The sequence below is a fragment of the Crotalus tigris genome, unplaced genomic scaffold, assembly GCF_016545835.1.
Source record: "Crotalus tigris isolate CLP2741 ecotype Arizona unplaced genomic scaffold, ASM1654583v1 scf7180000018301.7375997, whole genome shotgun sequence".
Lineage (NCBI taxonomy): Eukaryota > Metazoa > Chordata > Lepidosauria > Squamata > Viperidae > Crotalus > Crotalus tigris.
Genome location: NW_024096931.1, coordinates 1,452,388 through 1,520,628, shown reverse-complemented (window position 1 = coordinate 1,520,628; position 68,241 = coordinate 1,452,388). Strand labels below are relative to the sequence as shown.

The 68,241-nt window shown below is 50.2% G+C and overlaps 4 protein-coding genes across 10 annotated transcripts in view; 3 read left to right on the top strand and 1 right to left on the bottom strand.

The window, feature by feature from the left end:
• PKD1 (polycystin 1, transient receptor potential channel interacting) overlaps positions 1 to 28,740 on the top strand; it is a 159,146-nt gene extending 130,406 nt beyond the window's left edge. For 2 of the 5 annotated variants that reach the window (XM_039349704.1, XM_039349703.1), the window contains exons 30-46: positions 998 to 1,124; positions 5,734 to 5,850; positions 7,270 to 7,319; positions 8,283 to 8,485; positions 9,421 to 9,526; positions 9,804 to 9,922; positions 10,421 to 10,623; positions 11,556 to 11,750; positions 11,982 to 12,121; positions 13,504 to 13,631; positions 15,520 to 15,676; positions 17,743 to 17,868; positions 17,983 to 18,157; positions 18,457 to 18,744; positions 21,734 to 21,868; positions 23,275 to 23,583; positions 24,864 to 28,740. In XM_039349704.1, the coding sequence (XP_039205638.1) occupies positions 998 to 1,124; positions 5,734 to 5,850; positions 7,270 to 7,319; positions 8,283 to 8,485; positions 9,421 to 9,526; positions 9,804 to 9,922; positions 10,421 to 10,623; positions 11,556 to 11,750; positions 11,982 to 12,121; positions 13,504 to 13,631; positions 15,520 to 15,676; positions 17,743 to 17,868; positions 17,983 to 18,157; positions 18,457 to 18,744; positions 21,734 to 21,868; positions 23,275 to 23,583; positions 24,864 to 25,436 (3,151 nt within the window). In that variant the 3' untranslated portion in view covers positions 25,437 to 28,740. The other 3 variants (XM_039349705.1, XM_039349706.1, XM_039349707.1) reach the window with 3 other exon arrangements.
• A 4,825-nt stretch (positions 28,741 to 33,565) lies between these two features.
• Positions 33,566 to 39,248, bottom strand: DCTN5 (dynactin subunit 5). Its single transcript, XM_039349700.1, has 6 exons — positions 39,122 to 39,248; positions 38,942 to 39,010; positions 38,661 to 38,779; positions 36,168 to 36,279; positions 34,014 to 34,116; positions 33,566 to 33,935 (listed from the first exon to the last, which is right to left on the bottom strand). The coding sequence occupies exons 1-6, from the start codon at positions 39,167 to 39,169 to the stop codon at positions 33,838 to 33,840; spliced, it is 549 nt and encodes a 182-aa protein (XP_039205634.1). The 5' UTR covers positions 39,170 to 39,248; the 3' UTR covers positions 33,566 to 33,837.
• On the top strand, positions 39,231 to 61,774 carry PALB2 (partner and localizer of BRCA2). 2 transcript variants are annotated; one of them, XM_039349698.1, is made up of 13 exons: positions 39,231 to 39,430; positions 43,572 to 43,631; positions 43,780 to 43,879; positions 45,564 to 46,772; positions 48,121 to 48,755; positions 49,979 to 50,062; positions 51,374 to 51,535; positions 52,701 to 52,786; positions 54,727 to 54,888; positions 56,202 to 56,318; positions 58,690 to 58,777; positions 60,525 to 60,673; positions 61,312 to 61,774. In XM_039349698.1, exons 1-13 carry the CDS (start codon positions 39,248 to 39,250, stop codon positions 61,598 to 61,600), a joined length of 3,324 nt encoding a protein of 1,107 aa, XP_039205632.1. In that variant the 5' UTR covers positions 39,231 to 39,247; the 3' UTR covers positions 61,601 to 61,774. The 2 variants fall into 2 exon arrangements, with proteins under 2 accessions (XP_039205632.1, XP_039205633.1); XM_039349699.1 differs by lacking the exons at positions 56,202 to 56,318; positions 58,690 to 58,777 and having other exon boundaries at positions 61,312 to 61,446.
• Positions 61,775 to 63,704: 1,930 nt separating this feature from the next.
• Positions 63,705 to 67,277, top strand: NDUFAB1 (NADH:ubiquinone oxidoreductase subunit AB1). 2 transcript variants are annotated; one of them, XM_039349702.1, is made up of 4 exons: positions 63,705 to 63,992; positions 64,405 to 64,492; positions 64,945 to 65,076; positions 67,110 to 67,277. In XM_039349702.1, exons 1-3 carry the CDS (start codon positions 63,735 to 63,737, stop codon positions 65,034 to 65,036), a joined length of 438 nt encoding a protein of 145 aa, XP_039205636.1. In that variant the 5' UTR covers positions 63,705 to 63,734; the 3' UTR covers positions 65,037 to 65,076; positions 67,110 to 67,277. The 2 variants fall into 2 exon arrangements, with proteins under 2 accessions (XP_039205636.1, XP_039205635.1); XM_039349701.1 differs by having other exon boundaries at positions 63,708 to 63,992; positions 64,945 to 65,050.
• The last annotated feature ends 964 nt before the right edge of the window (positions 67,278 to 68,241 follow it).

Here is a 68,241-nt window from a genome sequence, read left to right as displayed (position 1 = left end):
GCCTGGAACAGCGCTGATGGATCGATCTTTCCATTTCGTCCATACAGAGTCAATTCTTTTCAAAAACCTAATCTGTTTTCAGCGATCCAAGTTTGTAAATCGGCAGTTACACTATCTTTCTAGCGTTAAGTAATAATATTGCTATATAAATTATTACTTTTCAGACAGTTAATAAAGCCAAAATGCTGAGCCCAGCTCCCATCATCTAATGCAGTGGTTCTTAACCTTTTTGAACGAATCACCCCCTTGAGCCAATGAGGAAGTTGTCATCACCCCCCTCCCCCAACATAACCTCTCAACCACAACATAGGAAATAATTCTTCGATTTATGCAAACACTTTTTTTGTTTTCTTTACAATTGTCATCAGGACATTGATGCAAATAGTTTATTTCCAGTCTTTTCCCCATATCTCCCATATTCTGGCCAATGGCGCGCCACTGTATGGGTAGAGGCTGCTCTGCAACGCGCATGAAGATAAGCGATGCGTTTTCACATATGTACGGCGTTCTGTACTGAAGCTAGCTGGAGGAACATTTGAAAACACAATTCAATCCACTAATAGCGAGCGATCTGATGTTTTTGTGCGATAGATATACGGCGATTCACTGTACGAAAAAGTCTCAAAAGTGTCCCCCAAACTTCTCGCTCCATCGCCCCCATATCGCCCCATTTTCGTTCCTCCGCCCCCACGTCGCCCCTTTTCATTCCATCGCCCCCTGAAAAATGAAATCGCCCCCTGGGGGGCAATATCGCCCATGTTAAGAACCACTGATCTAAGCCACCCGTTTTATTCTCCCCACATAGTGAAGTTGAAAGATTCCCAAAAGAGCAGCTGTGCTCACGTTTCCCCAGAAGCAGAAAAAGTTCCTTTCTCCCCAACCACCTAGAACACTAAACAGCATTTATATGAAAGCACCTTCTACATTTTCTGGAATCTCAATAACAGACAGCCAAACAGCTTCCAATTGACTTTTTTTTTTTTTGGTCTCTTTATAGTCAAGTGCCCATCTCCACCCTGATCCCGGTTAATGGCGAGACAGTCTTGGTTGGCTTGGTCTCCAGTTTGGTGGTTTATCCTCTTTACCTGATTCTCCTGTTCCTATTCCGGATGGCGCGGAGCAAGGTAACAATAGAAGACGGTCCATTTCAAACACATGGAATGTAGAGTTCGGAATAGCCCTGTTACCTGGGAAGTCCAAAAGAATTTGGATTAAGGGTTCCACAGCGCCTCCACTCTTAAAGATGTCCCAAAAGTGTGCTTTCGCAAAAGTCAGCTGGATTTTTTTCCTTGAGGACGTTTCTCTTCTCATCCAAGAAGCTTCTTCAGTTCTGACTGAATGGTGGAAAAATGGAAAGATTTATATCCCTTTCTAAATCCTTCCGTTCTCCACCATTCAGTCAGAACTGAAGAAGCTTCTTGGATGAGAAGCGAAATGTCTTCAAGGTAAAACAAAGGAAGTCCAGTGGCCTTTTGAAAAAGCATCTTTGGGACAACCATGACCTGAATGACTGAGAATCTCCATAGATAACTCTTACAGATGCTTAGTTTCAGAAGTTGCTCAGAGTTCCGTCTCCTTGGAAGAAAGTTGTTGGAATTTGCTGTCTTGTAATACTTGTACTTTCTGTTGTTGATTATACTGACACTACAGGCCTCTCCAAGGACTCAACAGTTAAATTTGTATAGCAGTTTTCCAGATTTTTAAATAGTGATGTTCCAGTTGAAAAAATATTTTTCCATTCTTTTGTAATAAGAAACTTGGCAGCTAAAAATAGCAATGGTTTTAATTTCCTATGTTGCATCAATTTTGATGGCTTGAAAAAGAAGGGCAATAAACCAACAGCAGCAGCCACAGCATTCGTTGTGAAAGATCTCAAGGTGATTTTTCCAACTTTCTTCAAATATTTTTAACCTAAAGAAATGCCTAACTGGGCACTGACATTGAAAATGATAATCTGTGCCAGGTGGGTAATAAATCTTGTGTACACACTAACTACACATGCGGGCGCGCGCACGCACGCACACACACACACACACACACACACACACTGACATGAATTTCAAAAACTAGAATCAGGCTGCAGCATAAAATTGACAGAAGTGAAGGGGGTCTGTATACACACACACACACACACACACACACACACACACACACAGTGAGAATCCCATCTAGGAATCATGTTAGCCTTCCAGGGATTTGACGGACTTCAATCAATCAGAATAGAGCTGGAAGGGAAATTGGAGGTCTTCTAGTCCACCCCTCTGCTCAAGCAGGGGAACCTATACCATCTCAGGCAAGTGATTGTCCAGCCTCTTCTTAAAAATCTCCAGTGATGGAACATCCACGATTTCTGGAGGCAAGCTGTTCCACTAGTTAATTGTCCTCACTGTTAGGAAGTTTCTCCTTAATTCCAGGTTGCTTCTCTCTTTGGTCAGTTTCCAACCATTGTTTCTTGTCCTGCCCTCTGGTGTTTTGGAGAATAATTTGACCCCCTTTGCCTTGTGGTAGCTGCTCAAATATTGGAAGACTACTATTATGTCCCCCCTAGTCCTTCTTTTTTCTAGACTGGCCATTCCCAAATCCTGCAGTCGTTCTTAATACGTTTTAGTTTCCAGGCCCTTAATCATCTTAGTTGCTCTTCCTTGTACTTTTTCCAAAGTGTCAACATCTTTTTTGTAATGTGGTGACCAAAACTGGATGGAGTATTCCAGATGTGGCCTTACTAAGGCTTTATAAAACGGTGCTAACACTTTGATTCTATGCCTCTGTTTATATAATCAAGGATTGTGTTAGCTTTTTTTGGCTGCTGCCGCACACTGCTGGCTCATAGTCAAGTGCTCGTCCACTAGGACTCCAAGGTCCCTCTCACAGTTACTATTTTAGAGCCAGGTTTTGCCTAATTTGTACTTGTACCTTTGGTTTTTCCTGCCTAGGGATAAAACCTTGCTTTTCTCCACATTAAATTTAATGTTGTTGTTCAAGTCTGTCAAGTTCTTTTTGGATCCTCAGCTGGTCTTCTGGGGTGGGTACCTGCAGGGGACATTAGGAAAGTCAAGATGTCAAAAGTCAGCAGAGGGAGGGCTGGATATGAGCTTGCTAAGAGCCACTCCTCATTTGTGAGATGTGGGTCTGGAATCTACAATCTGACTTGCAGGCTGCGTTAATAGAAATCTTTATAAACAAAACAACAACAACATAGGTATATAAGTTATAAGTCTACTGGCGCCATAGAGAGAGACACTCTATCCCAAATTCTGTTTAACGACTTCCGAAAGGACCTTTTTTTCTGGGAGTTTTATTCCAGATAGTCTGGAGATTGGAATGCTAACTAGCTTTGAATTCAAAGATGGAATTACTAGGGACTTGTAATATTATGTAACATTTCAAATAAATGTTACAGGTCATAATTTATTCACTGTATGATAAATAGAAATATACAGAGATGTATATCTTGTTTTATAGAGAATTGGTGGTAGTACTACAAAGTGTTAAAAGCAGAAAATGTCCAAGTTACTGCAGGATTCACATAAAAATTTATGGACATAGTAGTTAAATGACTAAATCACTCAGTGGATCACTAGGTATCACTTTCTAAAATTCCTAGGGTTCTGGGATTTAAGCGTGAAACTGATATAATTTCTTAGTGTTTTAATGCTAAGCCAAATATGTGTGAATTTAATCTTAAACGAATAACCCTCTTGGTGGTCTGCAAGGCCTCAGAGGTTTAGTTCTGAGCACAGTCTGGGGCCCAGAGGTGTGATGGAGGCTGTTACCTGACTCTATGATGTTTTTGTAATTTTTTTTGGGGTTTATGTTTCTATGTGGTTTTTCTATGTTTAATATTGTCACCGGCCAGGGTGATCTAACAAACAAGATTGTTAACAACAATCTCAAATAGATGAATGCGAAGGGAGAGAGAGAAAGCAAACTGAATGATCAGTTTGAATCCACAAATGTGCCCTAAAGATTGAGAACTGGGAGGGAGTCTCCCCCTCCCCTTACTTCTGTCAATCCTGGAAGTGGTTTCAGCCACCCTTCCCTTAGTTGGGGGCAGCTTCCAGGACTGGCCTTAACTCATCACACGCTACTGCTTGAGCAGGGGGCTGGACTAGAAGATCTCCAAGGTCCCTTCCAGCTCTATTCTATTCTATTCTATTCTATTCTATTCTATTCTATTCTATTCTATTCTATTCTATTCTATTCTATTCTATTCTATTCTATTCTTATCCTTATCCTTATCCCTATTCTATTCTATTCTATTCTATTCTATTCTATTCTATTCTATTCTATTCTATTCTATTCTATTCTATTCTTTCATTCCATATTCTACTCTATTCTATTCTATTCTTATTACATATGAATTCTTATTAAATTAGAATGATGTATTTTTTTATTTGATGTTTTAATTTAAAAATTGTTATATTTTGATATTCATTATTCAATTGAATATTATTTCTAAATTTGATATGTGTTATTATATGTTTCTAAATATTCATCTTATAGAGGTACGTTAGGGTTCTATTCTAGTCTTTCATTCCTAATATTCATTCTAATTCTATTCTCTTCTATTCTATTCTATTCTATCGCATTTCCATATTCTATTCTATTCTATTTCTATTCTTATTCTATTCTATTCTATATCTATTCTAGTTCTATTCTGATTCCATTGCCATTTTCTAATCTATTCTAATTCTATTCTAGTCTATTCTATTCTGAATTCTATTCTATTCTATTCACCATTCCATTCCATATTCTATTCTATTCTATTCTATCCATTTCCATTCTATTCACATATTCTATTCTATTCTATCTATTCTATTCTATTCTATTCTATTCTATTCTATTCTATTCTATTCCATTCCATATTCTATTCTTTTCTATTCTATTCCATTCTATTCTATTCCATTCCATTCCACATTCTATTCTATTCTATTCTATTCTATTCTATTCTATTCTATTCTATTCTATTCTATTCTATTCCATTCCATTCCATTCCATATTCTATTCTATTCTTTTCTATTCTTTTCTATTCTATTCCATTCCATTCCATATTCTATTCTATTCTATTCTATTCTATTCCATTCCATTCCATATTCTATTCTTTTCTATTCTATTCCATTCCATTCCACATTCTATTCTATTCTATTCTATTCTATTCTATTCTATTCTATTCTATTCTATTCTATTCTATTCTATTCTATTCCACTCTACTCTACTCTACTCTATCTGAGCGCTGTGCTTGTTGGGTCTATCCGATGGGAAGAGCAGCTGAATTCCTGTTTGATGCCAAGAGCCATCTTATTCACATCTTCGACTTGTTTGGCGGCAGCTTTGTGAATCATAAAAACATCAGTGATTAGTTTCCGCTGGCTTTCCCCCACTCTTTCTTTTGAAATGAGTCTGAAGTGTCTTCGATGGAACTGAAAACAAGCTGATTGAGAGACATTTGTGGAGATTCTCAGCCATCCGGGTCACAGTTGTCCCAAAGGTGCTTTTTCAAAAGGCAGCTGGACTGTCTCTGTCTTTACTTGAAGACGTTTCACTTCTCTTCCAAGAAGCTTCTTCAGTTCTAACTCTAACTAGTGAAATGTCTTCAAGGAAAAACAAAGTCCAGTGGCCTTTTGAAAAAGCACCTTCGGGACAGGTTGACTGAGAGACAGATATAAATTTGCTTTGTGTTCCCCCAGCCCGGTGGTCCCAGCCCCCTCCCTCAAGCAGCCATCTCTCCTGCAGGTGAATGTCAGCCAGTCTCTGGCCCATTCAGACCAGCAGTCCCTGGAGATTGACAACTACCTGGACTCATCGCTTCTGGAGAGCTCCTTCATCACGTTCCCTGGCCTTCGGACAGAGGTGAGGAGCACCAGGGCTTCCCCCTTTCTCTCCACATCCACAGGCAGCCCCTTCCCGTTCCTGGACCTCTTTTCTCCTGCCTCCTGCAGTGTTTCCTTGTGTTTGGCCAGGTCGCCATCTTCTCAGTGACCCTTTGGGAGCTGCTTTTCCTGGAGGAGAGCAAAGAAGGAGCCAGGCACGATTTAGTTATTTAAGTAATTTTTATTAATGCCCCTCCCCCATCTGTAGTAAGGGGCTCTGGGTGGTGAACCCTCATAAAACAATGAAAACAATTACAATGCAATGGAAAATTAATAAATATAGCAGCAGTTGAGGAAAAAGCATATAGCTATGAAACGGGGCCCTTCACACCCTCAGGGCCCCTGGGGACGGGTGCAGAGTCAGGTCTTGAAGGCTTTATGGAAGCCCCACAGGGTTGGGGTCCACCTCAACTCTGAGGGGAGAATGTTCCAGAGGGTAGGGACTACGGCAGAGAAGACATCTCTCCTGTCCCCGTTCTTTGTCTGGAGGGACCCATAATATGTACCCAACCCGTCCAACCAAACTGGACCACAGAAAACACCAGGAGAAGACGGTCTCTTGAGTAACCTGGTCCCAAGCCATGAAGGGAACACACGGAAGCACACTGGCAACCAGTGTAGCTCACGTCATAGTGGTGCTACTTGTGTCAAATATCCAACACCAATTACTACTTGGGCAGCTGCATTTTTGTATCAGTCGAGGCTTCCAAATGCTTTCAAGATACGATAAGAGGACCTTTATTGTCACTTTCTTCTGTGAACACAGTGGCACACATTAAAAAAATGAAATTCTGATGCCTGTTTTTTGAAAGAAAAGTTAGATATATACCCATCCACACAATGATGGGATTCAGCCAGTTCGCACCAGTTCGGCAGAACTAGTAACTAATTTTTTGTTGCCCAGGCCCAGAACTGACTTCCGGAAGCGGCATCCACACAGAGAACTGTTTGTTCACGTATTTGAATCCCATCACTACATGCACATACATGCACGCACATACATATGCTATACACACACACAAACACACATATATTAATCACAGTCCATTTTGAAAACAGCAGAAAAAAGAATCTTGAGAGTTAATATGGTACAAAGCTATTACTGAATCTAGTTGTAACAAAGAAAACCAGGTGTATAGCATCCCAGGCAATACTGCAGACCCTGATCAAGCAGCGCTTGCATGCCGTGTCCTGGATAGAAGGAAGTGAACTTCCAATCATCTTTTCTGCCGTCCTCACCACTCTCGGCACCACCTTCCTGTCCGAAACAGTAATACCTCCAAGACAGAGAGTCAACCAACACGACAGGACGCGTTCCAACGTCCCTCTGTAGAAAAGGCATCTCAAGGACAGCCAATGGGCTGAACACTTGTCTCTTTCACTCTCTCTTCCTTTATAGGCTTTTTCAGAGGAAACCAAAACCGATCTGATGCTGGACGATTCGAAAAGGTACTGTAGGTCCTCGGCTTCTCTTTGCAGGGGTAGGCAACCTTGGCTCTTTTATGACTCGTGGACTCCAGCTCCCAGAATTCCTGAGCCAGCCACGCTGAGGAGAAAGGGAGAGGTTTCCAAGCTGAGCCATGCTGGCTCAGGAATTCTGGGAGTTGAAGTCCACAAGTCATAAAGCAGCCTAGGCCTAGGCCAGGGGTGGGCAACCTTGGCTCTTTTATGAGTCGTGAACTCCAACTCCCAGAATTCCTGAGCCAGCCATGCTGAGGGGAAGGGAGAGGTTTCCAAGCTGAGCCATGCTGGCTGAGGAATTCTGGGAGTTGAAGTCCACCAGTCATGAAAGAGCCAAGGTTGCCTACCCCTCTTTAGGAACAGCTTAGCTTCTTAAGAACAGCCAAACGTGGCTCAATGCTGCCACCTGCTGTTTGCAAGTAGAGTTTAGTCATTTGGGAACAAGGCTGGAAAAAGTAGTCCTGGACTGTAGTGAGCCCAGAATTATGGTGATAAATCACTGTGGTTGTTAAGCAGGTCACCACATGCCCATGCCCAACTTTACAACTTTTTTTTTGTAGTGGTCTTTAAGTGAGTGCGGCAGCCATTAAGCAAATCTCTTTTATCCAATGGGCGTTTTTTTTTTTTGCCAGAAATCAGAAGTAAATGCTGGAAACTGGCAAAAAATATTGAAAACCGTGGCCGTGTAACTGCAGGACACTGCAAACAGCCACAAAGTTATGCTGGTTACCAAATGCCCAATGGAGGAGAGGTGCAGCCATCAGAACTGCAAAATCAGGTGCTTTTGGGGGGCTCCATCATAACTTTGAAGGTCACTAAGTGACCATTTGTAAGTTGAGGACTACCTGTACAAATCTTGAGACCGGGGAAGGGGAAGCAGCCAGAGAGCTGTAGGTGGAGAATTTGGGCTCAGCTTCTCTCTGTTCAGTTCCCTCCCTCAATTCAATTCAGCCTGATCCGGTGGCAGTCCAATGAGGGCCTCCTCAACTGGCCAGACCTGCTCAGCGACCCCTCCATCATGGGCAACACCATCCAGAAGCTGAAACGAGGGCGGACCAGTCGTCATCTCGGCCTGGAAGCTCCTTTGGCCCCTGAGGGGGACGGCCTGACACCAGCCTTTCCCCAGGGTCAAGGCAGATACTTCTCTGCTTCCGGTGAGGAGGGGGTGCAGAAGCCACAGGAGTTTGCGGGGGGCTCGCAAGGGACTTTGAGGTCCGGTGTAGAATTGCCCCTTGGATCTGGGCTGCCCAGAGGGGGACCCTGTGTGAAGAATCGGAGGGCTTTTCTTGAGGCTGGGAGAGGAAGGACAAGAGGGCCTCTGACAGGTTCTCAGGGTATCTGCAAGGTGGTCTGAAGTTCTTGTCAGATTTTTATGGGCCTTCTGTGAGGGGTGCACAATACAAATGGGCAGAACCTTGATTGCACCATCTTGTCTTTGTTTGACCACACCCTGGAGGCCCCTCGGAGACACGATATCTCTGCATTAGAAAGCGCTTTACGGGGTAGAGCCCGGAAAAACTCTGAGCTCCACGTGTTAATTCGCACTCAGCGCAAAATCAAGGTTTTAAAACACGGGTTTGTTGAACCTCACTAGGCCAAATCAAGCTGTTTTGAGTGCAGTGGGCCTTCCTGTTTCGCCTCGACCTGCCCAGGGCTCCCAGAGTCCTCAGGAGGGGGATTTCCCCCCTATTGGGAGGCCAGGCCCAAACGTGTCAGCAGTTCTCCCCCCAACCTCTCATGCTGGAAGGAGGGAGGATACTCTGACTGGGATGACAGTGGCAACAAGAGGACCTTGAAGACCAGCTTGTGCCGAGGAGACCTGCTCAAGTCTCTTGATTTGTTCTCCCCCCCCCTCACAAATTTCCCATAGGGTTTTCCATGCAGGACCCAGAGAGGATGGCCTGCCCCTCCTCTCTGTGGGTGGGGGGAGGGCTCCCTTCCCAGCAATTTGCAGTGCGTTCTGTTGGCACGGTGGAACGCTTGGTCTTGTGAACCCATTGGGAAGACAGGCCATGCCCCACAATCCCTCCACAACACCCATCCGAGGTACCATCCGCCCTGAGAACTTGGTTTGTTCTTCCCATAACAGATGAAGATCTGATACGGCAGATTCTTGCAGATGGAGCTGGTGGCATTCCTCATCTTCAGGAAGTGGGAAACGGCCCCAAGGTTGAAACGGACCTTCTCTCTGGGCTGTAAGTCTATGGGGAGGGAAAGAGGTATATGGGGGGGGAAGCTCTCAAGAGTACCCCCTTCCATTCCTCTGGGTTGAGTTTGTGTGTGTGTGTGTGATGCAACATATGCAAAAGGGGTGGTGCATTGTGTAGGGTTTTCCTTGGCTGGCTTACCCTGGGCCTCCCACCTGGTGAACCAGGAGGAATCTGGGCTGAGAGGCCAGTGGCTGCACCTGAAAAGTCTTAGTTTCTTCCCGCCAGTATTTGAAGGCGTTTCTACATTAAATTGTTCCGGTAGGTCAAACGTGCCAGGAGACAAGACGGAAGCGATCGTGTTGCAGAGGCTGAACGAGAAAGGCCAGAGCGTTGCAATCCCTGGGCGGGAACTGAATCATTCCGCCAAGTCAACCCGAACAGGTAACCTCGTCCTGGCCACGGGGGCCGCCTCAGGCCTCCCACGTCCCTTCCGAGGGAAGCCTGCAGAGACCTGGAGCTTATAGCGTCCAGAAGTCTCACAGTTGCCTTCCTGGTGGGATTTTAGGGCCAAGACGCCTGGAGGTTGATGGGCACACCTGGCTTGAGAACTGTCCCCCAGCAGCCGAGAGGGATCTGTTCCCCTCTTCCTGCAACTCAGTCGTGACTGTTTTGCTTTTCTGCCCCCTTGTTAAATAAGCCCTAACTCTAAATTCTTACCCTGCGTGGGGCTTCCACTAAGTTAGGGATCAACTCCGCACACCTTTCGTGTATTTATTGCACTCCGGTGAGGACACTGAAATACTCCACAAAAGCAATTGGGTGCCGTCTTTAGATTCCTGCAGGCCTCAGGAAGACTCTGCTAAGTGTGGCTCTTGCACTCCTGCGCCGGCTGGAGAATTGTGCCAAGATTTACCTTCCCACCCCATTTCTTGCCTGCAGTTGTGGACCACAGTCTTCGGAAGCGCCTGCTGCCCTCTTGGTGCTCCTACTTGGCACACACCATCAGCGTCCTCCTCCTCCTCGTCTGCTTTGGGATCTCAGTGTGGATCGGAGTGGGGTTCAGCTCCAGCGTGGCCCTCATGTGGCTGATCTCAGGGATTTTTAGCTTCCTCTCCTCCTTTTTGCTCTGGGAACCCCTCAAGGTAAGTCCTGGTAGAAGACAAGACTTAGAAGACCGCTCTAGGTTCCCTCCTCCACTCACTCTGGTAGTCGGTTCCTGTTCTCTCTGGCCACATTCCATGCCTTACCCCCCCCCCGCCTCATTTTCACGTTCCATCTTTTGTTTGTTTGGGTTGCTGAAATTTGAGTAGGCATCCAACAAATATTTCTGCCTGTTTGTCTCCCACCTCCAAGGGAAACGGCGATGTCAAAATTGCTGTGGAGAAATTCTGCCTCAACTTGGCCTTCAGGAACCTGCCTGCAGCTCCTGGTTGGACCCGGTGGCTGAACTCTTTGCAGATCAGCCTCTTATCTTCTCCTTGGGAAGATCCAGGCTGGAAGGGCAGAGAGCCGGTTCTGTAAAGGGAGAGGAACCTGGACACAGGCACCATACGCAGGGATTGTTGAGGGCAGTTGCACCTGGAGCGCTTCCCCCTGCTGGCCCAACACAAATTCAGGAGTGTCTGTTCAGAGCATTGTGGACAGGAGGAGCTGTCCCTAGAATAGTAATAGGCTAGCCAAAAAAAGAGGCCGTTGATTTAACTAATAGATATTCCCTGAACTGAGGTGGCGCAGCAGTTCGAGTGCAGTACTGCAGGCCACTTTAGCTGACTGCGTTCAGCAGGTCAGCGGTTCAAATCTCACTGGCTCAAGGTTGACTCAGTCTTCCATCCTTCCGGGGTAGGTAAAATGAGGACCCAGATTGTTGGGGGCAATGTAAATATATATATATATATATATATACATTGCTTACTGGTGTACACCGCTTAGAGAGTGCTTGCACTTAAAGCGGTATATAAGTCTCATAAATAAATGAATAAATAAATAAATGAACTGGGGGGGGGTTGCATTAGGCAATCTGCAACGTCACTTCCCACTCCAGGGCTCTGATCTTTTGCCCGGTCTGTACCTGCAGATCCTCCTGGAAGCCCTTTACTTTTCTCTGGTGGCCAAGCGTCTGCACCCGGAGGAGGACGACACCCTGGTGGAGCACCCCTTTGTGGAGCACGTCTCGGAGAAGATTGGGAAGGTCCGGCCTCCTCAGGGCTTTGCTCTGTTCCAGGCCAAAGAGGAGGCCAGAAAGGTCAAGCTTCTGCACAACCTGCTCAAGGTGAAAAGGGGGGAGGGGGTCAGCTGGGAGGGGAGGACAGAGCCCTGGGATTGTGCCCAAGGAGAGCAGAAAGGCCATCCCCCCTTCTGGCAGCAGGAGTCCCCGGCGTCCTGCTTTAAAGGGGAGCCCGTGAGAGATCCCAGAGCAAAATGTCCTTTCCGTGCCCGGTTTGGGGGCTGCTTTGGGCTCTTGTCCCAAAGAGTGGCAAGTCCCCTTCTCTGTTCCTCCTAGAACTGCTTTGTCTACATGCTGTTCCTGCTGGTGATCCTCCTCACCAACTACAGTGGGCCTTCACACAACAGCCAGGCCTTTCTTCTGCAAAAGTCCATCAAGCAGCAGCTTGGCGTCAGGCAATTCCTGGATATTAAGAGGTATTTCTGCTGCCTGGTCCTTTTAGCCGTTCACCCTTTTAGCTTTGTAGACATTTTGAGGCTCCTCAACTGAACTTCACCAATCCCTTCCTAGAGATCAGCAGACCACAGAATATTCTCCCTCACTTTGCAGGTGCCTTTAGAAATGTCACGCCCAAGAACCAAAGCTTGTTTATTAGAGGGCAAAAGATTGTCTGGGCCCTTGTCGGGGGTGGGAGTGGGGTTTCATGTCTGGAGGCAACATCAGCCACGCTTGTTCAAGAACCTTCAAGAACTGAGAGGTGGAGGGTGCAACCCTCTTGGCCCTCCTGGAACTTTCAGTGGTGTCGCTCTGGATTGACTGCAGGAAATCAGAATAGGAGGCCTGATCTGTGGTGGTTCTCCTCCTCTCTCCGGCCGGCTCCAGTTGGGACAGGAGGGGGGGAGAGGATTCAAAGCGAGATGGACAAGCCTCACTGTGTCCATAGAACAGCCCAGCAACCTGAGCTGCCCTGGTTGGCTTCAGGTGCAATTCAAGGTTCTGGTTCTGACCTCTCAGCCTGGCCTGACCCAGGCTTGGTATTTGAGGGATTGCCTGCCTCTCAGGGTGTCCGCCATCCTGTTTGCTCCCGCAGGGCTGGCTGGCTTTGAGTCCGCCAGTGGCACAGCCGCTTCTAGCAGGACCCTCGACATTCTCGGTGGAGGCGCCTGCCCCTTGAGGCAGCCCCTTGGCCATCAACACCCCCCCACTTTGTCCTCTTCAAGTGGTCCCTAAAACCCATTTTCCCCCCAGGCCCTGAGTAAGGATTCACTGGTCAGGTTGGGAGGTCATGTGGAGATCTGGCATTTATATTGTTTCCTCCCAAGCTTGTTTGTAGGCTGGTTTTTGAACATACATACATTTGTTTCTTTAATCCTTTTGGAGTTGGGCAGTCCAGACAAACTGACTGACAAATAACACAAAGAAAAGCTGCCAGTGGATTGGGCCCGTGGGGATTCGATCCATTTCAGCCTGCCCCGTGGAAGGACTGTCCCAGCTTCTCTCCCATGCAGACCCCCTGAGAGCAGCCCCTGGGGGGAAGGGGGGAGTCACACCATTCAGGCCCTGAACTTCACCCCAGGCGGAAGGCTGGGCCACCTTGCTCGGTCCCAGGGGCAGAGCAGGCAGGGAGGGGTTAGATCGGCTCTCTCGGGGCCGGAATCCAGCGGCTGCAGTGGAGACCCCCTTCCATTAAGAGTCCCCGCTCATTAATAGGAAGGCAAGGATGGAAAGCGCAGCCCCAGCCGAGGGGGGGGGGGGGCTAGGCTTGGCAGGGGCTGGAGGGGCTTTGAAATTGGGACGAGCATCTTCCAGGCTGAGCACGGTCGCTCTCTCCTTTCCCTTCTTCATCGTGTTGGCGCAGATCGGATGACTTCTGGCTTTGGACCACGCAGGGACTGTTGCCCTTCTTGTACCGGAACCGGTCTGCCCAGGAAAGCTCAGGTATCACCCTGGGGGCCCCACGACTGCGACAAATCCGTATGCAAGAAGGTAAGTGGGAAGCGAGCGGGTCTTCGTCTGTTTAGTGGTGAGCCCTGGTGCCGCAGTGGTTGGAATGCAGCATTGCAGGCTGAGTCTGCCGACTGCCAGCAGTTTGGTCCTGATCAAGCGCGAGGTTGACTCAGCCTTCCATCCTTCCGGGGTGGATAAAATGACGATCCAGATTGTTGGGGTCAACAGGCTGACTCTATAAAACTGCTTAGAGAGGGCTGTAAAGCACTGTGGAGCGATATATAAGTCTAAGTCAGCGTTTCTCAACCTTGACAATTTTAAGGCATGTGGACTTCAATTCCCAGAATTCCACAGCCAGCATTGCTGGCTGTGGAATTCTGGGAGTTGAAGTCCACATGCCTTAAAATTGTCAAGGTTGAGAAACGCTGGTCTAAGTGCTATTGCTATTAGTGATTGTGTACCACGTTCCGGGTGTGGAGTAGAAATAATTGGTTTAAGAAACAAGGGCAGCCTCCTCCCTGCCACAGTCTTATTTTGCGTGTCATCTTCTACCAAAGCCTGACTCTTCTCTGAATTGCTCAGATGCTCCGGACCGGCTCTCTACAATGTCTTGACCACGGATCCCCTGTTGGATTCCATTAATATGGAGCCTTTCCTGATATTTGGGCTGAATCTGAACATGCTTTCTTACTAATTAATTTATTTCTATTTCTGCACCACTGTCTCACCTACGGGACTCTGGGCAGTTTACAAATAAAAAGCATAAAAAGAGACACTTTTTTTTAAAAAAAAAAATCAAAAGCAGAGTTAACAAGAGTTAAAAAGTTCAGAATTGCAAAAGTTGAAAAAGGCAGAGGGAGCAGCTTCAAGCCGCCAACTGCCCCCAAGGTTGCATGACACTCTTAGACCCCCAGGCTCTTAGGCACTGTCAGAATCCAATTATATTTCATCTCTAGTTATCAATTATAGAATGCCCATTTCTGCCTTCTCTGGATTCTGTCATATGGTGAAGGGAAGGGGGTGAACAAAGGGGCTTTATGGCCCTCACTTCCTTCGGTACACTTCAAAGGAACTGGGTGTGTGTATCACCAAAAGAACTAACCATAACAATGGGGCTATTACCTTTCATGTACTCCTCTCTGAAGTCTCCCTCCAGCTGGCAGTAAGGAAAAGGAGGTGGGAATGTAATGCCTGAGACTGTCGCTGGAAGAACGGGGTGATTGGGTGGGGCTACTGGGAAACCCCTTAAAACCTCCAATGGGAGAGCTTGGATCCCAAGTCCTGTCTAGAACGCCTGCAACCATTTCTTCTTAATAAAGGATGCCTGTTGGAAGAACTATTCCAAGAGTTCTGTCTTCTTAAGATGCAAAGTGGGGTGGGTCCTTACAGGCACTTTCCCTCTGGGCCAGACAGAGGGATCCCGCCTCTCCTCTAGGGCCCTCCCAACCAGAGACGCCCTTTCTCAGTCCTACTAAAAGCCAAATGAAGTCCCCTCACTGCTCGCTCTCGTGTGCCTGGCTGGAAGGGGAGAGCTGAGAATTATAAAGAGGTTCAGGAGAAAAGGCCCAGTCGGGGGCATCACCCAGGCAGCTGAGCTCCGAAGGCTAAGCAGGGATAGGAGAGCAGCAGCAAATCCCCCACCGTCCCACCGGGGAAGCTGAAAAACACACTGGAGGTAGACAACCACCAGACACTTCTGTGTAGGTATTGTTGCCGAGTAAACAATACAAAAGAGTGTGACTTGATGACCAGAGCAAGTTTGGTCCGGTTGCCACGATTCGACATTTAGACGCCTTTGGCTCGGATGAAGATCGAGACTTCATTGACACGGTGTGACTTGATGGTTTTGTCTTTGGAGAAGACGACTCAGGAGCTGCAGATTTGCAGGTCCAGCAGATAAACCACGGTGCCCCCCTTTTCCCGACAGAGTGCTTCAATTCGCTGGACGAGGCCCTCGGTGGGACCGAGCGGAAATGCGCTTTCAGTTCTAGCAGCTTTGACACTGCCAGCTACGCAGCTGGCTGGAAGAGCCCCTCGGACACTCTGGGGCCACTCTGGACCTCCTCTCCCCCTGACCTGGCTGGGTGAGTGGAGCCCTTCCCTTCCCTTCCTTTCTCTCCCCCGCCCAGGTAAGAAAGCATCCTCCATTTTGGTCTGACCGTTTGGGCGTTTCCTTCTGACTTGCCGTCATCTGTGGCCCACCTCTTCTCCAAGAGCACAGGGCAGGTCGCATCTCAGTCCCTTAGACCAGTGGTTCTCAACCTTTTTAATGCCGTGTAAGTCGAGGACTACTCAACTGGTCGTAAGTCGAGGACTACTCAACTGGTGCAGCACCATTTGCAGAAGGGGACTTTTGGCGGGCTCAGCAGGGCAGAGACAGCCTGGACAATTCCTATTGGCTTTTGGAAGCCAATAGAATTAGACTCTATTCAAGAGAGTCTATTCTATTGGCTTTCAAAAGCCCATAGAATAAAAGGGAGTAGCACAGCTAAGGAAAAGGGGGAAAAAATGGCGGACTGCGTTGTTTGGCGACCCCTGTGAAATGGTCGTTCGACCCCAAATGGGGTCCCGACCCACAGGTTGAGAACCACTGCCTTATACAAATTTCCCCACACAGGTAGTCCTTGACCTACAACAGTTCATTTAGTGACCATTCAAAGTTACAACAGCACTGAAAAAAGTGACTTGCAGTATGACTGTTTTTCACACTTTCGGCGGTTGCAGCATCCCCAAGGTCACAATTCGGATGCTTGGCGACTGGTTCATATGTATGACGGTCGCATGTGCGTGCACGGGGACACGGGATCCCCCTTTGTGACCTTCTGGCAAGCAAAGTCAATGGGGAAGCCAGATTCACTCAACAACCGGGTTACTAACTGAACAACTGCAGTGATTCACTTAACAACTGGGACAAGAAGAGTCGTAAAATGGTGCAAAATTCACTTCACAACCGCCTCACTTAGCAACAGAAATTTTGGGCTCAGTTTGGTTTGTAAGTCAAGGACTGCCTATAGCAGTGGTTCTCAACCTTTCTAATGCCGCGACCCCATAATACAGTTCCCCATGTTGTGGTGACCCCCAACCACTTATACATCACCGGGTGCCAGGGGCTTGGCCAAAGAAAAGGGGGGGGGAAATGGCGGACAGCCTTGTTTGGCGACCCCCATGAAATGGTCGTTCGACCCCAAATGGGGTCCCGACCCACAGGTTGAGAACCGCTGGCCTATAGTGACAATCCAGTGAGAGGGTTTGGGTTATAGAATAGAATAGAGCTGGAAGGGACCTCGGAGATCTTCTAGTCCAGCCCCTGGCTCAAGCAGGAGAACCTATACCATTCCAGACAAGTCCACTCTGTTCTTAAAAGCCTCCAGTAATGGAGTGCCCACAACTTCTGGAGGGAAGCTGTGGGGCGGAATGCAGCGTCAGGGTTGAACCTTCCAGATTATGCCAGAAACGAAAAGGAAGAGAGCATATTTTTTGTAAACCCTCTTGATCAAAAACAAGTCAGGGAAGGAGGAAGCAGAACTATCTGCTACTCAACAGAGAAGCCAGTCAGTAGCAGGCAAGAGTCACAATCAAAGAAAAGGTAGAGAAACGTTTAGGACAGCGGTTCTCAACCTGTGGGTCGGGACCCCAGTTGGGGTCGAACGACCATTTCACGGGGGTCGCCAAACACCCCAGATCCCGCCATTTTCTTTTTTTTTCCCTTATTCCTTAGCTGTGCTCCTCCCTTTTATTCTATTGGCTTTTGAAAGCCAATAGAATAGACTCTCTTGAATAGAGTCTAATTCTATTGGCTTTCAAAAGCCAATAGGAATTGTCCAGGCTGTCTCTGCCCTGCTGAGCCCGCCAAAAGTCCCATTCTGCAAACGGTGCTGCACCAGTTGAGTAGTCCTCGACTTACGACCGGTTGAGTAGTCCTCGACTTACGACTGGCTGGGGGTCACGGCATTAAAAAGGTTGAGAACCACTGGTTTAGGAGAAAACTGCCCCAAAGTGCAGTCTTTTGGACTTTTTACTATTGAAATGGTTTATTTACAAAGACCTGGAAGAGGGCTAGAGCAGAATCCTGGGGTACACAGAAGGGGCTTTTCCGGCCATGAGTGACCTGTGGGGCTCTCCTCCCCCCCCCTGCCCCCTTGTATTTCAGGGCCTGGTATTGGGGCTACCTTTCCATCTATGACAGCGGGGGTTACATCCAGGAACTGGGAACAACTCTCCAAGAAAGCAACGCTTGTCTGCAGGTCCTCCAGCAGAACAACTGGATCAGCAACAGGTGGGTGAGGATGGCAGGGGGGACCCAAGTGGGAAACCGAGGCAGTCTTGCTCCTCCCCCCCCCAAAGCTCCTTGCTTTTTGATAGTTTGACCCCTTCTTTCCATCTGTTGCAGGAGCCAGGCAGTCTTTGTGGAAATGACCCAGTATCACCCTGTTCTGGACCTCCATGCGGCCGTCACGTTCCGGCTGGAGTTCCCTGTGGCAAAGCATGCCTTGCCAGCTGTGACCGTCACTCCCTTCCCGCTGCACCCCCTTGGCAGGAGGGTTACCCCACAGCTGCTCATGATGGTCAGTCCCAAAGTTCTCTCTGCTCCTCCTTCCTTGTCCAGGGCAGGCTGTTGGCGCTGCTCCAGTGACCGTGCAGGAGAAACCAGGGCCGGGGCCAACAAATGATCTTTTTGGCCCAAAGTCCCTAATTCCTCAGGGCCAACTAAGAATGGAGGACTTCTGATTGTCAGGAGGTTGAAAAAAAAAACGGAAGCAACTTTCTTCACTGGATGATGGAAGGTGTGAACGAGACTCATCCAGCTTGGGCCACCTCCACATTTCCTGGGCGCTCAGCTGTCCTCTTTCCCCTCCCCATCCAGGTCTTCCTTATGATCCTGGTGGTCTATTTCGTGGTCTCCGAGTCTCTGGCCATCAAGAAAGAAGGCAAGGCCTACTTCGCCCTCCTCAGCAGCTACGGCCAGTGGCTGCTCATCCTGGCCACCACCTGCACCGTGGTCGTCCACCTCAGCCAGGCCACTCTTGCTGAGCGGCAGTGGGCAAAATATCTGAAGAACAAGCGGGGCTTCACCAGCTTCTACCCGGTGGCATCTCTCCACGTGGCCTTCAGCTGCCTGGCCGCTTCTCTGCTCTTCCTGCTTACAGTCAAGGTAGGACCTGGCGTCGCTCAGGAGGCGGTGGAATCACGGTTAGGGGGGCTTCGGGAAACATGAAGAAACAAAGTTGTGGATGTGACAATGAGCTAAACCTTTCTTAGTGGATTAACTTGCCTCTCCTTTAGTATCCTGGGTGCCTTTTCTTTTTTCACTCTCCCAGAGTTTGCCTTGGAAATGAATTGCAAAGATAAGATTTTTGTGATACGTAGAATAGCAGAGTTGGAAGGGACCTTGGAGGTCTTCTAGTCCAGCCCCCTGGCTCAAGCAGGAGACCCTATGCCACTCCAGACAAATGGCTGTCCGGTCTCTTCTGGAGACCCTCCCGTGATGAAGCACCCACAACTTCTGAAGGGCAACTGTTCCACCGGTTAATTGTTCTCACTGTCAGGAAATTCCTCCTTAGTGTTTAGGTTGCTTCTCTCCTTGATCAGTTTCCATCCGTTGTTTCTTGTTTTGCCTTCTGGTGCTTTGGAAAAAAGGTTGACCTCCCTCTTCTTTGTGGCAGAACCTCAAATACTGGAAGACTGCTATCATGTCGCCCCTAGTCTGCACTGGCTTGCTGTGGGTCTCCGGATGCAATTCAAGGTGTTGGTTATCACCTTTAAAGCCCTGCATGGCATAGGGCCAGGTTACTTACAGGACCGCATTCTGCCGCACAGCTCCCAGAGACCGGTGAGGTCCCATAGATTGGGCCTCCTTCAGGTCCCGTCGGCCAGACAATGTCGGCTGGCGGGCCCTCGGGGAAGGGCCTTTTCTGTGGTGGCTCCGACCTGGTGGAATCAGCTTCCCCCCCCCGAGGTTCGAACTACTCCCACCCTGCCGGCCTTTAAGAAGGCCGTTAAAACCCTCCTGTTCCGGCAGGCCTGGGGCTGATGTCCCCGGGGGCCGGGATATGATCGGACTCGCGGTATGACTGCTTTATTTTATTGTTTTATCATTGTTTTAACTTTGTACGCCGCCCTGAGTCCTTTGGGATTGGGCGGCATATAAATACTGAAATAAATATAAAATAAATAAATAGTTCACTAGACCAACCATGCCCAGTTCCTGCAACTGTTCATCGTATGTTTTAGCCTCCAGTCCCCTAATCATCCTTGTTGCGCTCCTCTGCCCTCTTTCCATCTCCATGCTGTTCATGGGAGAGAAGCAGTCGGCAGCATCGTCAGACTTTCCTGCATATTTTCTTTCTCCTCCTCACTGGCCATTTGGCAACATTTTTTTTAGTTCCCCAACGCTCTGTCTTTCCAGAATAGAGCATCGGATTATGCAGCGGAGCTCCTCCTAATCTCCAAGGTCCCTTCCGACATTATTATTCCATGTTCTAATCGGCAACGGGAAGGAAATAGCCTTGCAGATCTATGTGTGCAGGGAACTCTGCAAGGGGGAAGGTCAAAAAAATGGTCAGTATCTACAAAAGGGTGGGCAGGGCATTGCATACAGGTAGTCCTCAACTTACAACCACAATTGAGCCCAAAGTGTATGTTTCTAGGTAAGAAATGTGTTAAGTGGATTTTGCTCCATTTTACGACCTTTCTTGCCACCGATGTTAAGTGACTCACTGCAGTTGTTAAGTGGACCTGGCTTCCCCATTGACTTTGCTTGTCAAAAGATTGCAAAAGGGGATCACGTGACTCCGGGACATGGCGACCGTCATAAACACGAGTGAGTTGCCAAGCATCCGAATGTAAATCATGTGACCCTGGGGAGGCTGCAATGGTCATAAGTGTGAAAAATGGTCACAAGTCACTTTTTTCAGTGCCGTTGCAACTTCGAACCATCACTAAATGAACCGTAAGTTGAGGGCTCCCTGTGTGTTTAGATGTGTACATACACAAGGATTGTAATACACACTGCAGATTTTGACCCATCTTGCAGATGCTCCTGGATTTGTATAAGAGTTTTCCACTGCTAGTTTTAAAAAGGATGGCACAAAAACAATAAGCAAACAATCTCATTGAGAGTCTGGAAGGAGGGCAGAGAAGAGCAACTAAGATGATCCAAGGCCTGGTGACTAAAACATATGAAGAACAGCTGCAGGACTTGGGTTTGGCTAGTCTAAAGAAAAGAAGAAATGGGGGAGACATGATAGCAGTATTCCAGTATCTGAGGGGCTGCCACAAAGAAGAAAGGGTCAAATTATTCACCAAAGCACCAGAGGGCAGGAGAAGAAACAATGGTTGGAAACTGACCAAAGAGAGAAGCAACCTGAATTAAGGAGAAACTTCCTGACAGTGAGGACAATTAACCAGTGGAACAGCTTGCCTCCAGAAATCGTGGGCGCTCCATCACTGGAGATTTTTAAGAAGAGACTGGACAGTCACTTGTCTGAAATGATATAGGACAGTGGTTCTCAACCTTTTTAATGCCGTGACCCCCAACCGGTCATAAGTCGAGGACTACTCAACTGGTGCAGCACCATTTGCAGAATGGGGCTTTTGGCGGGCTCAGCAGGGCAGAGACAGCCTGGACAATTCCTATTGGCTTTGGAAAGCCAATAGAATTAGACTCTATTCAAGAGAGTCTATTCGATTGGCTTTCAAAAGCCAACAGAAGAAAAGGGAGTAGCACAGCTAAGGAAAAGGGGGAAAAAATGGCAGACTGCGTTGTTTGGCGACCCCCGTGAAATGGTCGTTCGACCCCAAATGGGGTCCCGACCCACAGGTTGAGAACCACTGATATAGGATGTCTTGCTTAAGTGGGGAGCTGGACTAGAAGACCTCCAAGGTCCCTTCCAGCTCTACTATTCTATGCTATTCTATGTTAAACCACTCTGTCTGCAGCTAAAACGATTGAGGGTGTGGATTAGGGGCAGCCTTGATCGATTGAGGCAGAAGCCACACTGGAGCAGGACTCTCCAATCCCTCCCCTCTACCGAGAGGGGTTTCTCGCCCTGGCCTTAGACAGCAGAGGTTGCCCCAACTGATCCCCACTTAGGCCAAGCCAGGCCTTGCTGAGCCAACGTTCCTCTCTCTCCTTCCCAAAGGCTTCCCAGCAGCTGCGCTTCATCCGACAGTGGTCCACCTTCGGCAAAGTTTTGCAGAAATCGGCCAGGGAGCTGCTGGGCACCGGTTTGGCCTTTGTGATCCTGACGTTGGCTTACACACAGCTTGGCTACCTGGTAAGGGAGGAGTGGACTAAGGGGACATTGTCCCACACAAAGTGTCAGATGCCTCTGCTCTGCATCTGGAGGGAGAGGAGAACTGGGCCCCTTCCTCTAACCTGCCCTGTAGGAAGCCCCTCCCCCTGGTTTGGCCCCCAACCCGTGCCAGTCCTTCCAGCCACTTTTTTTTTAACCACCCCTAGCAAAATGCCTGGTCCTCCGGCCAACCGGAGGGCATCAGCACAGTCACTTTTCTAAACGTGGCTTCTTCAGCCTCGCTTTACCAAAAGAGAGCTGGTTTTCCTCCTGACTAGCATCAGCCCCATCCTGCAGGCAGAAACCTCCTCGGCGTAGGTTGGGACTGTGTTTCCAGGGCGGGTGGTGATCCCTCCCCCAGGCTCCTGGACTCAGTTTCAGCATTTTGTTCTCCCCTGAAACCAGAGAAGTGTTCTGATAAGCGCCACTTCTTGTCTCCCCCCTGGCTCCTGAGAAGGTGTGCACCTTCCTTGCAGAGGTGCCTTGGCCCCACCCATGCACCAGCCAGAAAGATTTGGGGCTCAACTCTACGGTGTATCATTGTGAAGCAGTGGCGCCACATCTAGGACGTTTGTCTGCCTCTTTTTCAATCATCGGTCTCTGCTCTCTGCTTCTCAGGAGGTTTTCCTAACCATTGAACAAATACAGACATACTTGGAATATTGGGGTCAGGGGGGGGGAGGGAGGGGGAGAACCCCAGCTGCAAATGCCGGACTTCTCTGTCCATTCTGAGCTGAAAAAACAGGGTTCAAGGCCCAGTGATGTCTTGGGCAGTGAGGAGGTTGGGAATCAACAAACCAGCCTGTCAGAATCCAATTATATTTCATCTCTAGTTATCAATTATAGAAAACCCCATTTCTGCCTTCTCTGGATTCTGTCATACGAGGAAGGGAAGGGGGTGAACAAAGGGGCTTTATGGCCCTCACTTCCTTCAATACACTTCAAAGGGACTGGATGTGTGTATTGCCAAAAGGACTAACCATAACAATGGGGCTATTACCTTTCATGTACTCCTCTCTGAAGTCTCCATACAGGGCAGTAAGGAAAAGGGGGTGGGAGTGTAATGCCTGAGACTGTCGCTGGAAGAGGGGGGTGATTGGGTGGGACTACTGGGGAACCCCTTAAAACCTCGAATGGGAGAGCTTGGACCCCAAGTCCTGTCTAGAATGCCTGCAACCATTTTCTCTTAATAAAGGATGCCTGTTGGAAGAACTATTCCAAGAGTTCTGTCTTCTTAAGATGCAAAGTGGGGTGGGTCCTTACACAGCCCCAGTGAGGCCATTTGGCAGTCAGCAACACAGGGAAGGAAACTCCTGAGCTCCAGGCTGCCTTCCCGGAGGGACCCGCCTGCCCAGCCACTCACCCGGCCTCCCTCTGTGCCTGCACAGCTCTTCTCCTCCACCTCCGAGGGCTTCTCCAGCTTTGGCCGGGGTCTCCAGCTGTTCCTCACCGGTCTGCATGGTGGCAGGAGCTTCCACCTGCCGGCACCCGCGGGGCTTCCCCACCTCCTCTGGGCCAGCTACGTGATGCTGCAGCTGTGGTGCCTGTCGCGGCTCTTCCCCGCCGTGCTCATCCATCGTTACCGCGAGACACGCTTCGAGATGTATAGGCCGGCCTTCGAGTCCCAGGACTACGAAATGGTGGAGCTTTTCCTTCGGAGGCTCAAGATGTGGATGGGCTTCAGCAAAGCCAAGGAGGTGAGGGACTGGCAAGGCCTGGGGAAGCCTCCATGGCTCTCGGCCTCCTTTTGCCGGCCTGGCTAGTCTGGGGGACAGGAGTTCCTCCCCTCAGACGAGACTCGGGTCTTTGGGCTGCTGTCTCCAAGGAGGAGTCCCGTCTCTGGGGCGGCAGCAGTTCAGCGCCAGCCCAAATTGCGCGAGTGGCGTGACAGAGGCCTTTCCCAGCTGTGGAGGTGCCGTTCCCTCGTTGCTGCTTTTAGCGAGGCGACTGTCGACTGATGTGCCATCCAGGATGGCACTGGGATCCTGCACCTGCAGGGACAGGAGGCCGTGATCACAGGGTGGTCCAACCATACTAGTGAAGCCCCCACCCTTTTGATGGGTCTTGCATGTGCGAGGCACGCCCAAGGGACAGGGCTTCCATCAAGCCCTCACGGTGGCCCTCTTGCCTTTTTCCAACACCCTGGATCTCCCCACCTGACCGGGCTTTCCCTCAGTGACAGCGCTCAAATTGTTGAATGTGCCCCCCTGTGAACTTGCACTAAGATCAGGAGGATTTTAGGAAGCAGCTGAGGCATTTAAGGCTGCCCCCCCCCATTTTTTTCTGTTGCTAAGTGGACTTATTTTTATGCAGTTTTGGAGTGACTTAAGATTTTGTTTTATTGATTTTGATTTAAATTCAATGGCACGGATGGGTTTATACATAGCTGTAAAGTCTGCCTTGGGACCAGAAGGCATTTTAAACTATGTTTTGGTAAACAAATGAAAGGCACTTCAACCCTGGTCCATCGGGCAGGGAACTCCCTTCCAGAGCCTCGCTCCCCTCCCTGCCTCCTCTCCATGGGAAAGAGGGCCCTTCCCCACTTAGTTTTGCCCTCCAGTGGAGGCCCCACACCTGAGCAGGCACATCTTGCCTTTGAAGAGGAGCTGAGGAGGGCCGGCCTGCCCAGGGCAGCCTCCACCTCATGGTTTCCGGTCTGCTCCCTTCCTGCACAGGGTCAGACTGAAGGCAGATGCCCGGTGAAGGCTGCAGGGCTGGCAGCTGAAGGCAGAGACTCCAAGGAGGGCAAAAGAAGAGCGAGTAGATAAGTGGCAGGCAGGGGATTTTTCTAAGCTTGACTTTTAAGCACCTGCTTCGGCTTCCTCGTGTGGGGCTGCAGTTCTCCTCCATTATGGCTGGCGGAGTTTTGCTGTTGGGGCAATGCAGGTGGAGGGTCTCTAGGAGTCCCGTTTGGTCTCCAGGGCCCTCGGGGGAGGCTGGCCCAGGTCCCACTGCTGAGATGCTTCTCTCCCCGCAGTTCCGCCACAAGGTCCGCTTCGAAGGGATGGAGCCGCTGCCCTCCCGCTCCTCCAGCCAGGACTCCCGGTCATTGCAAGGAGCCACCCCCAGCGCCGCCTCCGAGAGCTCCCGGGCCTCCACATCCTCCAGCCAGCTGGACGGACTCAGCCTCGCCACCAGCACCGGCGAGAGTGTGGAACTCGATGTGGAGATCCAGCAGCTCCTCTCCCTCTTGCAGACGCTGCTCGCCCGCTTCGACCGGGTGAACGGGGCGGCCGAGGAGGTGTACGGCTTGGAGTGCCAGCTGGAGAGCAGCCGGAACCGGCAGGCCTGGCGGAGGGGCAGGCTGAGGGCCGAGCGGCCAGCCAACCTTTCCCACCCCATCCGCACTGCCCCCACCTGCCTGTCTTCCGAGCCGGGCCCCAGCAGCCGGCCCGTCCTGCCCTCCCGGCCCCTGAGCAGCCCTGCGGCCTTCCGGGTCATCCACAGCGGCCCAGGCGCCCAGCTGGCACCGCAGAAGACGCCGGTAGCAGCGGCCAAAAGGAAGAAGGCTCTATGGGCCAACAACCGAGTCCACCCCACCGGCAAGTGAAGCAAAGGGAGATGCTTCTACTCCGGCCTCAGGCTCCGTCTCCCTGTCCCTTCTGGTGGGGGCTGCAGGTCGGCTCTGGAAGCCGCAGGGGCACCAACCGGCACCCAGAGCCACAGCCGCCCACGATGCTGCCAGGTGACACACAGCCCTTCCCGACTCTTGGCTTCTGCAGAGGCCGAACAGTTCCCACCTGGTTTCCATGCATGGGGGGAGGGGGGGGAGCCAGGAAAGGCCAAGTCATTTGTGGTGTGAACCCCCCTTCAGGGAGAAGCAAGGACTCTCGGAGGGCAAGAACAAAACAAAAGTGTTATTTTTCACAGAAGCTTTACAGCAAACAAAACCAGGTTTGTGCGTGCATGTGTGTGTATGTGTGTGTGTGTGAGAGAGAGAGCATGTGTGTTTTTAATGGAACCTGTTCTGTTTTTGTAAGTCTGCTCAAAGGAAGAGCTGAAAAACCATGGTGGAGCAATGGCCAGGCTGAGCCTGGAGTGGAAGGACTGTTATCCCTGAGCGGAGTTAGAGAGCTTGGCAGATGGTGTGGAGAAGCTGGACTTTGCAAACAGAATGCGGGGCGGAAAGAACAGATCCAGCGGAATGGAATATACACTATATATATATCAATCCAAAGAGAGTGTCAGACTGAGATTTCAAAAAAAAAAAAGGATGCTTATTTTTGAGCAGTGTGCAGTTGAAGCCTCTCCTCTGCCAGTCAAAAACCGTTCAATGGGTCTAAAAACTAAGCAGGTTTGAAAAGAGGGGAGTGGGGTGGGGGCTGGCTGCGTGGAGAGGACCTGGGAGCCGGTTTCACCAGGTTTCGTTCCCGCGGCCGTTCTCCATTAAGGTGGGGTTGTGTGTATTACGTTGATTGCGTAATTGTATGGTTGAGGAACGTGACTGTTTATTTTTATAGGGTTTGTTTGTGTGAATGTATGCTTGAGTATGCATGAATGAATATATGAATATATTTATATATTCATTCATATGGTTTACTAGTTGTATTTACTGCCAGCACTTTAATCTATGCTTGCCTTAGCTACCAATGACACATGCAACTTTTAAAGAGCAGGATAATATATCATGGAAGCAGTATTTTTTTTGTTTCTTGTAGATCATAATTGGAAACAGGCCACTGGACTATGACCATAGATGGGCCACTTGTTCCCATGTCTTGGGAGTGACCCCCAGACCCCGAGTGAGGTGGCAGCCTGGAAGTACTGGAATGGCTCCAATTTGGATGGAAGAGGATGACCATCTAAGCCAGAGGTGGGGAACGAGGGCCCCTTTAGGACTAGTGGACTTCAACTCCCAGAATTCCTGAACCAGCATGGCTGGCGTTGAAGTCCATCAGTCCTAAAAGGGCCCTGGTTCCCTGCCCCTGGTCTAAGCGACGTGTTTGTGTTCCTGGTGCACACAAACTGTTGCTTGCAGATGAAGAGCGGTGGAGAACGAACCCACCAACTCATCATCTGTCTATTCTAGCTCCCAAATCAGAGCTCAGCCACTGCGATGGCCAGGTGACCATTGCAGGCCGGGCCCTGGATGTGCCTGGCCACCCTGCTCTCTTCCGAGTCCCACAAGGACCAGGATTGCGAGAGGCCCCACGGGGAGGCTGGAGATGACCCCAGGTAGCCACCTTCACCTGACCCCTTTGCTTTCATTCGGGAAACCCCTTTCATGGAATGCTACGGCTGGTCCGTGCAGGCACCCGTCTTTTTCCTTTCTTGTGACAAATCCCATCATAGTCCAGTGGCCAGTTTAATGTTATGTGTATTATAAGTAATTTATATGGGATTTTTACAGGAGGAAAAAATGTATATTTTTGTATGTTGGCTGTTTTTATAGCAGTGGTATTATGCTCACACGTGTAGATGGTAGTTATTTAAAAAAAAAAAGTGGCATCGAAAGCCTTGCTTAAACGTTGCTGGGGGGGGGGGGCAAAGCAATGTGCGGGGTTTGCCAGAGGAAATTTGGAGATGTTAGGGCAGGAGGCAGGACTTCCTGGCAGGGCATCCACTGCAATCCCTGCGAGACAATGCTCGCGCAACAGGAACCCCCGTCCCAGCGGCCCCTCCCCAACCGCTTTCCCCAAACCTCATAGCTTAGGCTGCCTTCGGTACCTAGGAGTTGCAAGGAGATGTTATTTCTTTTTAATAGCTACTTTGGGGACTGTAACCACCGTTTCTGACCCTTGGAGAAATACATGTACTTGTTTTGAATATCATTATTGATGAGGGTGCTATTGTCAAATGTCATATTTTATCATATTCCAGACGAGTAGAAAGGAAATTTCCTGCGTTTTGTGATGGAAACAGGAAAGATGGTTGGTTGGTGAAGAGATAGTGAAGAAGTTGGGGAAAAAAAGAATCAGAATGTGTTTTGCTTTGATTACTTCTTGGGCCAAAGTTCTCAGTCTCAGCCATTATCCAGTAGGGCAGTGTTTCCCAATCTTGACCATTTTAAGGCATGTGGACTTCAACTCCCAGAATTCCACAGCCAGCAACGCTGGCTGTGGAATTCTGGGAGTTGAAGTCCACATGCCTTAAAATGGTCAAGATTGGGAAACACTGCAGTAGGGAAACCGTTCAGGGCCAACTGCTGGCCATCCTCGTCCCGAGGTCCAGCTGACACCCCTCCTTCCTTTCTTGCCAGCTGGAAATGAAGTATCTAAAAGCGGGGAGTGGGCACCGTGGGGCAGCCATTGACCAGTGCCAGCCCAAAGCTGAAGGAAATGGGACATTGACTTCTTTAAACAACATCTGGTTTGAGGTTGATGTCCTTTAAAGAGCAGAGCCTAAAAAGCAGGCCAGTAAATGGAGGATGGACAGCTTGAGCCCAAGGAAGGGGACTTTACGCTTGTGTTGGTCGTTAAAAGTTCTTGTGGGTTTTTTAAAATGTCGGGAAATTGCAGAGGGTGGGACAAGTCAAGGCAGGAGCAGGAACCAGAAGGTGAGGAGGATGGTGAGGAGAGGCCTCTCCTGTTTTGCTGCAACAAGAGCTGCAAGAATAGCAGCAAATTCACCGCACGGACACCCTTCGACAACATCCACGAAGCCACATCTGCCCCCCCCTTCCAAAAAAACATTGAATGTATGTTTGGGCCTCTGTGGCCAGTTTCCTATTTATTCATGTCTGAAATTCTACCCAGCAACGCAGTTTACCCAACAGCTTGAAAAGGGTTTCTGAGTAGCGAGAATGTAAGAAGCAAGGGTGCTTTGTGCTAAATTTGCAGAGAAAGTATTTTCTTTTATACCGGTGAATTAGCTTGACAAGGTCATATTAAAAGACAATAGACTGCTCCATGAAAGTCTCTCTCTCTGTCTTTTTAAACCAAGCTGGGGCCACGTGAGAAACTGGGAGGGGGGCTCTATTATTCTATGTTCTACAGCAGGGCTCCCCAACCTGTGGGCCACAGCCCATTACCGGGCCATGGCCTAGTGGCCACCAGGCCGTGGGACAGGCTGGCCAGTGTGCACATGTGTGCATGCACACACTCCCTCTCACTAGCGCAGTGGAGCGCAAAAACAGGACGCTGCGCCACAGGGTGTGAAAACAGGACATTGTGCCTGGGGCCGCAAAAACAGAGCACCGCACCATGCAAGAACGAGGTAGGGCTAGTGAGTATCATGTGGGTGAGTATCATGTGGGTCTGTTTGTGTTGCGTACGTTCATGTGTGTTACCCCTCCCTTTCCCTCCAGTCCGCCAAGAAAGGTTGGTGACCTCTACAGTATATCTCATCAGCCAGTGAGCTCCTTTATGTTCCAAAAGCTCCACCACTGTTGTTCATCCCAAAGTCAATTTTAATTAATTAAAATTAACCCAAATTAGGGCCCAAATATCCCCACCCCACCCCAAAACAAAGGCCAAACCACAGGTATCATAGACAGAACACAATCCATACAAAAACCCAAAGAATTGCAATAGAAGAAGAAGTTAGAGAAGCATCCATGAGATGCCTACTCTCAAGACTCATGGTGGAGACCGTGATGCAGCCTCTAGAAACTGTAGTAGTCTCCACATGAACAACCAAATTATGGGTCCAGTATCTGCAACAATCCACATGCTACTACAACCACACAGCATCAGGATAGTACACAAACCAACTAAACCTCTCCAACACATCAAATCTACAGGTCGTCCTCGACTTAATGACCCAAAAATGCTTTTCATGAGGTAACTGGACTTCATTTTTTTCCTTGAAAACGTTTTGCCTCTCATCCAGAACTGAAGAAGCTTCTTGGGTAGGAAGTAAAACATTTTCAAGGAAAAAAGAAAGTCCAGTTGCCTTTTGAAAAGCACCTTTGGGACAACCATGACCTGGATGATTGGGAATCTCCATAGACAGTTATTAAGCAAAGTCATGAATTCGAGTGTGTCTGGAGATTCTCAATCATCCAGGTCATGGTTGCCTCAAAAATGCATTTTCAAAAGGCAACTGGACTTTGTTTTTTTTGTTTTTTTTTTGAAGAAGCTTCTTAGATGAGAAGCAAAACTTTTTCAAGGAAAAACAAAGTTCAGTTGCCTTTTGAAAAAGCATCCCTGGGTCCAATTTCCTTATTGTTTCTTCACCAGTCTAACTGCCTCTTTCTGATGCTGGAAGACTGCAAAAAGAAAGGTGAGCTCACCAAAGGAGAGGTTGGGATCCAAAGGCTGCAAATTCTCCCCAACCTTCCAATTTATTCCTGATCAGGAATAAAAAATTGGACTAATTATTTTGGCAGTCTAGATGCCTTCTCTCCTGTCTCCCAAAAGAGGAAAAAAACATTTTTTAAAAAAGGATTCCTATATTTACCCCCCTCCCTGGTTGAAAACGATTAGATGGTTTAGGAAGTGCATTAAGAATCTCCTCTAGGAAGTTCTCTGGTATTTGCCCACTGGGAATGGCTGAAGCATCTTCTCCCTTGGGGTGCTAAGTCATCTTTCAGCCCGTTTTAGATCTAGCACAAACTCCTTTCAAACTTCAAGACTTAAACGTGTTTGTGCATGGGCTTGTATTGTAACAAGGGTAGGTAGGACAACAGGTAAGTAGCAATACCTATTCAGCTGTTTCCTGACTTCTGTATAGGTAGTCCTCAGCTTATGACCACAATTGTGCCTAGAATTTGTTGCTAAATGAGACATTTGTTTTGTCCCATTTCACGACTTTTCTTGCCACAGTTAAGTGAATCGCTGCAGTTGCTTAATTAGTAACACAACCATGTTACTAATTGATCACACGACCCCGTCATAAATATGAACCAGTTGCCAAGCATCCAAGTGTGAATCACATGACCATGGGTGCTGTTGTAACTTCAAACGGTCACTAAACAAACTGTTGTAAGGACTACCTGTACTTAGAATAATTATCTGAAAGAAATTTTCCCAGCCACCTTGGACATAAGGGATTGGCTTCAAATTTTCAGAGTTCCAGAAACCCTGGACATATGTGTATGAACATAATATGTTTTACTGAAGCTAGCAAGAAACCTTGAGTTGTGTGGGGAGGTTGTGTAATGAGCAGTAGGAATATCCTTGAATAGGAAGAAAAGCACAACCAAGACAGCTATCAGATAAATGAAATCTAGGGCAGAAACCTTAATGGACAACAGGGGTCTTCAAACTTGGCCCTTTTATGACTTGTGGACTTCCCAGAATTCCTCAGCCAGGCACGCTGGGAGTTGAAGTCCACAAGTCATAAAAGGGCCCCCTGTCTTATAATAATAAAAGTACTATTAGTGTTCATTAACAAATAGAAAGAACAGATGGTTGTGGCCAAGGAAGCATCCACATTCCCAGAACCATTGACCAGTCTGGGGAGATGCTGCCCTGTGACACCTCCAGGTTAGTTGAGAAGACTTCCAGGCAACTAAGGAGAACTGAAGACGGCTGTGCTGAGAGCAGAGCCGATGACCACAGCAAAATAAAGAGCCCGTAAATGGACAACTCTGCAATTCCTCTCCAGACCAGGAAGGGACTGGGATCGCCCACAAGAGCTCCGGACAGCTACGGAAGAGCAGCACAAGGTCCAAAGTGCTTCTTCCAAATCACACACTCATTGAAGTAGATGTGGCGGCATGTGCAGCCAAAGAAGGGGGAGGAGGGAATGTCTGCAGTAGCACAGCACTGCCCAAGGAGGAGGCAGCAGAGTCCAGAGAGGGCCAAGGACAAGAGTCCTGAACCAGATGGTGGTGGGAGGAAAAGATTTCAGGCAGTCATACCCTAGACCAGTGTTTCTCAACCTTGACAATTTTAAGGCATGTGGACTTCAACTCCCAGAATTCCACAGCCAGCATGGAAGTCCGGGAGTTGAAGTCCACATGCCTTAAAATTGTCAAGATTGAGAAACACTGCCCTAGAATCTCTTGGGATATGTCTGTTAGGCTAGAACAGTTCTTTCCAAACTTGGCAACTTTAAAACTTGTGGACTTCAACTCAGAATTCCTCAGCTAGCCGTGCATTCACAAGTCTTAAAGTTACCAAGTTTGGAGAGCCTGGACTAGAAGGTTAGAACTTTAGCTTGGCAAGAGTCTGTCCTTCAGGTATAAAAGCAAATAAAGATCTGAACTGGATCACACTGTGTTATTGGAGTTTGGGTCTGACGCTAGATCCCTGTCTACCAAAGTGATCTTGAGGAACTCTGAGGAAGTGGACAGGGCTCTTGCAACTGCTACTTCGACTACCTGTTGATACATGTCCCTCCTGGCTGCGTAAGGTTGCCCAGGAAGGGCGCATGATCAGGTCTGGGTTATGACTAATAATTCCTAGAGGGAGGGGGTGATCCCATCGTTCTCAAGGAGGCACTGATGTGCCTCTTCTGAAGGGGCCATCACTCGGCCCAACAAGTCTGGATCGCTTTCATCCACTCCAAAATCTCCTTTTGGAGGGAAGTTGTGAAGGTGGGTTGCATGGCAGCTGTCGATGTTTTATTACCAAACAAGCACTGATGATATTACCTGACTTGGTAATGAAACGTCTCCAAGAAGACAACCAAGCTCAGAGAACACCAAGGATCCCACACCTTTAAAGGCATTCATGGCTTGGGGCCAGGTTAGCTGAGGGAACATCCTCTCTGTTTTTTCCACCAATCCAATTCAGTCTGTCAGGTTCGGGATGTTGTGGGCTGTTGCCCAAGGAATGTCGGCTGGTGGGGGCCAGGGAACCGCCAAAGCCCCCTGGAACATTCTCCCTCGAGATCAGAATGAGCCCAGCCCTTTCAGGAGTCTGCGAGGCCTTGGTTCTGTGCCTGGGTCCCCAGGTGTGTTAAGGGCCCCTTGGCTATATTAACATCCATGGCCATAGCTCTATTTGGCAACCACATACATTTATTTTGTCTGGCTTTCCATTTGTTTTTATGCTTCATGATATATGCCACCCAGAGTCACTGGTTCCGGTGGGCTGTTAGAGGAACAAAATAAATCCCACATAGCAAAACTTTTAATACATAATGGAGGTTCACAGACCAAGAACACAGAAACACAAACGGGTGCGAGTGTGCACACACACACATGACCTGGAACAATTTAAGCTGAAGTCGAACATGCAGGAAGTGGCAGCACAAGAAGGCAAGGAAGGAAGACAGCCAAACCAGGCTGCTTTGCCTATGGGGAAAGGGGAGGGGGAATGAAGCAGAGCCCTGGGAAGAGCTCAGAGGAGAGGGCAGGGCAAGGGAGGGGCTGCACCTCCCCAGAGACCATTTGCAGCCCCCATTTGCCTGGCAGCAGCTTTTGCCCTCTCCCTTAGTAGCTAATCTCCCCCCAACTGCCCCACCAAGTGACCCATGCGGTCCTTTCCTTTGGCCGTTTCTCCAAGGTGACCATCGGTTGGAGGGCGCAACGGATGTCCCTTGGAAAGGGGCCCGATCCCAGCCCTGCCAGCGCAGGTCATCCCTGGACCCCACGAAGAATCAGAGAAGATCCACTTTGATTAACAGCCCCCAGAGCTCTGGATGTGGGCTGCAGCCGCTTCCACAACGGGCGGCCAAAGAGAGGGTTTGACAGCACCCCAGAAAGCTCTGAGGAGCTAAGAAAAAATGAAGGACAGCAAGGAGGGGAGTCAGGACCCCCTCAAGGGAGGATTGGGATCAAGTGGGAAGGACCAGCAAGAACAAGAGCGGCAGCATCCTAGATGAATCCCACCCACCCACCCACCCCACAAAGCACGGAGTGCTTCACTCTGCTGCTCAACAGAACAAAGTGGATGTAGAGTTAAATCATCATGGAGTACATTGCAGGGAGCCAGATCAAGGCTCGCCTCGTCCAACCATCCAGAGGAAACCAGAACGTCTGATCAATCCAGGAGGGAGGACGTCACCAACAAGGAAGGTGGCCTGATTGGGAAGCTGGTCAGCTCTGGAGTCAGCTGCCTGCAGGGTGCCCATTGGCCATGCCAGTCCTAAACCCTCCCTCCCCCGAGAGGAGGAGCTTCTCAAATCTGGGTGAGGGGCAGGAATTTCTGGTAGTAGCTCTTGGTGACATCCATCATCAGCTCCTGCGTGCACTCGGGCAGCTCCCCCGAGAAGAGCCCTGGACAGGAAAGGAACATGAGCAACTCGCTGGCTCTCCTGCCCCCCCCCCACCAGTACCCTGCCCCTTCCAGCTTACCTGGGCAGCCAGAGAAAACGGTAAAAGGTGGGACCACTGTTTCCGGGGGCAACACTGTGTTGTCAAGGATTCTGCAGCAGTCTTTCAGGACGCACCTGCGACCCTAAAAGGACACCCGGAAATGAAGACGTCATCTGGTGGAGCCTCTTGGGCAAAGGGATGGAGCCAGCCTTGGGTTCCTGAGGATCCCTCAAGCTTAGCAAGATAAGCAGATTTCAATTCCCAGAAATCCCATGCTGGCTAGAAATGAGACATTCACACATCTTAAAGTTGCTAAGCTGGAGAAACGGGGCTTTAGATGGTCTCCGTAATGTCATCTACGTGCCAGGAATCTGAACTACCTGGAGGGTAGCCAAGATGGCCTGAAGCCCAGGAGTCCCCCACATCATCTTGCTTCAGGGGTTGCTGCCATAACCCCACAATGGTGAAAGCGTCGGGGCTGATCCCCAAGAAATGGGGGGAAGCAAAGTAGAAATGAGTTTGGAAGAAGCTCTAGGCCAGCCCCCCCCCCCCAATCTTTTGGGCACCAGGGACTGGTTCCACGGAAAGAGGTTTTTCCTCGGACTGGAGGGGGTGTGGTTTCACATGCTGCCTGCATCCCATGGATGGGGCTTCGCTTGCTTGTGCAGACCGGTTTCTGGCATGCTGTAGACCAGGGCCAATCCACGTACCAGGTATTGGGGGACCCCTGCTCAAGGCCACCCAACAGAGCCTCTGAAAAGTCTCCAAAGCAGCGGTTCTCAACCTATGGGTCGCAACCCCATTTGGGGTCGATTGACCATTTTACGGGGGTCGCCAAAGAAGGCGATCCGCCATTTCCCCCCCTCAGGGGTGGCGTCGCGCATGCGCGCTGCGCGTGGGGGTGGCGTCGCGCATGCGCGCTGCACGTGGGGCGCCGCCGCACATGCACGCTGCGCGTGGGGGTGCCGCCGCGCATGTGTGCCGTGCGTGGGGGCGCCGCCACGCATCCGCGCTGCGCATGGGGGCGGCAACGCACATGTGCACCGCGCCGCGCATGCACAGCACGTTTGTGTGACGGGGGTCGCCGTCACACAAACGTTGAGAACCACTGCTCCAAAGACACTGTAACTACAAAACAGCCCCTGACTTTGTTGTGCTTTTAAGCCTGAGAGGTGAAGCCAGGATACCCAGTCACACATGAGCCTGTGTTGGGCCGTAAAGCAAGTAAACAAGTGTTGCAATTGCTGCCCGCATAGAGGAACCAGCTTGCTTAGCTAAGGACATCAAATATGGCCCTCCCCTCCCTTGAACATGCTTCATGCTGCTCAGAATTAATTCTCAATAAAAATGTGTTGTTTGATTTGGCCATGAAAACATTGTTCTGATCACGAAGGCTGTCTGGTGATAATCTTTTTCTCCCTCCCCCCACCCCCAAATGACTTGAAAGTGGATTTTTAACCCGAAATGGATAAGCAAGCAGTCATTTGCAGGGTAAGAAGTACTGGCTCCTCACCTTTACTTACTGGTAGCATTTTGCTCAGACTCCCTAGAGACCCCAACAGGCTTTAAGCCCAAAAAGAAAGATGTCCTAACTCAGGGGTCTCCAAACTTGGTAACTTTAAGACATGTGGACTTCAACACCCAGAATTCCTCAACCATCAAGGCTGGCTGGGGAATTCTGGGAGTTGAAGTCCACACATTTTAAAGTTGCCAAGTTTGGAGACTTCTGTCCTATCTGGATAACTTTCAGTCGTGTTGGATGGGCAAATGGCACCTTGGTAAAAACACTGCTGCAACTTAGCTGACTGTCACGTAAGGCGCCTTCTCGGAGATTGATCTGGAGTGGTTCATCTCGTTCGTTCTTACAGTCCACAGAGCCAGGGGACATTATTCTTTATGGTGGCTGCTTTTTCCTGTTGCAAAACCTTCTAGCTACTTAATGGGCAGCCCTCCCAGCTGGGACTTGTCACCTTCATGCATAAAAGGAACAAGCACACCAAGAAAGCTTCTCAAAGAATTTGAGATCACCGAACAACAGATCAATCCCATCGCCCCTTAATCTGAATGAATGTGTTTGACTCTTTCTTGTGAGGCCCACTTAGGGTCCACATCCAAGCTCCCAGAGCTACAGGTGAAGGTAGATTTGAGCCAAAGTCCCTCTTCATCTGAAGCCGAGCAGGTACGCGCACTTACAATGACGCAGTTCTTGCCTATGTGGACATAAGAGCCAATCTGAGCCGCATTGACGACACAATCCTCCTCAATGAAGACATGATCCCCGATGTGCAGAGGAAAGAAGGCAACCCTGCAGAAAAGAAAAATGGAGCTTCATCACCAGCATTCCTTCCTTGCTCAGGCCGAACAAAACCAAGCGACACGGCGTGCACCTGGCTGCAGGTTCTGCCGCTCTGGTGAGGGGACAGAATGCAAGAATCCCAAGCCCCCCCCCAGCCCCCTGACTGAGGCCAACAACCAGCAGAGATCTTGAGGATTCCTTTCTGTTCACCCACCCTTCCCTCCTCAGTGAGAGCCAAGAGCAAAAAGAGATGGGTGGTACAGCAAGCTGGGGAATTCTGGGAGTTGAAATCCACACATTTTAAAATTGCCATGGTTGAGAAACACTGCCCTAGTGTAGGGAGGCCAATAAAAGTTATATTCATATATAACATGTGTTAAATATATACAGCACATATACATATGTGTGTATGTATATGCATGCATGTGTATATGTATGTATATATGTATATACACACACACGCACACACACACACACATACACACACACACACACACACACATCTTAGCCATTGTCCATCCACTGCAGGATGGAGGCCTCTTGCGCAGGTTTCCAACCAATATGGTCCTTAGCTTTCTTTTGCCAACTGGGCCCACGATATTTGCTGATGTTGCCGATAAATCTTGTTTTCAGTCTCTTTCGTGGACACTTTTGATCAAGTGGGATCCGTTCTATGTGTCAGGATCCCCAAAGAAATGTATTCTTTTCGCTTCCTATGCTTTGCCAGGCTTGGTAACCATTCTTTGGGGCCTGCCATTCTGTTGGGAAGGGGGATGCTCTGGGATGCCTTACACCAGGCATGTCAAACTACCAGCCCGTGGGCCGGATGCGACATGCTGAAAATGCGCCCACCCCATTGCCGGCAATGGGGAAAAAGTCGTGATATGTCACACGATGTCAGGGGTTTGACATGCCTGCCTTACACTGTCTTGCTGCTGTGCCCTTCCCCAGGAGAAGGAATGCATCTCCCTTATCTGGGTGACAGTTGGTGCTTAGATCCAGAAGCTGAAGAGAGCGCCAATGGAGCCAGTTACCAAAACCCTAGGCTCGTTGTGGCAAACCTATGGCACGTGTGCCAGAGGCAGCACTCAGAACCTTCTCTGCGGGCACGCGTGGCGTCGCCCCAGTTCTAGGCCTTCAGCTGGGTTTTATAAAACCTTTTTGCTTTAGGCCTCTGCCGCCATGTGCAAAAAAAAAAAAAAAAGGTTCAATCAATCAATCAACTTTTTGCTGGGGGGGGGAGATCTCGCAAAGTTGGAATTGATTGAACTTTTTAGTCCCACCCAATCTGCCTTTACCATGCCCACCCAATGGGCCACGCCCACCCAATGAGCCACGCCCACCCAGCAATACATAAATGGGTTTGGGGTTGCAGTTTGGGCACTCAGTCTCTAAAAGCTTCGCCATCACTGCCCTAGGCTGCCTGTGGACTGGCTGGACTTCAAAAGGACACTGCGACTCTGGGGGGGGGAAGAGTAATAAAGATTGCTTTTAATATGCTATTTGCGCAGGGTTTCCCCCAGACCTTGCCTTGCCATCCCTGCTGTCCTCCCCCCCAATAAAAGTTCCTTCTGAGAGAATGCCCGTCTCAGCAGCGCTGCTTCCTCGGGAGGCTGAGCCGCGGCGGGTCCTCCCACCGGGACCGCCCGGGTCCACCTGCCCTCCCTGCGAGGGGAGCAGCCCCTTCCCCGTTTCGGGAAAGCAACGCTCGGAGCGAAGCGAACGTTCTCCTTCAGCCCGGCCTTTGGCGGAGGGCCAGGCGGCGAGGGGCTCCTATCTTGTGGAAAAATAAAGCCTTAAAAAATAAAGGGCTTTTACGAAATTCCATGGGTGAAAGAGAGATCTTTATTTTTGCGCAAAAAGGTTCAGAAGTGATTTAACAATCAGCAAATTTCTGAACAAAGGGGAGGGTCTGAACTAAAGCTTTATAGGTTTCTTTTTCTCAGGAACAAAGGAAGCATAGATGGAATCTTACACTGTATATGGAATCTACTTTGTGTAACATTCAGATTAGGTCCATTTCTCATGGGAATACAATGAAGGCCGTTTTTACTTTTATACAATGTTTCTAAATATGCATTAGGTCAGGGGTAGGCAACCTTGGCTCTTTTATGACTCGTGGACTTCAACTCCCAGAATTCCTGAGCCAGCACAGCTGGCTCAGGAATTCTGGGAGTTGAAGTCCACGAGTCATAAAAGAGCCAAGGTTGCCTACCCCTGCATTAGGTCATTCACGTACTGTTAATACAGTTTTTGCTAACACGGCTTTCTTTTCGGAGATTCTGCAGACACATGATTTTTGCTTTTAGTGATTTTTCATTATTATTATTATTACTTTACTTTATTCTTCTCTATTCCACGTTATTCTATTTCTTTCCCACATTACCTACCCTTTGCTGAACTTCTTGAAGGGGGGCCGGATGACGCTCCGGCTCTTCACCACGCAGTGCCGCCCCACGCGCACGTTGGCCAGGTCCCCGCGGATGATGCAGTCGTTCATGACGATGGTCTGCGGGGGGGGGGGCGAAGAGGGCCAGTGGGGGAGGGGCTCTGCCCTTTGAACTCCCCGGCCGCCTCCCCCCCCTTGCCTCCCCCCCCCCGGGAGGGAGGGGCGGACCCTTCCCCGGTTCCGCCTCCCCTCCCCGGCCCGTTTTCGCGGGCGGGGCCTCACCTTGCCGTTGAGCACGATGTTCTGGCTCCCGCACAGCACCGACTGCCGGCTCACCTTGTTCCCGGAGGCCTGCCAGGGAGGGCCGCAGGGTCACCGCTCGGCCTCAAGGCCGCCCCCCCCCCCGAGGCCGCGCGACGTGGCAGCCCGCCCCGCGCCCGCCCGCCCGCCCGGCCCGCGCACCGTCTCGATGTACTCGGACTTGTTGTAGAGCATCTCGCCCAGCTCCATGGCGGCGCCCGGCACGGCCCGTCCGCGGGAACGCCCACCCAGGCCCCGCCGGCTTCCGTACTCCCCCCTCCCCGGCCAATGGCCGGGGCTCGCCCATCGCGCGCCAGTATCTCGCGTTTCCATTGGGCGCGGCGCCGAGGGAGGCGGGTCCGAGCGCTCTTTCGCATTTGGCGCGAAAGGTTGCGCGCATGCGCCGCGACCGGGAGTGCGAGGATGGAGGTGCCAGACTCGGCGGTTCTGACCCCGCAGCAGAAGGAGCAGGTGGGCGTCCGGGCGACCCTCCCGACCTCTCCCGAGAGGGCGGGCGAGCGGGAGGGCCGGACGGGCAAGGCAGTTAGGGGATTCCCCCCTCCCCCCGCCAGCCACGATCTCCTTAAGCGCAGCCTGCGGAACTCCCCGCCACAAGCTTGCCGGGTGAGGCCCAAGCCACTTTCGAAGGAATATATGTACCGAGCGGAGGAGACGCCGGCGGCCCGGATCTCGCCGGGGGCGGCGCGTGCGGGGCCCGGGCTGGGTTGGGGTGGGGTGGAAAGGCCGCCCCGGGCAGGGAGAGGAGGCGAAGGCGGGCGTTTGCAGGAAAGGGAGCCGTCGCCCTTCCTCGGATTGCTGCAAGCCCTGGGGCTGGAGTGGGATGGGGTGGGTGGGGGGGATCCTCTCCAGGCAGGGGAGACCTTCCCCACCTCCGGCAGCCTCGCGGTTGCTAAGCTGGGAACAGAACTGCGCTCACTGGGCTCTCGGGGGCTTCTTCCCCCCTTTGGGGATTTCTTTAACCCAGTGTTTCTCAACCTTGACCATTTGAAGGCATGTGGACTTCAACTCCCAGAATTCCACAGCCAGCAATGCTGGCTGTGGAATTCTGGGAGTTGAAGTCCACATGCCTTCAAATGGTCAAGGTTGAGAAACACTGACATTGCTGGACGGTTCCCAGTCATTTAAAAATAACGCACACACGAAACAGCAGAATCCATTCCCAAGACTTCCGAGTAAAATAAACTAAAGAATTGATTACATTTATATGCCCTCTGACTCCCAGGGCGTCTGGACGGTTTACAGTCGTTAAAGCATTTAAAAACAAAGTACAATTGAAGCCCCCCCCCCACACACAAATAGCAGAAGTCAAAACAACAATGATGGCAAAGGAAAATCAGGACACTGAAGGGGCGTCCGTGGTCCCTGCCAAAGACCCCGGGGGAAGAACTGGGCTTTCAAGGCTCTTCAAAACGCCAGGTGCCTGGGGGCTGTGCAGGTATGGGGAGGGGGAACCCCATTCTGGATTCCTGGCGCTGCTGCAGAGAAGGTCTGGGCAGATGCTGGCATGGTTTAATTGGGGACACCCGGAATGTGCCAGCAATGTCTGATGGTCCAGGCAGATATAGAGGAGCCAGGCCGTCCTTTAAGTAGCCAGGATCAGCATGTGGAACAAGGCTGCTTGAGAACACTCGCCCACCACCTTTGTTACCTTTGGGGTCCAGAATAGTGGAGTTGTCTAACACAGTGGTTCTTAACCTGGGCGATATTGCCCCCCGGGGGGGATTTCGTTTTTCAGGGGGGCGATGGAACGAAAAGGGAGCGATATGGGGGCGATGGAGCAAGAAGTTTTGGGGACACTTTTGAGACTTTTTCGTTTTTCCAATCTTTAAAGGCCAAGTTTGAGGGTCGCAGCACTGTTGGGAAGTTATTTGGAAAATCGTCACTGAACGCCGACAAGGGGCTCATTTGTTCCTATGAAGTATCACTGTTGATAGCAAAATGTGGCAAATCTCACACAATCGGAGAAACTCTGATTTTACCAGCAGTGAAACAGATTGTTGCCACCATGTTGGGGCCCAGCGCAAGCACTATCACGCAATCGATTCCTTTGAGCAATGACACGGTATCAAAAAGAATTGATGAAATGGCTGCTGATGTGGAAGAAAGGCTTATTGACACCTTAAAAAATACAGAATTCGTGATGCAGATTGACGAGTCAACGATTTCTGAAAATGAAGCCTTGTTATTGGCTTATGTCCGTTTCATCAACCGAAATGAAGAGATCGGGGAAGAACTATTATTTGTTCGAAATTTAGCCACCGACACAAAAGGTTCTTGGATATTTAAAAAGGTTGAAGAGTTTTTTAATGAGAAAAACATCCCTTTGACAAACGTCGTCGCATGTGCAATCGACGGAGCTGCATCCATGGTTGGACGATATTGCGGATTTCAAGCTCATCTAAAATCGGTTGTACCTGGAGTTATGACTGTCCATTGCGTCGTTCATAGACAGCACCTTGTCTCAAAAAATTTGAGTGGCCGTTTGCACGAGTCTCTAGGTTACGTCATTAATGCTGTGAATAAAATTAAGTCGAATGCCTTGAACAACCAACTTTTTCACAAGCTTTGTGAAGAAAATGATGAGGAGTTTGAACGTCTCCTTTTGCACACTGAAGTAAGGTGGCTTTCAAAAGGAAATTGTTTGCGGCGATTCCATGAACTTTTTGACACAGTTGTCGAATTTCTTGAATCCATTGACCCAAGTCTAAGCAGTTTTCTTAAACTTCGACGTCTGGATGTAGCGTATCTCGCTGATGTTTTTGACAAGCTGAATGAAGTGAACGTAAAGCTGCAAGGAGATAAAATCAATTTTCTTAAGGCCAAGGGAGTAATCTGCTCATTTATTTCCAAATTGGACCTCCTTGCAAGCAATATGAGTCGCCAGGAGCTGTATCAGTTCCCAAGCCTTGGTAATGAACGTGAACTTCAAGGAGAAGATTTCGACGTTTTTTGCTGCCACTTGAAGCAACTAAAAGAAGATATGGAAATCAGATTCTATGATCTGATAAATCTGGAAGTGCCCACTTGGGTGCTAAATCCTTTCACAGCAGACTTTGCACAACTTCATCCCCAACTGCAAGAGCCACTGACAGATCTGAAATACGACTATGAAGCCCAGTCACATTTTCAGAGTTACGGCTACGAAGCTTTTTGGGTGAAAATGAGAAACACTTACCCAATATTGTGGAAGGAAGTTAAGTTGCTTCTTCTAGCCTTTCCTTCTACTTACTTAGTGGAGAGGGGCTTCAGCGCTGTCCAACAGATCCTTTCTAAGTCAAGGAACATGTTGAAGATCTCTGAGCGCAATGATTTAAGAATGCGATTAGCAAAAATGGTTCCAGACATCAAGAAATTGGCATCAGCTCACCAAGCACAGGGCAGCGATTGATGTTTTTTTTTTTTTTTGCTTTTTGTGTACATACATTTTTTCGTTAATAATTGAGCTTTTATCGTTGTATTTGCTTGCATTGGATTTCACGTTCCAGTTTGAGTTTTCGGCTTTGTTTTCAAATTTTTATTGTGCTCTGTAAAACGTTTTGTGTGTCTCTTTGTATTGTACTTTTTTAGTGTGCACTCCAGTTCAATATTATATTTTCTTTGTGTCTTTTTAATCCTTTTTACAGTGTGCGTGACTTTTCCTCAAATCTTAATTTAGTTTCAGAGTTTTTGTCTTGAAATTCTTAGTTCCTGCATTGCGGTTTGTTCTTATGCCCTTTTTATATTTCTTTTTGCGTCTTAAATTTCACTTGTAATTCAATCATTAAATGTTACTGGTTTTCTTTTCAAGCATTTCACTTTCTTGCAATTGAATTTTGTTTTCAGTGGTCGTTACATTTAAGTGTCTTGAATAAATAAGATAATAATGAAATACATGTATCACGAAGTTTGGGAATAAAGTGACGGGTGGCACCAAACATTTTTCACACAGTTGAGATATGGGAAAAAGACTGGAAATAAATTATTTGCATCGATATGTCCTGATGACAATTTTAAAGAAAACAAAAAAAGTGTTTGCATAAATTGAAGAATTATTTCCTATGTTGTGATTGAGAGGTTATGTTGGGGGAGGGGGCGATGACAACTTCCTCATTGGCTCAAGGGGGCGATTCGTTCAAAAAGGTTAAGAACCACTGGTCTAACACACAACTGGGAACGTTCCCAAGCACTTAAAAATCAAGTGGATCCATAATCCTGTGGGTCCTCTACCCCTACAGAGATCTAGGGGTGTTCTTCATGATGATCAGAAAGTGATCTGAGAATAGCAAAGCAGTGATCCACTATGCCCTCCCTCTTCTGATCTCAGGCTGTCTGTCCTGAAGATCAGGCCCAGCCTATGGGGCTCCTTTCAGGTGGGCCAGGTAACATCTGGTATAAACTCATGGAAACCAGGAAGTCCTTTCCCTGTCCAGATCCTTTATGAAGTTCAGGTTATGTTGAATTTTCTTGGGCAGCTCTGTTATTCCTGGGAGCGCATATGCTGGTCTTCATTGTCAATTCAAACCTGACTGGAGTAATAAGGTTGCTGTCTAAACCTTTTAATTACTTTTCAAGTTAAATATGCCAATTATTTAACAATTGTTTTGTCTTCTAGCTGAAAGAAAAACTGGCCGTATTGAAAAGAGAATACAACAAAACATTCCACAGGTTACAGGTGGGTAAATAAAAGGGATTCTCTGGAACTGTTGAAGGACAATCTCTTCATTTGGGGAAGGCTTGAGGAGCAAAAATCAGCAGAAATTGACTAATTTCATATTGACTAGTAAGAAAAGCAATGTGATCGTTAACCTTCATTTCCACAGCGTGCTGAGAAAGCTGCAAAGGTTAAAAATCACATCAAAAAAACGATTGCACAGCAAAACCTGCTGCTTGGACAGGAGGAAGCCGTGAAGAACCATGCAGGTAACACTGAGACAGCATCTGATGGTCTCTCTCTCTCTCCCTCCCTCTCTCTCTCTCTCTCTCTCTCTCTCTCTCTCTCTCTCTCTCTCTTTAAGAAGCAGAAGCAGCTGACAGATTTATTAAAAGACAGAGCTGCAGCTCACTTCATCAGATGCAGAGAGCAGCTGGGCTGGCACAGGACTTCAGTTGGGGCAAGGAAGGGAAGCGAGGAGGGCGGTGTAGATGCAGGTGACGCAGAGTGCAAGTAATTACAAAGTTCTTTTGGTTCCAAAACCCAAAGCGAGTTGATGCATCAATATGCTGTTTGTGTGTTGCATCTCAGCTCCTCACACACTGATGTCTCTTGAACAAGAGATTTTTCTAATACTCCTGTAAGAACCCGTCTCATTCAGTTCTCCCAAGAAAGCAGAACTCTTGAAATGGCCTCATTTCAAAAGGAACTTTTATTGGGAGGTGTTGACAGCTGGAATAGAAGGCAGGATCTGAGGGTTTCCCATGCGAATGAAGTAGTTAAAAGTGTCCATAGTAATCCCATCCTAACTCTCCATCCGGACGGTTCAAACAGGCCAATCCGCAGGTGTGAAAATGCTGTGGGAACGGGACGATGAGGCTCCACTTCCAAGGCTGTTAGGTGTCTGTGCTGTTTCTTCCGTGCTGGGAGATAAGTTAGATGTCTAGAGGTACATTCCATTCTCACCTTGTTGGAGACACATCAAAGAGAACAGAGCAAGAGGCAGAGCAAAGCAAATACACATCGGCACCTCAAGCTTCCCTCCCCCCCCCCAGGAGAATGGCAGAACCTGAAAAGAATAAGAAATCCCAGGCACACAGAACGTAGGGTTCTGACAACTCCTTTTATAGCATTCTATCACTTTTATGCACTGGGTTACGGATGCTCAATTCTTAATAATAATAAAGTTGGAAGGGACCTTGGAAGTCATCAAGTCCAACCCCCTGCTCATGCAGGAACCCTACACCATTTCGGACAACTGGCTGTCCAGTCTCTTCTAAAACTTCCAGTGTTGGAGCATTCACCGCTTCTGGAGGCAGGCTGTTCCACTGGACAATTGTTCTCACTGTCAGGAAGTTTCTCCTTAGTTCTAGGTTGCTTCTCTCCTTGATTAGTTTCCATCCGTTGCTTCTTGTCCTGCCTTCAGGCCCTTTGGAGAATAGCTTGACTCCTTCTTTCTGGCAGCCCCTGAGATATTGGAATACTGCTATTATGTTCCCCCTCGTCCTTCTCTTCATTAAACTAGACATAACCAATTCCAGCAACCGTTCCTCATATGTTTTAGCCTCCAGTCCCCTAATCATCTTTGTTGCTCTTCTCTGTACTCTTTCTAGAGTCTCAAGATCTTTTTTGCACCATGGTGACCAAAACTGGATGCAGGATTCCAAGTGTGGCCTTACCAAGGCATTGTAAAGTGGTATTAATACTTCACGTGATCTTGATTCTATCCCTCTGTTAATTCAGCCCAGCACTGTGTTGGCTTTTTTGGCAGCTGCAGCACACTGCTGGCTCATATTTAAGTGATTGTCCACTAGGACTCCAAGGTCCCTCTCACAGTTACTACTATTGAGCAAGTACCCCCTATGCTATACCTGTACATTTGGTTTTTCTTGCCTAAATGAGCTCTGTGCTCCCCAGGGGAAAGGAGCTACCCAAGAGCTTTGTCTTTTGCAGGAGGCCTCAGTCAACTATCTCCAGAGCCCCCAGAGGAGGGTCAGGTGGGAATCTTCTGCCCAGGCAGCACCACAGAGACCACACCTGTCCTCTTTAAGTCCGGGGCTTTTGAAGGCAGCTTGCCAGAAACATCATGCTCCAGAAGGATCCATCAGTTGGGCCGAAGGGTGCTCTTTAATCCGACGGAGCCTCCTTTGGGGAGGAACTGCAGCCTGCAGTCGCCCAGTGGAGCCACCGGACGGCAGAGAGAGATGCTCTCTTTGGCAAAGAGGGGAGAAATGGCCTGGGAGGTGCATGAGGGAGAGCATCAGAGGGCCACAAACCAAGGCTCAGAGTCCCCCGGCTTTAAGAGAAGCAGCAGCCTCTTGGATGCTGGCCAGTCCTCCCTGCAGGCTAGCCAAGGAGGAAGTGGCAATGTTTCTCCTAAAATGTCGGATCCAGACAATGAAGAATGGATGCAAACTGATGTTCCTGGGGTAACGCAAGCACTTCCTTGTTTCCTGCCGCACCTGAGTCCAGGGTCTTTACTTGACCCGCTGAGTGAAGAGAGAGTTTCTGGTCTGGAGGACTCGGCTGCCGTGAGCGTGTCATTATGTGCCAGTGTGCGGAACGGGGAGAAAGAAGAGGAGCAGCCGGGATGGGGGGACAAGGAAGATCCAGAAAGATTGGCAGACCCAGCGATGACCCCTGACGCTGCTCAAGGGGACAGGACTGTTCCTGACCAGCATAGAGAGGACGTGGACAATGGAGACCCCCCCAGCAAGAAGACAAGTGGAGAGGACGAAGGGCACAGCCTTGAAGTGGGGCCACCCTCCCTGGGAGAGCTCAGCCCCAGTAAGGAGGTGCTGAGCTCTTGCACGATGGTTGAGGGACTCATGTTTCCCCTTGAGTATTACGTGCGGATGACCCGCCGACTCTCCAGGCATCAGGGGGAGGTGAACCTGGAGGTGGTCATGCAGAGCCAGCTGGGCAAGGGCAGGAAGGGCCGGAGGGTGGCCCCCAAAGAGCGGGCGGCGAATTGGGCCCAGCCCTCCCAGGAGCTCCTCGAAAGTGACAGTCGACTGAGCTCAACTCCCAGGCTGCCCGGGGAGGCTTCTGGATCCCCACCCCTCTCTGCAAAGAGTGCCGGGTCCAGCCGAGGCTGCAGCCAGGGCAGGAGAAGCCTGAGGCTGAGAAGGAGGACCCAGCAGAGGACTTCCTCCAGCACAGGTCAGTCGGAGAGCTCGGAAAGGTCGGTCCCCAGAGCATTTGCTGATCCTGCAGAAGAATTTCAGAGGGGGGGGGGGAGAAAAGGGCTCATGTGGAAGCCAGGCAGCAGCGCTCGCCCTGTGGGCAGCTGGTGGCCACGTGGGCAGCAAGCACGGGCCGGGAGGGGCTGGAGGGGCCAGTGTGAGTCCGGGAGGGGCCTGAGGGTCAGGTGGCCCAGTGCTCTTTACCCAGCAGTGGGAGAAAACCAGGGGGTTGATGGGGAACGGCGTCTCTCGGCAAGGGAGCCTCCTGAGCAGGCTGGGGACCCCCCTGGCACCGATCCCAAGCTGGTCCTGCAGGGCCCCTTTCCCCTTGGAGACCCTGGTGGTCTCCCTGAGATGCAAGGCAAGGGGATCCTCCTTCCTGCAGGGCTCACTCTGGGTCGGGTGGAGAGCAGAAGCCCCCTTGTGCCGAGGGTGGAGCCTTCCAGGCAGACCAAGTGGATCCTCCCTCGGGGGGGGGGATATTGGGAGGTGGCATGAAAAGTAGTCAGCTTATAGTGGAAAATAAAGGCCCATGCTGTTGTGGTTCCGTGCCAGTCTATGCTCCCCACAGCTGAGTTGGAGGAATCTGAGGAGGAGGTGGAGGAGGCATTTGAAGGGCCATCAGAGCCAGGCTTTGACGTACAGGACTCACAGTTGGGTGCAGAGCCTGGGCCCTCCAGTTGTGTTTCTGATGAAGCTCAGCTATGTGAGGAGCAGGAGTCAGACTTGGAGGAATCACAACAGATGGACTTGCTAATTGACGCACGCAGACGGCGTCAATTAGCCAGAGTAAGGCAACAGAGGTGCAATGAGACACCTCCAAAGTAAGAAGAAACGGCACGGAGAGGCACCGCCTCAGGACTGCTAAATAAAGGGAGGAGGTGTGGGTGGTGCTGGTTGCTGAATGTTTGAAAACCGCGTCTTGGAATCTTGGTTTGTGACTTCTCTTGTAACTTTGGGTCTGCTTTTCATCGTGTTCTTTTGGACTGGAGTTTGCTGTATTTGACAGGTTTGTCAACCGAATTAAAAGGGGTTTTTGTTTTTGTTTGCAAGTCTCCAGCCTATTGTAGTAGCAGGGGTTTTGTTCTTGTGAAGTTAACAAGGACGACAATAGGCTGGAACAGAACACATGCAGCACACCAGCCTTGTGCGTCTTCAAAGGCCGAGGGTGCCTCTGAGTGGGGTGTAAGGCTGGGGGCTGCAGGAGGCCTGGGGGACAGGGCACCCTCCTGTCTCCGTATGAGTTGCAGAGAGGGACGGGGGGGGGGGTTCAGAAATTAAGGTTTGGCTCTTGGAAGGTTCTTTTGTTTGTTTCACATTTGCAGATGGAGGACTCAGCCCGCCAGTGGGCTCCCCGGGTCCGGCTGCTCCTGGCCTCTGGAGGGGGCTGAATTCTGCCGCTGCAGCTTTGCCTCTCGCCCCCCTGGGTGGGGAGGGGTCCCGCCTCGGCTGGCTGCCTCCCGGGCTGTCGCACCAAGACTTCCACCTGCCTGATGAGGATTTTGGCCACCTGAAGTCCAAGAAGCTCAACGTCCGTCCCGAGAAGCTGTTGGGGGTCTGGGATGCTGGCGGATCCAGCGAGGGTCCCCCGAGCCTCTCTGGGGAGGCTCCTCTGGAGGAAGGAGCAGCATCGGGACAAATCCTCCTGTCCGGAACGAGGAGGACCCCCCCGACTCCTTCTTCCCGTGCGCTGCTCCTCTCCCCGGCCTTGGACGGCGGACAGAGCCTTTTGCAAACCCCCAATTTTCCCCTGGTGGGGGCCACCCCGGCTCCCCTGGTCTCCCCACATCCCCCGGGGGCCTCTCCTTCGCAAGCAGCTGCGGCACGGTCTGCTAACCCGGAGAGGGGCAGGGGGCAGCCTCGCTCGCCGGGCCCAGCTGGAATCAGCAGGAGAGCTGGGGAAGAAGCTGCCAGCCCCCCTGAGAAGCTGCTTGAGCATGACCAGGAGCCCCCCAGGCAGGTAAAGGGGATGCATCTGGGGCGCCCAGGTTGCTGAGGTGAGACATCCACCTTGGGGAATGCAAGGAGAGCCGCAATTAAAATCTTGGCAGAAAATCTTTGTACACTGGGAGCCGTGTCTGAGTCTCCCTTGGCACCCTCCTCCTTGGCTGCCCCGCCCCAAACGTGGCACCTCTGGGTTTGGCCCAGCTTAGTTCCCCAAAGGAGGTCAATCCTGTGCTCTATTTCTTTCCCTTCTGGACTCAGTTTCCCTGTTCTTTTGTCCCAACGGCCACTTGGCCGGTCATTCTGCTCTGGTTTATTCCTCGGTCTGTAGATTTTACTCTCCTTCTGGGCCTGGGACTCCCCGCTTGTGACGGTCAGTGGCCACCGCCCTGACTTGGTCAGCTGCCCTTTTGTCCAACAGACTGGCCTCTTGCAGCAGCTGCATCACCGGCTGGTATTTTAGACCGCCTTATTGACCCATCCTGAAGAGTTTAATTTGGGAAACGGCCTGGCTTTTCTGCACAAACCGTGTGTTATGGGGGCAGGCAGCCGCAGCTCAAAATATCACCTATTTATTTATTTATTTATGAGACTTATATACCGCTTTAAGTGCAAGCACTCTCTAAGCGGTGTACACCAGTAAGCAATGTGTGTGTGTGTGTGTGTGTGTGTGTGTGTGTATATATATATATATATACACCAGTAAGCAATGTACACCAGTAAGCAATGTATGTGTATGTGTGTGTGTGTGTGTGTGTGTGTGTGTGTGTGTATATATAAATATATATATACATATTTCCATTGCCCCCAACAATCTGGGTCCTCATTTTACCTACCCGGAAGGATGGAAGGCTGAGTCAACCTTGAGCCGGTGAGATTTGAACCGCTGACCTGCTGAACGCAGTCAGCTAAAGTGGCCTGCAGTACTGCACTCTAACTGCTACGCCACCTTGGCTCATACATATTGTGGACCGCTGTCTTACTTTTCCGAGGAATTGAGTTCAGCTGGTGAATGTTGTGCTTACTTGCCTGCCTGCCGCCCTTTGTTCCCTCTGCCCAAATGAAGAACCGACCCTCCAGCGACGGAGCCTGGTCTCCCCTACGGGGCCTCCCCTGCTTTTGCGGTGGGGGCGAGGACAGAGGGAGCCGCCTTCCGGGGCTGCGGGAGGAAGGCCTCGTCCCAAAGGGCACTGCGGGAGTCTGACCTGGCTGGGGCATCTCTTGCGTTTGTCTCCACAGAGCTGCCCAGCAGAGGAGCTCCAGGGGGAAGCACCAGCAGGCACGCCGAGGGAAGGCAACTTGAAAATGACTTCAAAACTGAAGGTTAAAGGAGAAAGATGGTTAAAATAGTCCAGCTTTTTTGTGCCACGAGAGACCCAGGGTTGCCCTGATAATGGACTGTTTGTCACCCCCATCCTGCCCTGGGGGAAGGCGTTTCCTCTTGGAGGGGGCAGAGCCTCCGGGGTGGTGCTGGGCTCTGCCTGAGGGAGAGCCCCAGACCTGGCTTGCTGTGGCTTTGTCTGGGCTGGCCCTGCAGCTGAGCGGGCGTTTGGCCAGTTGGGGCCCATTCCAGCAGCCACTCTGCCCTCCCTCGGTCCTGTGACGGGATCTCCCTGTTGCAGGCCCAGGAGGGAAACTGGGGCTGCGTGGACCGAAATGCAGAGCGGAGTCTGCAGTTCTTGTGGCTTTTGCTGGCCAGGTTCTCTCCTGGAGGGAGGCAGAAGACGGTTTGGCTGCAGGCGAGCCTGGAACCGCCACAGGCTCTGCTGTGACTTCTGGGCGCAGAGACCTTTCCTGCTACAAAGGAAGCAGGCCTGTCAACTTGTAGTCATCTATCAACTTATTTCTTTCGTTCATTTACATACTGCTCCCCTCAGGAGATCCTGGGAGGGTTACAAGCAAAATACAACACAGATGGTCCTTGACTTCTGGCCAAAATGGAGCCAGGAATTTTGGTCAGATGTCATCATGATCAGAAGCACCTATGTGGCCAACCCGATTTTATGACTTTTTTTTTTGCAATGGTCGTTAAGTACAACGAACACAGCAGTTGTTAAGCCAATGCTGCGATCGTTAAGTGAGTCCATTGTCTGCAATAGGTGTGTTTTGCCAGAAACCAGAAGTAAACACCAGTTCCCAGCCCCCCCCCCAAAAAAGTCAAGTTGTGGTTGTGTGACTACGGGATGCTGCAGATGGACGTAAATGCAGGCCAGTAGCCAAGTGCCCAACGTGATCACATGACCTTTGGGGGGGGCGGTGCTTTTGGAACATAGAAAATGGGACCCAAGCGCCTTTTGTGGAGTCCGCTGTAACTTTAGTCAGTCTCTGAATGACTGGTCGTAAGGTGAGGACTCCCTGTAATGTCTTGTGAAACACAGCCACAACAGCCTGCTCAGAGCAGGCAGCACTGAAGGCTCGCCTGCACAAAGCCGAGGAAGCCAGCAGCCGGAGGGCAGGGCGAGAGGTCCAAGCGGGTTGGGTCCCTCTGGTGAGGCAGGACCTTTGTGAGTGCGCAGGAGGGGCCAGATCTGCTTGGAGGAGACCCCCGCTGGACGCTCTGGCCCTGTCCATCCGGTTGGCCCTTGCCGGCCCCAGCTCCTCCGAATGATCCCGTCTCCTCCTGCTCTCCCTCAGAATGCCTCCGGCTCCTGCTTGGTGGACATGAGCGCTGTGTGGTGGGAAGCTGCTGACCGCGCAGAATTGTGTGTTGTGACAGCCGAGGAAACGTCCATCTCTCTCTGGAGGCCTCTCGATCTTGGCCAGTGGGGGACGGTGCACACCTGGCACTTTACAAAGGTAGGCGAGGCCGCTGCTGCTTTGGCTGCCTGGGTGGTGCCACTCTGGGTCTGCTGCTGGAGGGTGTCCCTTCCGCCCCCCCATGCCCCCCAGCTGCAGTCTTTTCGACCTGAAGACCGGTGAAGGGTTTGCCTGTCTCCCTATTAGCACAATTGTGGGTGTTGCTTGCATACGTGTGCGTTTCATGTCTCCAGGGCTTAGCTCGGGGCATGGGGTATTTTTTTAAAATTATGTCTAAAAGCCATAAGCTTAAAATAGATGTCCTGACAATATAATATATACAGTATAAAATATCATATGCGATAGTGCTGTATTATTTTGTGTTTTTGTAACGTGTCTTAGGCTATAAAAGTATGAGCTAATTTTGTGTTATTGTATACTAAAACAATTACGTTGTTTTATTCCAATGAATGAGAAAAAGTGACCCTAAACCCATCGTGCAGTTCTTTGCTGCAGCTGCGGAGAGCTGGGCCCCGGCCACTTGCTGCAGACTCTGCAGGGGGCTATTGCAAATTGTGCTGCTCCGAGGGCCGCTTTGCGAGAGAGCAGGCGAGCCAGAAGTCGCCCTGGGTGACGTGTGACGGACAAACCGTTCTCCGGTTTACAGACAAGCCTTGGTTCTTGACTTACGACAGTTCATTTAGTGACCATTCCAAGTTGCAAAAAAAAGTGACTTAAGACCGTTTTTCACACTTACGACATTTGCAGCGTTCCCTTGGTCACACGATCAGAATTCAGACGCTTGGCAACCGACTCATAGTTATGACGGTTGCATGGTGTCCCGGGGGGGGTCACGTGATCCCCTTTTGCAACCTTCTGACAAGCAAAGTTAACGGGGAAGCCGGGTTCACTTAACAACCGGGTTACTAAGTTAACGACTGCAGTGATTCACTTAATAACTGTGGCAAGAAAGGTCGTAAAATGGAGCAAATCTCGCTTAACAAATGTTTCACTTAGCAACGTAAATTTTGGGCTCAGTTGTGGGTGTAAGTTGAGGACTGCCTAGTTATGGCCCTAAGCAGGACAGTCAGGGCTGGGAATGGCGGCTGAGCAGTCTGGCGGGCCGAGGGTCCCGCTGCCGGCTTTATTCAGGCCGTGTCCGGGGAGGAGGGGCAGGTCTGGCTTGGAAGGGAAGGGCCGCCCATCCTGTGGCTCTCTTTTTCAGTTTCCAGTGATCCAAATCGTCGCCCTGTCCGGGGCTCACAGCGTGGTGGGTGCAGTGCTGGGACGTCTGGAGACAGCAGAGATACGGCAAGTGGATTGTGCATTTTATGCATTGATGGAGCCAGCAGAGGTGGGCAAGTGGGCTGCTCTGGTGAAAGAACCCAATTTGTTTGCAATTCTACTTGGAAACCACTGCTGAACTTTGTGCTTGAGGTGGAAAAAATGCAACTTTGATTTTGGGTTTTGCTGATTGGATGGGTCTGTTGTTATAGAGATGGCTACTTTATACCAGTATTACCGTAAATGCCGGCGTATAAGGCGACTTCCGCGAGCGCTGAAATCGGCGCCAAAGACGGGGGTCGTCTTATACGCCGAGTTGTCTTATACGCAGGAAATACTGGTAGTTTCCGGCGTATAAGACGACATTTTAGGAAAGCGGCTCGGCGATAAAGACGGGGGTCATCTTATACGCCGGGTCACCTTGTACGCCGGCATATACGGTATTATAGAAAAGCAAAAGGTTGAGGTTTGATGCTATTATTTTATTATACTGCACTAAAAGGAGTTGGAAGTCAACGCTTTTTCTTTCTTTCTTTCCCTTTGTCCTACACTTTTCCCGTTTTACACCCATATTCTCCCATTATTTTCTTTTGGTTTTTTTTTATATAAACTAATAAAACTTTTGGGATGGATTATGCATTTCAGCAACGGAGTCTAATGGATGCTGAGGCGTTTATAATGCTGCATGCTTTCGTTCTCAGAATAACATCCAAATTTGGTTTAGTGAGAGTTTTTTTCCCATGAACCAAATCAGGTCATTAGCTTTAGTGCCCGAGAGGAGCAGTTTGCTGCTTTTGTGTAATTCAAGCAATTGTAAGCAACGTTGCAGTTAACAGATGTGAACCTTTGCACAAGAGGAAGCACCTGAAGTTTCCATCATTTTATTTCTGCAAATTCTGCGCATAGAGCCGAGGTGGCACAGCAGTTCGAGTGCAGGACTGCAGGCCACTTTAGCTGACGGTGTTCAGCAGGTCAGCGGTTCAAATCTCACCGGCTCAAGGTTGACTCAGCCTTCCATCCTTCCGGGGTAGGTAAAATGAGGACCCAGATTGTTGGGGGCAATGTAAATATATATATACATTGCTTACTGGTGTACACCGCTTAGAGAGTGCTTGCACTTAAAGCGGTATATAAGTCTCATAAATAAAATAAATAAATAAATAAATAAATAAATTTCCCTCCATCTCATTCATACCACAAATATTTAAATGACAATAATGATGTTACATTTTTTTTTCTAACCTTGTAATCTTTCTGTTGCATCTGCTACTAAGCAGGTTCTTGCTGACCATCTGGGGTGTGTGTGTGTGTGTGTGTGTGTGTGTGTGAGCATGGCGAGATCAGAAGGACATGTCCTTGGAACATCCTATTCCATTTCAGCCTCAAAGTGCAGCAAAGGCTCCTGGCCACAGCCTCCACCCCCTCCTTGAGAAAAGGGGTCTCAGAAGACCCTCCGATCACGACCCTTTCGGGAATCAAAGAGGACTCAATCCCGGAATAATCAGGGGGCTTCTGGCCTCTTGCTGGGGTTGGGTCTGAGCCTGTCTCTCCCCAATCAGAACCCAACAGCCTCCAGGCATTGTCCCCACTTGAGCTGGGGGGGGGAGAGGAACAGTCAGACATGGTCAGCATGTGGATGCTACCTCACCTCGAGCTGGTGGGTGCCCTTGGGGGCAGAAGAAGACATTCAGCATTTCATTATTTCTGTGAAAGACTCCTTGTAATCATACTAAAAAACCAGGGTCCAAATTTGCCGTTTATAGATCCAGCGTTGCAGATAGGAAGCCTTTGATGGGCAAATTCCATAGCCTGTTTTGATTTCACAATAGCATGTTGGTATTTTTATCAGTGCGTTACTCCCATCATAGAGCTTTCCTACGTTGCTGTAATTGATGGCCACACGTTAATTGGTTTTGTTGTTGCATGTTAAGTAGACCCAGGATCATAGCAGACTTCTGTTCTTCTAGGCTTTTGTTCCATTCTTCTGAAGGTAGCTGTGCTAAAGAAGAGCTGCTCAAAGCTGGAAACATAAACGCCGTCCTTGGTCTGACCGATAGGAAGCTGGTCAGCAGCTGCTGGTCACTGCGAGGCCAAGAAGTGGAAGTCTTTTCTTTCTCTGAGGTGGGAAGGTGAGGACTAATTGGTTTTGCATGGTAGGCCTCTTTGGGAAGACCACCATTCCAGAAGATCTCTAAGAAATAGATCAAATTGCTACAGCAGGGAAGGAAATTGAACTCAGGATTCAGGCTAGACAAGGGTGCAGAGAGGCAATACGTGCTGAGCATGTTGGCAGTGAGTTCGTTTTCCATCCTATAAACTGGGTGCTGAAAATCAGGAGAACCTGTTGGTTTTGCAGAAGCCACAAGAGGTGGACATTGATAATCTATTCCCCCATGCCATCACTCTGCTAAACACCTAACACCCACAGCACTGTCTTATGCCTAAAAATATTTACCCAGGTACTAGGGCTGTATTGCTATTCTTCTTCTCATCTTTCCCACTACTTTCTCCTATTGGTATCTTATGATTTATCACTTGTTTGTATCTTAGGAGTTATGATTGTATTTTACGATTTTTGATCTATGACTTATCACGTTTGTATGTACACTGAGACCTTCTGCACTGGAGACAAATTTCTTGTTTGTCCAATCACATTTCACCAATAAAGAGTGTTCTGTCCTGTTCTATATTCTATTCTGTATCCTATCCTATCCTATTGTATTATCCTGTCCTGTCCTGTATTCTACTTTACTCTACACCAGTGGTTCTCAACCTGTGGGTCAGGACCCCATTTGGGGTCGAACGACCATTTCACGGGGGTCACCAAACAACGCAGGCCGCCATTTTTCCCCCCCTTTTCCTTAGCTGTGCTACTCCCTTTTATTCTATTGGCTTTTGAAAGCCAATAGAATAGACTCTCTTGAATAGAGTCTAATTCTATTAACTTTCAAAAGCCAATAGGAATTGTCCAGGCTGTCTCTGCCCTGCTGATCCCGCCAAAAGTCCAATTCTGCAAACGGTGCTGCACCAGTTGAGTAGCCCTCGACTTACGACCGGTTGGGGGTCGCGGCTTTAAAAAGGTTGAGAACTACTGTCCTATTGGTATCTTATGATTTATCACTTGTTTGTATCTTAGGAATTATGATTGTATTTTACGATTTATGATCTATGACTTATCACGTTGTTTGTATGTACACTGAGACCTTCTGCACTGGAGACAAATTTCTTGTTTGTCCAATCACATTTCACCAATAAAGAGTGTTCTGTCCTGTTCTGTTCTATATTCTATTCTGTATCCTATCCTATCCTATCCTATCCTATCCTACTGTATTATCCTATCCTGTCCTGTTCTGTCCTATCCTGTATTCTACTTTACACTCTATTAATTTCCCATCCTATAAACAAGAGGGCTGAACATCAGGAGAAGGTGTATGTTTTGCAGGAGCCACAAGAGGTGGGCTTTGATGCCCCCCGAAGAGACGGTCTTGGCTTTTGCTGACGTGGCTGGGCTGCAGGAGGCTCTCCTTGGAATGACAGCCATGAACTGCATCGTCCTCTGGTGAGCCCGCAGGCTGCTCCGCGGGATTTTCCTCTGGCCCAGCTATTTTTCCTCAGTAAAATTCTGACTCAGTCCCACAAAGATATTACAGTAGATAACAGACAAAAACGTATGTATAAACTATATTGCGATTGCAAAAAATGCTCAGTGCATAAAAAGGAAAAATGTAAAACTAACTGAAAGTTGGGAGAAGTGGAGTAACTGGGGGGGAAAAGAAATTCAGAAAACTAGGAACACAACAAGAATTCTAATCTCTTCAATACAAAAGTTTTAATTATGTATACGTGCAGATTTTTGCAATTCAGATTTCAAAAATTGCCTTAAGCTGAGACTATGCAGAACTAAATACTGTCCAGCCTTGTCTCTCAGTCAAAACTTAGTATTTGAATATTGAGAGTTGACATGCTCCATTGAACCAAAAAAACCCATCTGATTCATACATATTTCCAGAAGTATACTGTCACTCATATTTATCAAAGCTCTTCAAAAATTGAAATTCCATTTTTAGATGATAGTTTAACCACACACAGAGGTGTGTGAGAACCTTAACTTCCTTCCCAGAACCTAGTTTATAACAGCAATAATATCTAACTTGCCTCCCAGAATTGTGAATGCTCCATCACTGGAGGTTTTCGAAAAGAGATTGGACAGCCTTTTAACCAGGATGCTATAAGGCTCCTACCTTGGGCAGGGAGTTGGACTAGATGACCTCCAAGGCCTCTTCCAGCCCTAGGATTCTGTGTTCTGACTAACAAGGAACTTCCATCAGAAGTGAGCATAGAAAGGATGAAAGCTCACCTTTTTTGAACATGCTTTGAAGAGTTCAACAGATCTGAAAAAATATTTTTGCTGTATCAAATGAGTTTGTAAATCCCACTTGATTATAGAGGGAGAAATGAATTAAGGATGTCTAATGCAGGGGTGTCAAACTCACAATGTCATGTGATGCAACGTACCGTGACTTTTTTGCCATTCCCGGCAATGAGTGGGAGCAGTTTTGCTATGATGCATCCGGCCGGCGGGCCGGCAGTTTGACACCCCTGGTCCAATGTGATTCATGCATATTAAAAGCAAAGGTAACTGGAATATTTTTACTGGAATCCCTGCAACTGCCTCAGTATACGGAATATCTTGAGAGTGTCCATCTGACATTCTGTATCGCCAGCAGACTTGTTTGCGATGCCTCAAAATACTCAGAATTGGATCCGAGAGTCTGGACCTTCGTTCCTGGTGTCAATTTCCTGCCCCAGTTTAGACATTTGGGAAAGAAAGACCCTCGACTCCATTTAGTTGAAGTGATGGGTTATTGTTTTTTTTAACTAAAGTTAAGTGGTTGCAGCGAAAATGAAGCTAGATCTGAGTATTCCTTATACTTTCTCCCCTTTTCTGGCCCTCCCCATGACCAATCCATCAGTGTCCAGTATTATGCCGTTTTGATGTTTTGGGAAGCGCTTTGAAGCTTGGCATCTATTTCCCTGTGTGGTTTCGGGCTTCTGTTCTCAGGCCAGGTGTCCTTGCCCGCCGGTTTATTCCAGTTTGGCACCTCTGGTTCTTGTCAGCCTATCTCCCCACCCCTCCACCCCTCCATTTGCCTTCCCTTTCGCTTGCTCTGACTTTACTTCCCCAAATTCCCTCCCCACCCCCCTGCGCTTTATGGCAGGATGGCAGCAAGTGAAGAAGCTGAGGATGGCAGACCCGACACCTGTTTTTTGTGTTGACAAATGGAGATCCATAGCAGCTACTAGTTGATGCCATACATGATTTTGCGCTCAGCTAAGGCCCTCTGTCTGCTTTTACCTGGAAAAGAGACTTTTTGGAGGAGGGGTCAGGAAATTACCCCCTTGCCCTCCCCGATGGTTTTGGTCCCCAAGTGGAGGGACTTCTGGAGAGCCGGCGGTGGCTTCTCTTCGACCCTGTTCTGCTTGTGAAAGTGGGACAGCCTGATGGGCTGCTTAGCTGAGGTCTGCAACCTGTGCATCTGTCTGCAGGGAGAGCTGCATTCGGAGAGGTAGCATTAATTGGCGTGGAGGAAGGTTGGGGGTCTCCCGACCTTGGCCAATTGAAGATGGGTGGACTGCAACTCCCAGAATTCCCCAGCCGAGGTTGAGACACACTGATTATACTGGGATTGCTGATTTGATCGATATTATGCTCTTCTTATGCAGCTATTCAATGCGTCAAGCAGTGCATTTTAGAAAGAGGAAAAAAAAAACATTATTTCGCACAGTGGGTGTTGCTGCTTCTGTTCTTGCAAGCACTCTGGACGGGAGGGCGAGCAGGGTCTCTTCCCTGGTCTCTGCCGGGCTCGTCCCAGCCAGGCAGCCGAAGGGACCTGAAAGAGCTGAACTGATGGCCTTTTTGCCCTGCACAGGAATCTGGGAACGGGGCAGTTGCTGAAGAAGATCCCGGTGGGGTGGTCCTTCCCCGCATCCGTCTGCCACAAGGCCTACTCCGATGCGGTAGGTGCCTTCAGGTGCACGCTGGGAAAGGCAGAAAGGCCCCTGTTGGCTTTCGGCCTTCCCGTGGCTGAGCGTTGTAGCCTTTGCTTCGGTTTCCGCTGAGAGCACCGTTGAGGCCGATCCCACCACAGGACAGGAACGAGAATGTGGGATCTGCATTTGGGATATTTGGATGAGAAGCAGGTGCGACTCCTTTGGGAAGCATCGTGCTCGGTGTCTGGCATCTCTCCAGGGAGATGAGAAATCCCTTTTGATCTGAGAATCACGTTCATAAGCAACAACTGAGGCAAAACCATTAAATTGCATATCGACTTTCCTACTGATTATATTTTTAAATAAATTGAAACCAAAGAGAGAGGAGGGTCTGAATTCTGGAATGGGACTGAAAATTCATTGATCGCTATTCAGTTGTTGGTGGGAGTCACGTCAGGGATGTGGGGCAGTGCCAGGCGGGAAGGATTTGGGGGGCTGCGTTGGGGGGCTTTTGCCATTTGTCACATTTTCTCCTGAGGCCTGCCTGACTGAAGATATTTGGATGTCGTAAATGTTTTGAGTTGATTTTCTAGAGCAGTGGTTCTCAACCTTTTTAATGCCGCGAGCCCCAACCGGTCGTTAAGTCGAGGACTACTCAACCAGTCGTAAGTCGAGGACTACTCAACTGGTGCAGCACCATTTGCAGAATGGGACTTTCAACGGGCTCAGCAGGGCAGAGACAGCCTGGACAATTCCTATTGGCTTTTGAAAGCCAATAGAATGAGACTCTATTCAAGACAGTCTATTCTACTGGCTTTCAAAAGCCAATAGAATAGAAGGGAGTAGCACAGCTAAGGAAAAGGGGGGGAAAAATGGCGGACTGCGTTGTTTGGCGACCCCCGTGAAATGGTCGTTCGACCCCAAATGGGGTCCCGACCCACAGGTTGAGAACCACAGGTTGAGAACCACTAGAGGAAGGGAAGTGTTTGGAAGTCCAGGGTTTTAAGATTAATTATGTATTTGGAGAGATTGCTTTTACATTCTGGTATGTGCAGCGGAGCCCGGGCAGTAGTTAGAATGCAGTATTGCAGGCCCCAGCCAGGAGTTCGACCCGGATGGGGCTCAAGATTGACTCAGCCTTCCATCCTTTCGAGATTAGTAAAATGAGGACCCAGATTGTGGGAGACAATATGCGAACAATGCTGACACTGTAAACTGCCCAGAGAGAGCCATAAAGCACAATGCCTAATGCTGTTGATGTGCTTCAAATCTCAGAATTCAGAGGCCAGAAGCAGAGAAGGTTGGTTTCGTGTAACTGATGCATGCAGTGTCTGAACCAGTAAATCATCATCTTATGACTCAATCTATTGAAATCTATTGGCCAAGATAGAGAGGCAGTTTGGTGTAGGCACTGGGCTAGAGATGGGAGTTCTGAATTCTAATCCTGCCTGATAGATGAAGAGGACTTTGTCCCAATTCGCCCTTCTCAGCCCCAGGAAGGAAAAGGCAATGACGACCATTTCTGAAAAAGTTGGCAAAAGGTTCTGCAGGGACCCTCTGGGTAGCCTCATCTGAAGGCACACGAAAAGGGGATGGGGAAAGGAGGATGTTCAGACAGTATCCTGGGACGATAATTGGCCTCCCCTCAGCTGCCCAGCCCCGACTTCAGGGTGGTTAAGAGCCACCCGGTGAACGTTTGTCCGAAGCATCCGGTGCTTCTCTGACTGGTGGCGGAGCTGATGTCTCCCTGGGTGTTTTCTGTCTTGCGGATCAGGGCCTGCTCTTCCTGGTCTTCAGCCATCCCCATGCCGAAGACAGCCAGCTGCCCGGGAACCCCGCTTTCCAGATCGTGGCGCTCAATCCCAAGACCGCCAGAAGCTCTGGAGTGATGCTCTTGGCCCTGCCCCCCAGCATCCAAGGAAGGCAAGTTGTGGCATCAGGGGGCTGGGGGGGGGGCTCTTCAAAAACCAGCAGTTTGTAGCCAAGTTAATTTGAAAGTGAGACAGGCGACCAAGGGTTGGCGGAGGCAGGCAGCCCGGAGAGTTGGCAGAGGACAAAAGGCGGCGGCTGCTGTTGCACCCAGGCAGGTGATCTGTGGGATGAAGCTTAAAGAAAGCCCCTCCAGCGGCACACAGCGGAGGCGGAGCTGTTCACGTCACTCCCCCCTGGCTCCAAAAGGGCGGAGGGGGACCGGGCCTATCCACCCATCCCATCCCCGTAGAATGGCAGTCGCCGATCAAGGAATGGCCTGGCCCGGGGGGGGCTGAAGTACCAGTAAGCGGGTGTGGGGCAACTCCACTCCCTCCCCCACCTGCTTCGCCTTGTGCCGTGCGGCCTCCTGCCCCATTGCAGCAGTGAGGTGGGACGGAGTGAGCAGGGTCCTAACTAGGGCTTATTTTGGGGGAAGGGCTTATATTAGACCCCCTCCCCAATCAGGGTAAGTCTTATTTTAGGGGAGGGGCTTATTTTCGGGGAAACACGGTAAATCGGAGTGCCCCAAGCAGGCAAGGGACAGGGCTGCAGAGGCTGCAGCCTCCCAGTGACTCTTTCTGGTCCTCCAGGTACTTGGAGCGCGATGTGAGGGGCGCTTCGGCAGCAGCTGTCCTGGCTTCTGGAACCATTGCGGTGTGGGATTTGTTTCTGGGGCAGTGCACTGCGTTGCTGCCCCCCAACTCTGGAGGCAGCTGGTCCCTGGCCAGGTGGTCAGTTACGGACACTTGCCTGCTGGCCGGGCAAGAAGATGGCTCGGTTTACCTCTACGAGTACACAGGGGCCTGCAGACCGGCTTCCTGCCTTCCAAGAACTCTGGAGCCGAATCCCTCGGGGGGCAGCTCAGAGACGGCTTTGTGAAGGGCCACCAAGGAGGTCCAGTTTTGTCAAGGGAACTCAGAAATATCCATTATCACAATCCACTTGGAATACTTCTTCTGCAAGCTCGCCAGAATAGGAGCTGCTGGTTGGCTAATGTTTCGCCTCTTTTTGAAGTAATTGTCCTGTACCTGTTAAATGAAACTGATAAAGCAAGTGACACGTTTCCTTGACTGTTCTTGAATACGTGATAACTTTTTGTAAAAGGCTAGAAGCGACACAGGATAACATGACAGTAGAATATTATTTTTCTGGCAAAGCTTCTGCGGATGAGAATTTCTGGGTTCCGCTTCTTGCTGGCTAGCCTGTCTACCGCCATTGAGTCCTCTTGACCAACTAGCCCAGTGGTTCTCAACCTTTTTAATGCTGCGACCCCAACCGGTTGTAAGTCAAGGACTACCCAACCAGTCGTAAGTCGAGGACTTTCCCTGCCCAGGAGCTCCGCGCATGCGTGGTGTCGCCCCCTGCGCCGGCTGAGGCATAGCTGGCAAGCGGCAGCGATGGCGCAGGGTGACCATCGGCTGGGCCACCAGCTGGCCCAGCCCAAGGGAGATAAGGCACCCGCCGGGCCCCACGCGTGCCAGCAACCCTCCCTGCACCCGCCGGCCTCCCACCCCTGGCCCTCTTTTACTTACATTTTTAGTAGTTGCTCAGCAGGGAGGGGTGGAAACTTCCAGACAGCTCGCCTTCGCTGCAGACAACTTGCAGCACCGTTTGCAGAATGGGACTTTTGGCGGGCTCAGCAGGGCAGAGACAGCCTGGACAATTCCTATTGGCTTTTGAAAGCCAGTAGAATTAGACTCTATTCAAGAGAGTCTATTTTATTGGCTTTCAAAAGGGAGTAGCACAGCTAAGGAAAAGGGGGGAAAAATGGCGGACTGCGTTGTTTGGCGACCCCCGTGAAATGGTCGTTCGACCCCAAATGGGGTCCCGACCCACAGGTTGAGAACCACTGAACTAGCCCTTTAGCCAGCAGTGGCTGCATCAGCTCTGCAGGTGGATCCAGTGGCTGACAGGTGTCCCACAGTGCTGCTCCTCAGGGGCCGCCTGTGTCCCCTTCCCTTTTTCATGTAGCCGACTTGACTCCAATAGGCCACACTGAGGCCTGGAAGTGGCCTAGATCACGGGTGTCAAACTCACAACGTCACATGACGTATCGCAACTTTTTTCCATTGCTGGCAACAGGGTGGATGCCATTTCGCAGTTTGGTACCCCTGGCCTAGATCAACCCCATTCCAAGTGAGTGGCTGGGGTCCCCAAAGTGTTTTACTTCCCCTTAAGTTTGTTTGTTTGTTTATGAGACTTATATACCGCTTTAAGTGCAAGCACTCTCTAAGCGGTATACACCAGTAAGCAATGTATATATATATATTTACATTGCCCCCAACAATCTGGGTCCTCATTTGACCTACCCTGGAAGGATGGAAGGCTGAGTCAACCTTGAGCCGGTGACATTTGAACCGCTTGCCGTTGCTCAGTCTCTGCTGGCTGCCTCTCCTCTGCACAGGGATGAAGCAGTGGGACTTCAGGCCAGTCACTCAGCCTAACCCACCTCACAGGGCTGTTGTAGGAAAACAAGCAGGGAGGAGTATTAACTTTGCCACCTTGAGTTATTTATAAGCGCAAGAACGGAATGTAGATAAAATCAAGGAAATGGCTGGGAATGATGTATGCAGCGTGCACAACATCCCTGCAGTGCAGCCCAGTGTGGTCTTCGAGGCTGGAGGGCGGTGGGGGCACAAAGACGCAACAAACACATTGGGTTCTGCAACTGCCACGCAAAGGCTGCATCGGCATCCAAAGCGGGGCGCTAGGGAGCAAACGCCGCTGCCGCCGCCGCGAAAGGCCCCCGGCTGTGGGCTCCGGACCAGGCCGGGGCGCGTCTCCCTCGCAGGCCGCCCGAACGGCCACATCGTAGCTGGGCTTGCAACCGTTGCGCCCGCCCGGCTTTCCTCCGCAGAGGCTCCGCGCGAGTCGCAGCCGGGAGCGGATTCACACGTGACGAGGCTGCCCGCAGAGGGAGGGGGAGGGCCCGCCCCGCCGCGAGGCCTGCCGGGAGACCCCGCCCCCCGCGCGCGCAAGAGAGAGAGAGAGTGCGCAGGCGCAGAGGGTGAAGATGGCGGCGCGAGTGCTGCTGCTCCGCGCGGCGTCCGGGCTCCGCTGTCAGCACCGCCGCCGCCTCCTCCCGCTCCTCCCGCCGGGGGCGAGGCGGGGCCTGGCGGGCGCGGCCTGGGCCGGGACGCGGCTGCCCGCTCCGCGCCGGCGGCCGCCCTGGCCCCGCGGCTACTCGGACGCGCCGACGCTGACCTTGAAGGGCATCCAGGACCAGGTGCTCTACGTGCTGAAGCTCTACGACAAGATCGACCCCGAGAAGGTGGGCGGGGGGCGGCGGGGGGGTCGCGGCGGGGGGGCTGGGGCGGGGTCGGGGGGCGGGGGGGTCTTGGGAGGGGTCGGCGGGGGGTCGGTTATTGTGCGGGGGGGGTGGGGGGGGGCGGGGGGGGCGGGGATGTGCTCACGTGTGGGGGCTGGGGGAGGGGGGCGCCGGGTGGGGGGGCTGGGGAGTGGGCGCGTGGGGGGGCTGGGGAAGGGGCGCCGGGGGGGCTGCTGGGGAGGGGGCGGCGGAGGGGGGGCTGGGAGGGGGGGCGGCTGGGGAGGGGGCGGGGGGGGCTGGGGGGGCTGGGGAGGGGGCGCCGGGGGGGCTGGGGAGGGGGCGCCGGGGAGGCTGGGGAGGGGGCGCCGGGGGGGGGGAAGGGCAGCCCCTCTGACCGGCCCTGGTTGTCCCGCAGCTGTCGGTGGAGTCGCACTTCATGAAGGACCTGGGCCTGGACAGCCTGGACCAGGTGGAGATCATCATGGCCATGGAGGACGAGTTCGGTAAGGCCGGGCCGGGGGTCTTCCTGGGGGGAGCCTCGCCCGAGCGCAGCCCGCACCGCCCAGCCCGCCTGGCCGGTCCTGGGTCCTCGCCCTGTTTTGAGCTTCCCGCCTCTGCCCAGGAAGGGGCCTCCGAAGACGGGTTGCGAAGGCCTCCGGACTTCCCTCTCTGCCCCGCTCGCCCTGGGGTCTTGCTCTGAATACGCGCCCAATTGCAGAGATGTAGGAAAAACGGAGCGCCGGCTGTGCTCAGCAGATCTGGGGGGGGGGGTCCACCAGAGCCCCCCCCCGTTGCTTGGAGGGCTTTGAGCTCTGAGTGCGGCTGATTCTCCTCCCTCCCCGCCACGGAAGCGGCCCCTTGCACCACAGGGCTGGTTGGGAGGAGGGCGGAGGTTGTGGCTCCTGGTCTCGTTGACTTGGGCGTCTCGGAACTCAATGAGCCAAATCTCTTCCAGGGTTTGAAATTCCAGATGCAGCAGCAGAAAAGCTGATGAGTCCTCAAGATATCATCGATTATATTGCCGATACGCAAGACGTGTACGAATGAGTTTCTCAAGTGGAGTAAGTGGACATCATCTTGCGGTGAGGTCAGCAAGGAGGGATTGAAATGGGGAGCAGGTCCCATCATGGGAGACTTAGGAGGTGGGTGGCTTTGGCCTGCATTTCAGCCTGCGAAGATGGGTGGCTGGCTGGGAGGCGAGAGTATTTGGACGGGGAGCAAAGCCGCTCCTGGCCAGCATCCTTTGACACAGTGTGATTCCTGCAGTGAGAGGAGGTAAGACTAGGTCAGTGTTTCCCAAACTTGACAATGTTAAGGCATGTGGACTTCAACTCCCAGAATTCCACAGCCGGCGTTGCTGGCTGTGGAATTCTGGGAGTTGAAATCCTCATGCCTTAAAATTGTCAAGTTTGGGAAACACTGGACTAGGTGATCTCTAGCATCCTTTCCAAGTTTACATCTTATGATTCTGGGGTAACAATATATTGGAAAATTTGGTGGGAAGGAGGGAGAAAGCATTAACAGCAGGAGGGGCAGGAAAGCAAAGCGCTTTGGACTGTTAATCCTATTTTTTCTTCTCAGAAAAACCCTTAGCAGCATATCAGAAAAATGAAAACTAGCGTTGCAATTTCATGACAAATCGAAGTCGGGTTGAAGCCTCAGTGTCAAGGATGTTCCTGGGGTGGATTGTGGACTGCTAGTGTGAGCCACAAGCAGTCAAATCAGAGATGGCAGAGCACCCCTGAAAAGCTTCAGAAGGGGAGCTGCAGGCTGCCCAGCGGGGAGGACAGGGACTGGCCCAGAGCAGCTGCAAGGCAGATGTTCACCAGGGCAGAATAGGGGCTGTGCCTTTTACAAGCAATAATCTCCTCGCCTATCTGTGTTTGGTGAGGCAGAAAATATTCTTGCTTTGGCTGATGAATGCTGGGAGGTTGTCTGGGAGTGGGTGCCTCTGTTCATTACAGCAGAATAATGGGGGAGGAAGCAGCACATCCTGCCTTGGCAAAGAGTAACTCTGGTTGGCTTACTTTTACGTTCAAAAGGGCAACTTGATGATCACAGACAAATTATTTGTTTAGTTTCTTTAGCTGCCCACCCCAACCAAGTGATTTTGGGCAGTGAATATTTCTAAAACAAAGCATTTAAAACAGTATAAAAATTCATATATTCAGTAGCTGAGAAAAGTATCACAATTGTCAGGATAGCCAAGAAATTAAGACACTTCATACATATGGAACTCCAGGCCTGGGCACATAGCCAGTTGTTTTGAAGCCTTGTGAAAGACCAGCAGGGTGGGGCTCATTCTGATCTCCAGAAGGGAATGTTCTGGGGGGGAGGGGGGGCTACAGCAGAGAAGGCACCTCCCCACCAGCCAACATTCCTTGGCTGATGGGACCCACAGCTTCCCCATCCTGCTGGCCCGAATTGGACAGGTAGAAAGGGCTGGGAGAAGATGGTTCCCTCGGATAACTTGGCCCCCAAAGCCACAAACAGCTTTAAAGGTGACCACTTGATTCCCTGGAAAAGCCTCCATGGTTTCATACAATTGCACCCGGAAACATACTGGCAGCCAACGCAGCTCACGAAACAGTGAGGTTAACATGTGTTGAATATCCGACATCATTTACTATCCCTGCAGCTGCATTCTGTACCGGTTGAAGCTTCTGAATGCTCTTCAAGGGCAGCACATTGCAGTACTCCAGCCAAAAGGTCACAAGGGCCTCCCAGTCCAGGAACAGGTACAACTGATGCACAGCCTGAAGGCCCTTCTGGCCACGGCTGGCATTTGCTCTTCTGGCAGGAACCAGGAATCCAGGTTGCGCCCTAGGCCTGTCTGGCTAGTGTTCAGCTGGCCACGCCTCTCCTGAAAGTTGAAAGCCCTGCAGTGATTTCGATGCATTTGGTTGACTCCCTGAGCTGCCTGTTGGGTGCCTTTGCTGTTCTTGGCTGAAATGGATCAAAATGGAGGCCTTATCCTTGGGCAAGTGATCCCTTGTTGCCTGGTGGAACCCATCGGAACTGGCTGCTCTTGACAGTTTTGACTCAAGTAGCTACTGCCCAAGTTCCTTTCCGGTGGTCCTTATGCAAGGTACAAATATTCCCTTCCTACCTCGCTCACAGGTATCTCCTGTTTTGTTCCGAGAGCTGGATGAAGTGATCGAGACGGACTACGCTGGCAAGCCAACCCCTTTGCGGTTTGGAATCACTATGGCTCTCCGAGGAAGAGTTTTGTCTGTCCTATTTAAAGCTGTAAATGTTGGACTTCAGAATAAATATGAAAAATTCTTATGCCTTTAGTCTATCCCTGTTTTTAAAACTATGTTTCTCAAGACTTCCCCAAGTGCGATATTCGGTTCTAGATTCCTGTGAGCTTTTCGAAGTGACTGTAGGAAGACCACTTGCTACAGTGATGCAGTCCTGAGCACTGGGCACACATATGTCCACTGGAGAGTACAGCCTGTATGCCCAGTGCCATTTGGATGAGAAATAAACTTCAACCAGGTTAGAGAAATAGTATCTGGCTTTCTCCTTTGCTTTATGCAACTGTGTCCATATGGTACATTTGCCCAAATTGGTGAGTTGGCAAATAGAGTCACCTGTGCTGGTTGATCCAGTGCACAACTAAGGATTGGGCAAGTCGCTTGACCTGGGAGATTCTTCAGAGCTTTATAAAAACAATAATCCTATTTTCAGTGCAGTTGAGCAGAACTGGATGTTTATTAAGTAATTGTGTTGCTTGAACCCAAACAAGCAGTGTATTCGGTCACTAATTTCTTTCGGACTCATCTAAAGCCAGGTAACTATTTGCATCATCAAGACTGTACTTTACCTAAAGTTCTTGTCAGTTGGCAAGATTCACAAGCAGCAGCAGAAAATACCAAAGCAAGGCCCACCAAGGAGTGAAATGGGATTATCAGCAAGCCCAAGGCCGAATCAAGGTCCAAAGGCTCCCCAGAAGACAGGGACAGCCAGCCAGGACAACCTTGGGAGCCATTCCAAAGAGCCTGCACAGCCATTCGGGACCAGAACCAACCCATGACCCCTTTGCCTCGTTAAAGGGCGGGCATGTTGGCTCTGGGGAGAACTGGCCAGGGGAGTCCAGTGACAGGACAAGCATCTCTGCGGCCCGCTATGGGGCAAATCACACAGATGCTTTCCGTCAGGGCGATGATGGATCCTGCTTTCCACCTGTGGCGCAGCTGCCATCTTCCCGTGGTCAGTGACTTGTGGGAATGAGGATTCCCCGTCTTAA

Coding starts and splice junctions, on each gene's coding strand:
- NDUFAB1 (XM_039349702.1), top strand. CDS start 63,735: ATGGCGGCGCGAGTGCTGCTGCTCCGCGCGGCGTCCGGGCTCCGCTGT. Junction 63,993..64,404: donor ACAAGATCGACCCCGAGAAG/GTGGGCGGGGGG, acceptor GTTGTCCCGCAG/CTGTCGGTGGAGTCGCACTT. Junction 64,493..64,944: donor GGCCATGGAGGACGAGTTCG/GTAAGGCCGGGC, acceptor AATCTCTTCCAG/GGTTTGAAATTCCAGATGCA.
- PALB2 (XM_039349698.1), top strand. CDS start 39,248: ATGGCCGGGGCTCGCCCATCGCGCGCCAGTATCTCGCGTTTCCATTGG. Junction 50,063..51,373: donor AAATGACTTCAAAACTGAAG/GTTAAAGGAGAA, acceptor GCTCTCCCTCAG/AATGCCTCCGGCTCCTGCTT. Junction 52,787..54,726: donor CTGGAGACAGCAGAGATACG/GCAAGTGGATTG, acceptor CTGTTCTTCTAG/GCTTTTGTTCCATTCTTCTG.
- DCTN5 (XM_039349700.1), bottom strand. CDS start 39,169: ATGGAGCTGGGCGAGATGCTCTACAACAAGTCCGAGTACATCGAGACG. Junction 34,117..36,167: donor TAGGCAAGAACTGCGTCATT/GTAAGTGCGCGT, acceptor GTGTCCTTTTAG/GGTCGCAGGTGCGTCCTGAA. Junction 33,936..34,013: donor CGTTTTCTCTGGCTGCCCAG/GTAAGCTGGAAG, acceptor TTTCCTGTCCAG/GGCTCTTCTCGGGGGAGCTG.